This window comes from Leptodactylus fuscus, chromosome 1 (genome assembly GCF_031893055.1).
Source record: "Leptodactylus fuscus isolate aLepFus1 chromosome 1, aLepFus1.hap2, whole genome shotgun sequence".
NCBI classification, from domain to species: domain Eukaryota; kingdom Metazoa; phylum Chordata; class Amphibia; order Anura; family Leptodactylidae; genus Leptodactylus; species Leptodactylus fuscus.
Window position 1 is genome coordinate 293,046,312 of NC_134265.1, and position 72,089 is coordinate 293,118,400.

General features: G+C 41.4%; 1 protein-coding gene across 1 annotated transcript; it reads left to right on the forward strand.

Moving 5' to 3' along the window:
* Positions 1-17,097: 17,097 nt before the first annotated feature.
* LOC142217653 (tolloid-like protein 1) lies at positions 17,098-49,381 on the forward strand. The gene is made up of 13 exons (XM_075286026.1): positions 17,098-17,167; positions 23,164-23,319; positions 25,243-25,360; positions 28,285-28,463; positions 28,606-28,711; positions 30,109-30,233; positions 32,579-32,694; positions 34,522-34,624; positions 35,435-35,551; positions 42,860-43,005; positions 43,494-43,718; positions 47,387-47,459; positions 49,122-49,381. The coding sequence occupies exons 1-13, from the start codon at positions 17,098-17,100 to the stop codon at positions 49,379-49,381; spliced, it is 1,794 nt and encodes a 597-aa protein (XP_075142127.1).
* Positions 49,382-72,089: the final 22,708 nt, after the last annotated feature.

Consider the following 72,089-nt stretch of genomic DNA (forward strand, 5'->3'; position numbering starts at 1 on the left):
CGCAGAAGGTGCTTACAATATTTTTGGTTGCATGCAAATTTTAAAACCAAAAGAATCTGAATGTAAAACATCTATAGCACCTTCATAAAATATTTGCTTGTGGACTTTTTTGATCTAAAAAGCCCCTCAAATCCCTTTATACTAGTAATAGATTAATATTGATGCTCAGCACGTATCTATAGCCTGACTTGTATGTGAAGCCATAGACATGACTATAGTTCTTCTTGTCTGACTGCAATGTTTGGAACTCTAACCTTCATGTCTCTGATGAGCATCACTTTCTATTCTATTAATATGAATTGTGTCAGAAATAAATATACACAATATACAGTAGTTTTGGCAAAGTTTACTTAAAATTATGATGAATATATCCAGTGGTAATGTTGTGCCAATGTTATGAGTTGCTTTGACTAGAATTCACCCCAGGATTGGGCATGATAAATTAGGAAAAAATATTTCAAGTTAAATTTAACCTTTGCTGGTGGTTAAATGGAGTAGAGGAGTCAAAGTCACTAACTGATATGCTAGGGAAGATAAAGGGGGTTATTAGCTAACACTTAAGGTGCACATACAAAAAGTCCATAATTGGTGTTTGTACACAATACTATAGGCCATAGGGAATTAATACAGTATTATACCATGTGGGGAGAATTATACTGTATGGAAGGGCACCAACATGACACAAAAAAAAAAAAAAAAAAAAAAAAAAAAAAATATATATATATATATATATATATATATATATATATATAGTATATTATAGTGTTTTATACATGACTGTTATTACTTGCTAATTCTCCAAAGACAAGTCTATCTTCCGTTTTTCACGGTTTATATTTTTATGTCATCAATTTCTGCGATATATCAGCAAGACACTGTCCCCAAAAATGGCAAGCACCTAGAACTTTTAAACCAACTGAAAGGTATATAAAGGTATACGGCTAAAGACCCACATAGGGGGCCGAAGCAAAAAGAAATAGTCATGCCAAGGCAGCAACACATCTCAGTTTTTTTTCACAGAGAGTCCGCAAAAGTATTTGTTGGAGTATTTGTTAGTCTGAAAACACTCCAGAGTATAATGATCAACTTTTCAAGCGGACAGCAAAATCCAACATGTAGGGTTTTGCTGTCCACTTGAAAAGTCGGACATCTTTGGGAACGGACACTTAAGGACAGACACAGACCGTAAAAGAACGCACCCGATATCCATTTAAATCAAAGCAAAATGTCACGGACACAGCTAGTGTCCGATGCTAATGTCCGCGCAAGATTTTGAACGGACATTAGCAGCGGACACTAGCTGTCGGACACCGTCGGTAGTATGAACGCTCCCTTAGACACTGGCAATTTTTACGCCCATCTTATTTCATGCCCAAACAATCTGTGGGTATAAGTAGTGTTAAGCTAGGTTCACACTAGCGTTCAAGTCTCTGTTGTTTGGATCCGCATGGGAACCTGAAAGACAGGAGAGCCTGTTTGCTTAAAAAGCAGTTACCCATGGAACCCATAGACTATAATGAGGTCCTCCAGGTTTCTGCTGGTTTTATACTGAAATCGGCGGTGAGAAAGTCTTCCTCCTTGCAGGAGTTCTCTCCGGTGATTTGGGACAGAACGTGCGACAGAGTCTCCGATCGAGATGTGAACCTAGCCTTAGTTTGTACAGTATACTGAAAAGAAGATAACGTAAGTCTGAGCTTGTATATCAAGGCACTTGGTTTCTTTTTAATAATCTTAAGAGTTTATAGTTGGCGTCCATTTTCCTTTTTCTTAATATTGGCATATTGTAACTATATAACTCCTGCTGCAGTGAGCCAGTGATTTATGAAGCGGCTCAGGCACCAAAATAGAAATCTGTGACTTCCTCTACATCTCATGCCAGTAAACTCTTATATGATTTTCATCCCATATTCCAAAGACATACTGATAGGGAAAAATGTACATTGTGCGCTCTATGTGGGGCTCACAATTTACAAAAAAAAAAAAAAAAAATGATCGCAGTGGAGATCCTTAGACCCAATACACTTAGTTTTTTTCTTGTTGGCCAGCACTAGAGCTGGCCAAGATTTGTCTTTGGAATACAGACTGGAGTTAATAGAGGACTCTGCATTATGTTTAGCCTAATTCCTCTCTCCTGTAATTTGGCTTAATCAAGCAAATGTCAAGTCTCTAAAGCAAATACCTTTTGTTTCATTGCAAATCAATTAAAAAGTGTAATTTGAAGATATTTAGGAGTTTTCTGAGCCCTGATCTGGTTGTCTTATCTATAAATAGGTAAACAAACCATAATCTCTGCTGGTTGTGCAAATAGTGCCTGCTGGGTGGAATTAACATCCCTGCATGGCAGACTTAATGACTTAATCTAACATGATTGTGGTAGAGTCAGGAAAGATCTACCTAATGAACATATCCTTAGTTTGTAGCATTCACCATGAAAGACAAATGTTGGAGGACAAATAAATGGTCTGAGGCATGGTTCACATCTGCGTTCGGTATTCCGTTCGGGGAGTCCGCTTGGGGATCCCCCTAACAGAATACCAAACACATTAAAAAGCGGTTAGCAAAGAAACCACACGGTCCCCATAGGCTACAATGGGATCCATATGTTTTCCAAGCGGTATTCACACGAATCATGCAGAGAGAAAAGTCCTGCTTTTACGCTTTTCTCTCTGCAAGTAGAATGGAGAATGGAATCGCTGTATGGTAGTGTGACCGTACTCTTAGAGGAATAATGACTGAGGAGTGGACTTTTCATCTAAGTTGCTGTTTCTTGGCATACCCACAAGTAGAAAGATAATTGGTTCAAGCTCGGTCATGACCATAGCTAGTATATTATTTTTAATGAGAAACATATTGTATGCTACATATTGTAAAGCAAATTGAACTAGCTACATGTCTACTAACCACACTATGCAATAAGTACACAAGTGGGGGTTGTAAAAAAAAAGTTTCTTTTTCCAATGTACGGTACTTTAGAAGAAAACACTCATCCTTTTAGCAACTGTTAAAGTGGTATAAGTTTACTTTGCTAAGACACTAATGAAATTTGTTTTTCATTAGAGACAAGGGTTTTTTCCATTGTGGTAACCTTATTGTTCCCAGTAAGGGGATTAAGTATTTCAGCTCATCTCTACTGCTTAACCTGTGAATGCTGGTCTAGAGACATTGGGCCTTGTATGCAAATCTGCTACTGTCCTGCTTTGATCTCTTTCAACATCCATGGTAAATTAATTGTTCCCTCTTCGCACCTATGTGTTTGGAACAGGCACAGTTGCTTTCAGGAAATTATACTATTACTCAAGGCAAAATCAGTTTTTTGTTCCAAGTAATTTGGGGTATTAACTCATTAAAGCATTTGAATAGCTTTAGACTGATCAGGATGTGTATAGATAGGTAAATTACTGCATCCATCTAACAAATTAACAACCTACTTTCTCACTCTCCTTATATGGGAACGTCATACGTATGTTAAAGGAAGCATCTTGTGGGACAAACCAATTATTCTAATGAGAACAACCTATAGTGTTACACAATTACAGAAGTAAGATGACCGATTACTCTAATGTAGCTATTACAATTGATCAAACTGGTCTGGTAACAATGAAGATAGTTCATGTACTGGAACTGGAAGATAGTTCATGTAACAGCCAACTGCAGCATATACAGTCCTACTAGATACTGTAGAAGGAAAATTTTAAACATGGTCGACATTCCCAGATGACAGTCTGAACAAAATTTTAACCTGGATGCCTTTCTTGATGAGAAAAATATAACAGGTTATGAACTTAGAGTTTAAGGACACGTTGATCCAGGGTTTTTATACTGACTGCCAGATTGGAGTCGGGAAGGAATTCTTTCCCTGAAATGGGGCAAATCTCAAGATAGGCTCAACTCTAATTACAACATCTACATTTGTAATTTATTAAATTTGGTCATTTTTTGCATATTGTGCAGATGATTTAGTTCATTTGTGCCCCAAATGTTTGCTTTTGAGGAGTCACCTGTTAATGTGCCAATAATTACTTTGTGCTTGCCTTAAACTGTTGACATATCAGCTTGTAATTGAGAACCAAGGTGACATAATGATTATTTACCTAGATTAAATTACCAGGTAAGAAGAGGATTAGAGTTCTACATTGTTAAATGCATTATATAAGGAACTGTGAATTTTATTTTATTTTTTTGCTTTTCTGCCATAAAAGGGGTTTGTCCTTTCTGCAATTTTAAATTAAAAAAAAGTTCCAGAGTACTAAAGATTTGATTGGCTGCCAATGGACACGACCATGAATACATGAAGTTTCTGGGGTCTGTTACCTAACATGAGTTCCTTATTATTAGAGATGAGCGAGTACTGTTCGGATCAGCCGATCCGAACAGCACACTCCATAGAAATGAATGGATGCACCTGGTACTTCCGCTTTGACGGCCACTTAACCCCCCGCGTGCCGGCTACGTCCATTCATTTCTATGTGAGCGTGCTGTTTGGATCGGCTGATCCGAACAGTACTCGCTCATCTCTACTTATTATGACTAGCCAGAGAGTAGAAAGTTCCTGCAATTATGGTCATATCCATGAGCAACAGCTTAAGACAAAAGGCAGTTTTTAATAAGATGGTTGGAGAAGGATCTTTAACACTTTGCAAAAAATGTTTGTTTATGGTTAAAATCCCTTTAATGTACACTTTTGCAATGCCACCCACAACACTAGATAGTAGTCTATCGGATAATTACAATAGAGTAGGATAATAGTATAATAGTATAATAGTGCTTGTTGGGCCCACGGCGTGCGAGCCAGGTGCAGCCATCAAAAGAGCCACAGCTGGCTTGCGAGCCATAGGTTCCCAACACCTGACCTAAATATATGGGGAACATCTGGCTATCCCTTCCCAAGCGACAGGTCAGGCATGTTGGATTTCAGCTTTAGCAGATAAATTGTCTACTCTATATTTAGCTCTAGCACTTTAATTTACTGTAATAGATTTATTCCCCCTCTTACTAATAAAACAGTGAAATCAAAGGGGGAAAGAATATAAAAATGAAAGATAATAAAAAAAAAATCTGCAATAACTCAAATAATTGGACTGTCCACACCCCTATATCTGATTAGCAACAGGAGATACCGGCCTGGTATCAACTATAATAAAGGGACACGTTTGCAATACACTACTGTGTGTAGAAAAAGTGATTTCAGTGATTTGTTGTCTAGCACTTTACTCTTTGCATTACTGTCTATGAGGTTTGTTATAGTACATTCTAAACGGTCAGTACACACACTATTTGCATTTTCTTAATTGTGTAATGGTCCTGAAACCTTTCCCTGTTTTTACTAGCCGGGCCCAGCTTCAAAAAGACACTTAGTATTGCTTTGTAGACAAATTGACAATCTGACAAGGTGGTCTTTGTAGGAAGTGAAATTGAGCTGAGAACACACTTTGCATTTCTGATGACCTGGGACTCTTCATGGTGGGACCTTTTTATATTATAATTTGCTGTGTGTGGGAATTCCTGTTTGTATTTCCTGCTTATCTTTATTAGACCAATAGACCTCCTTATGTGTAGAAGAGTTGCCTTGTTCTAATTTACTTTGTGAATGTAAAATGGTAGTTTTCATGACATGTACAAGGATTTTTATTTTTTTAAAAAAAAATCTACACACAGTAGTCAATTTGTTAAAATAATTTTTAAAATATTTTTTTTTTACTTTAAATCCAAATTTCAAACTTGTGAGCTAACCTAAGAAAGTTCATCAGTATGTGATTTGTCAGGGACTGACACCCAGACCCCGCACAGATCAATTGTTATAGCAGCTCAGGGCTCGTTCACATCTGCGCCCGGTCTCCTTTCATACAGGTTTCCGTTTCCTGCATGCAGAAGACGGAAACCTGAAAACAGAGTCCGGGCGCTAGTGTGAACCCAGTATCATCCGCTGCATGCACCACCTGTCCACTAGCAGCTTCTGGCACCCAGCACCTGATAGAACAGATAATCTGTGCAGGGTCTGGGTATCAGGCCTATCCTATGTAAAAGTCATCGAATTGAAAATTTGATTTGGGGCTGTAAAACCCTTTTTTAAGTTCTTAAATGAACAGATTGAACAGAGCTCTGTTCAGTTACAAATGTTCCTAACAACATATTTCAATCATTGCCCCCTTCAATTGCTATATATAAAAGGCAGGAATTGTTACTGTTTGGGAATGACTAAGTTGTTCATCTTATACAGTGTGCATTTTTCAGTAGAACATTGCTCTGCATACATGGGACATTGATGCATGATAAATGTGATCACCTCACAAATTAAATTTTCCTCATTTGTCGATTGTTCTGCAGCTTCCTTATAGGGGTAAACTATTAGGCTGCGTTTACACTGGGTTTTTTTGGTCCGGAACCTGAGGCGGAGGCTGCCTCAGGTTCCGATCCAAAATACAGGTAGCTGCGATTGGATGCCGATACAGTGCAACTGCATCCAGTCACGCACTCCGCTCCGGATTAGGCCCAAATGAATGGGCCTAGTCTGGAGGAGGGAGTGTCTTCAGGTGAATTTGTGAGGCGACTCCGCCTTATGAATGAGCATGTCCATTCTTTTTTCCGGGAACCAGAACAAACGGCTCCCGGAAAAAAGAACTGACTGGCTCCCGTTGACTTCAATGGGAGCCTTCTTTTTGGTCAGGATTTTGAGGCGGATAGGGCCTCAAAATCCTGACCAAAATACCCCGTTAGAACTCAGCCTTAGGAATGATTGTGCTAGGAACAGTGGTTCCCAATAGGGTCTTAATACTTTTAATTAGGTCTTATCTTACCTTCTGTATGGATTGGAAATCTGTCTATACTGAAAAAAGAGACCAAGTGGAAAAATAGATAGACTGCAAAAATAAACCCAGAACCATATGGATACAGTTGGAAAGATTAAAACCATGAGTATTGGTTCTATCAATGATCCCATAAAATAACGGATGAGAATATTTAAGATAAAGCTAACGACAGACCTAATGATATCTATATCCAAGACAGCCCATGCCTAGCCCTTGCCTAGGGCCAAACTGATTTGTAAAGCTGGTTTAAAGGGAGATTATCACCCCCAAGCATATTCACCTGACACCACTATGTTAAGAGCATATTAAAGTGAGAAACGACTTACCTTTAAGTACATCACTTATGTAGATTTGGATAACAACTTTGAAATCTTATGTAAATTATTCAGTAATTGCAGCGGGGGGGGGGGGGGGTCTGCATTCCTGTGAGCAGTGGTCTTCCCACTTAGACTGTTATCTCCTACTGTGCAGTGAGGATTGATCTTCCTACCATTATGACGTCATCCATCTTACATTAGCAGCAACTGTGATCAGTCATGGTTATTATGGAAACCTTGTATGTGACATTTTAATGCTATGTGCCTGAGATAACATAGGTTTTGACTGAATATCACATCAACCATGTTTGGAGGAGTCGTCCGTGACAAAGTTTTAGATATATACCTAAGTAAATTTATCTGTTCTCATTGTTAGCAAACTGACTTGGTCTGCTATGTAAATGGAACATATATTTGTACAAGTTAAATTAAATAGTTGTAACTTGGCCTCTTGCTCTTTGCTTTTATCTAGAATGAGCCAAAAACTTGTTACCATTATATATTTTTTTATAAGCGTCCTGCTGAAACTGCAACGCAAGACTCTCTGCTCCATTCATCTGAGCCTAAATCATATGTGAAACCCACAACGGTAAGCCGAAGAGGTGGGAAAAGGTGGAAGAGGAATAAAAATATGAATTGAAAGTATAGTTCATGAATATTAAACTATTGGAAAAGCCTTTCAAAGTACCCCAAGGAACCACTATTTGACTTCAGCACTTTCAAGCTTGTCTTCTGTGAGACAGCTGTTTGTACATAGATAAAAATTACCACCAGATAGTAAAATGTTAAGTGATGGAATAAGATTTGATGGCTGATAATGGTTATCCTAGCCGAGTGCCTTGTCATTACAATTAAACACCAAGTGGCACTTGACATTTAGAATCCAAGCCTATGTAACTCTCAGAGCTCTGTACAATTAGTGCAGCGAGGAATTGATTTCTCTTGCATGTAATATGAAGCAGATGATCTCGGAATAGATAAATCCTTTTGCTAACTACTGTTAATTCTTCATTAGTCAATGGTTTATCTTACATGTTGCATTGTATGGGAGAGGCTTCCTTATCTCAGCTTAATGAAGGATTTTTCTAATGTGTAATTAGTAATGCTAGAAGACAATGGCCATGGCTGATTCATTGCAGTGCTGTGCTATTTGTCAAATAAAGCAAGTAAATAGCCTTTGTAGACAATACTAGTGTACTAGTGTTCCTGTGATATCTTGTGCTAGACCATGTTAAAATAATAGGGCTGGATTTTATACTTGTTATCTGACGTTCACATGAGATTTGTACCCAATAGAATACTGAGAACAAAGGATTATGACCTCTGCTTCAGCTTCTGTAAAACTCTTAAAGGGATCCTATGATTCAGAAGTAATTTTTTGCCCCCAACACGTCGGAATAGCCTTAAGAAAGCTATTAGTCTCCTACCTTTAGATGTCTTCTTTGCCCTGCCGTTCTATAGAAATACCGATTTTCGCCGGTATGCAAATGAGTTCTTTCACAGCACTGGGGTCGGGCACCAGCGCTCAAACAGCACTGAGGGCGTCCCCAATGCTGCCAGAGAATTCTCCAGCACTGCCTCCATCTTCTTCTTCAGGAACGTCCTCTTCCTGTGTCTTCGTCTTCCGGCGCAGGCTTTGAAAATAGTAGGCCTCGGGCAGAGCCTACTGTGCATGCCTGCAGCCACAAGAAAAATGGCCACTTACACAGTATGTAAGCGGCCATTTTCTTGTGGCCTGTGGCAGCAAGCTTACACATTCACTGGGCAACCTAAGGCCTTGTTCACATCAGCGTTCATATTCCGTCCGGGGGGGTCCATGCGGACTCCCCAAATGGAATACCAAACACAGATGTGAACAAAGGGTAAGTGTCTGCAGCTGTTATTCTGCTTTCAGTAACATCTGGAAAACCACAGGTTGTCATAGCTAGCTGTCAAATTTGTCAAATTGTTGTCAAATTTCAGCAAAGAAATATTATGTTTGTATATTGAAAAGTTCTAGAATTTTCCAATATATTTTCTGTATCAATTCCACAGGATCTCTGCTTGTTGTGATTCATTGATTACTTTCAGAGGACACAAACTCAGTCCGTGATCCTGTTAAGGATATACAGGTGCATGGTTTGTTACAAGGTCTGATTTACTGTGCTATGAATAAGAAGTTTTGCACTAGGGAACTCAATAATAGGGAATTAAATACAGGAGGCATAAAGCAGTATAAAAATATCCATGTTCCTCCATGTTGGATGAAACTGATTGTCGCACATTTGGTCCAGTTAATCCACAGAAGTTCCTGTGCCAGAATAGGAAAAAGAAGAAAAATAAGATGACAAAAAGTAATACAGTAGCCTTGAGAATATTCACAAAAATTTACTTGTGGGTAGAGTTGGTTAGATGTAATTTAAATCTTGCAAGATCTGTTTGTGCTTCCTCTCTAATTGTCAAAAGATTACAAGATTATACTGATCAGGTAAATGTCAAGTAAGTCAATGTCATTCTAATGTTTACTCTTCCATTGCAGCTTCTGTTTTATAATGGAAGCCATCACCCTAATCTGGGTTAGTCAAACAAATTCCACTGTCTCTGTTGACATAATTGTGTCCAATTTATTCTGTAGTGGTCTTCTGCACTTTGATAACGGTCTTAGTTTCTAAATCAACTGATCAGGTCTTGAAGCCTATTCATTGTTTTACCAGGTGCTTCTATTACAGAAAAAAACTTGGAGTCCTCTTCATCATTTGCCCCTTTTGTTTTATTCCATTCCTGGTGCCGCATTGTGGCCTCATATTAGAGTAGTTCAAATCCTGTTTTTACTATACTGCTTATGCACCCATTGAGGAACCCAAACAACAATGAGGTAGACTACTGAAATAGTGGTTAAATATGGAGCATGGTGGATTCTATTAACTTTATTGGGGTCACTTGGGTGTCCATCCTTTTTAAAACTGAAACATGTGGGGTAAAAAGTCCAATAGAGACTCAGGTGCAGATATGAACATGGCTTAAAAAGGTCGTTCATCATTTGCTTCTCCCTGTGCCCCTGATCAATTTGGCGTTTTTATCCTCAAAGTCTGTCTACCCATTCAAAAGATATGGCCCATGGAAAGTTGCATGTAAATTAGATCTTATCCACCAATGGGGTGAATGGTTCAAATGATGTAGGACCATCTTGAAGAAAAAAGAAACAGAAATACACGAAAAAGTTGCAAATTATGTTCAAATTCTGGTGCATTTAGATTAGTAAATTTGCCCTATTGTTTTTATGAGAAAATCCATTATCAGCTTATTATTATACATAAAAAATGTCTAGCATATCCATATTCTTCTCTGAATAGACAAACTTTTTGTGGTTCCTATTGGCCAAATGTCTGCTCCATAGTAAGTAAGTACCATATTTCAGGACTATACTGTAATGGCACTCCTGACTATAAAGATGTGCCTTATAAAATCTCGGATATCATGGTACTATTGTTTTTGTGTTTTAGTTCATTGTGTGATAGAGTTGCTGTATAAAGATCAGACATATATTAGTTTTTCTACCATTTTATAGCTAATCATAATGTTACTACCCCTAACGTTATTCTTGCCACCCTATTATTTGCTTTTACACACTTCACACTTCGATCACAATAACTGAGGTATTGCAGCCAAATACAACATCCCCCGTACGAGCTTATGAGTTTTTGTATATGTGGTTACCTTGTAACAATGCAGGTGGAGTATTTAGGTGCGACTTCCTTCACTGTTAAGTCATTAGCCAGTGGAAGCGTTTGTAGCTTGAAACAGGTAGTCACTGAGGAAATGACAGCAGTGTGTGTTTTCTATGCCTGTATTGTCCTAGTAAAGTCTTGTAGAATTATCCAGTAAGTGCCATATTTTCACCCTCCTCTACTTTATACATTATGGACTCCATTTGGATCTGAGCACCCCAGTTCCCCAAAGTTGAACTTTGCCTCTGAATTTTTCAGCATACTATGAGTCAGGCTATTTTTATTTTTAATTCTATATATTAATTGACAATAGATTTAGGCTAACACAAAAATGGGTTAGTAATATACCAATATGGGACAAATTGTGGACCATGTGGTCAAGCCACTAGGTGAAGCGTGCATTGGGTGTAGTGCTTGATCAGGTGAGATTACTATGGTGGGTTGTCTACCTAAAATACATATTACCCAGGGTTGACCACTTTTCTTCTTCATATTTATTATATGGAGCTTTGGTTTGACACCTCAGCATTATATTATTTATTACACATTAGGATTAGGTGGGTCTCCCTCACTATACTATTATCTGGGGGATATCGTCACTCCATAGGGAGAGACCACCATTTAGGTGTTTGGAGTCTTATTAAGCCATTAGCGCTGCTCCACTGTGCAAGGGAACATGGGAAAAATATGCAAATCTGACTTCCATGATGTAATTAGGAAGCCAGTGCCACAGTCATGCACACTAATTAGAGGGCGCTCACTGAGGATGTGCAAATCTATCTGCATGACTGAGGCTCTGTCTTCCTAATTACATCATGGAAGATAGACTTGCACATCCTCAGTGAGCGCCCTCTATTAGCGTACATGACTGAGGCACTGACTTCCTAATTACATCATGGAAGTCAGATTTGCATATTTTTCCCATATACTATTATCTTGTACGTATAGTCTGTATGTATGTGATTCATTATTTTGTGTTAATGAAATGAAATTGTTTTATGATATAATGGTCATGATTTTTCTGTTATAGATTTAGGCAGCAAAAAATAGGAAATATTAAATGCTGTTTAAAGAGGACATTTCACCACCCAAGGGCTGTGCAGCTTTTTGTACCTTGTTATAGGCACTGCTGCACAGACCCTAGGACAGGGGCGTAACTTGAGGGGGAGCAGTCCCATAAGCACTGGCATCAGTATTGAGATTGCAGCTTCCATCTGGCCCATAAGCCAAGGAGAACCAAAATTAGAGCATTCCCTCACATCAGTAAGGGCATATACATTACAAACACCTGAAACACCATAGAAAAATGGCCAGAAAAATGAACGCAATCAGCATATAATATTTATAAAAATATAAATTTTATTGATAAATAATAAATAATAAAAGTTCATTCAGCAGGGCAGATGGAAATAGCCAAATAAACACACACAACACAAATAGGGGCAACCAAACAAAATAGTATGTATGCAGATGCTAAGTTTGAGTAATAAATCAATATATATTATAACCCAGCATACACTAAAATATAGCTACACACCATTAGTCATGGCAAGACAATCAATATTGTAGTAGGAAGTTATACTATGGAGGGACATTGGTATAAAGTAATGTAGACATACCAGCCGTATAATATAATAGTAACGCTAAGGCAGATCTGAACTAGCAAAATATTGTCACTAAACTCTCCCCTCTACAATCTATTCTGAATGTAGCGGCCAGGCTCATCTATCAGGCTAGACGCTACAGTGATGCCTCTGGTCTGTGCCAGTCGCTACATTGGCTGCCTATTCAATATAGAATAAAATATAAAATTATCACACTCATCCACAAGGCTCTCCATAATGCCGCACCTCCCTACATTTCCTCCCTCATCTCTGTCTACCGCCCAACCCGTGCTCTCTGTTCACTCAATGACCTAAGACTCACATACTCTATTATCAGAACCTCCCACGCTCGTATACAAGACTTCTCCCGAGCTGCACCACTTCTCTGGAATGCTCTACCCCGGACAATCAGATTAACTCCCAATTTCTACAGTTTCAAACGCAAACTAAAGACGCATCTTTTCAGACAACCCTATCACAATGTCTAACGTAAACCCTTAACCCTCCTCTGTCCCCGTTCTCACATTACCCCACATGATATGATGTCATCTCAGGATAACTTTATATGTCCAAGCTCCATCCACATGTTACAGGACACGACTGGTGACGGCTCATAAAGTTTTATGTTTGTGTAATGACAGTCACCTCTATTACAGAAGTGTCTGACCCCTGTATAAGTAATGCCGCCCCTGCTACCTCTTGTGTCACCCCCTCTACCTCATAGATTGTAAGCTCTTGCGAGCAGGGGCCTCAGTCCCATTGTGTGAAATGATTCTCTTTGTAATGTATCTGTCTGTATTTTAACCCTACAAATTGTACAGCGCTGCGGAATATGTTGGCGCTATAGAAATAAAATGTATTATTATTATTATTTATATTGTCACTCAATGTGTGCTAGATAGACACAGAAATATATAGCAAAATGTGATAGTAATAATATAGGCAAGTCTGAACTAACAAAATATAACCACAAAATGTGTATTAGACAGATAAGCCATAAATATGTACCACAGTAATAGCCAACTACAAAGAAAATGCATCAAACCACAAAGGGAGAGCAGATAATATACCTGTAACCATGGTGTGTAAAAAGCAAGATAAGGTCTCAATATGGGGCCCCGGATGAACGCCTCTACGCATTTCGCCTGTACCCAGGCTTCCTCAGGAGGCATAAAGTTTGTCAAGACAACAGACCTTTATATACTCACAAAATACATTGGTGATTCAGCGTCACTAGAGCACGTCGTCGCCGTGATGATGTCGCGGGAGTTTATCTGCGCATGCATGCACTAGCCGGTCACGTGACCACAGAGGCACATGATCAGATCCCGTGAATTCTGCGCACAGAGACAGCACGCATCTCGCCGAAAGTGGGAGGATGAACTGTGGGTAAAATAACTCCGATCATATAATCATGTGATCGGAAGACAGCACCAGAATGGCTCATGCTATATAAACAGCATATAGCTCATATAATCAACACCTAAAAAAGTGAAAAGAAGGCGACAAAATATATAATAATAAAGAATGAAAAAATAAATAAAAAATAAAATAAAAAATGACAAAATGTAAGTGTACAAATATGTATATAAAAGTCATAAGACAGACTAAATCTGATTAAGACAGGGAGTGAAGCTACACTGCCTGACACAAAATACATATGTGAAAAGTGAAAATAAAAGTGCAAAGTGCAAATAAAAAATAATTGATCTTTAATAAGTAAATATAAGAAAGAGAGTTATATAAAATGTATCCAATATTCATAGCGATGACTAAGGGGCACAGCCTCGAAATGCGTCAGCGGCTTTCTATTTGTTGCGTTAAGTGTCGTCCGATAGTCGGTATGTTTTTCATTCTTCCTACCCCTGCTCGTTATTTTGTGAAAAAGTTTTTTATGGATTATTCCTTTCAATTAAAGGTTATGTTTTAAATTTATGACATCTTGGATTGCTGGATACTAATTTTTTCTTCAGAGCGAATTACAAAATAAGGGTCAGTGGATGGCAAGTGGAAAGGAGCATTAAACTGTGGACAACATGTCCGCCTCTAGTTAGCCCCAGTTTAATGTCACCCTCCAGCTACCCCTAAAGTTTAATGTCCCCTTCCATCTACTCCAGTTTAATCTCCTTCTCTAGTTGTCCCCAGTTTAATGTTCACTCCAGCTGCCATTAATTTGTCCCCCTCCAACTACCCCATTGTTTAGTGTCCCCCCCTTCGTATTTTCCCCCAGTTTATCATGGGGCATGAGGAGAGGGACTTCTTACTGTGGGGAAATTGGAGGAGAACATTATAATATGGAGGCATATAATGTTAGGGTGACTGTAGGAGCATTATATTGAATGGGTGCACGTGGGGAAAAAAATGGATGAGAATGGGCGGAGTCAACACAAAAGTGGGTGGAGCTAAATTTCTGTTCCTTGAAAGTTGGGAGTTATGTAAAAACTGTGCTGAAAAAGTTGCCTTATACTCAAGAATAGACAGTACTTTGAACAAGTGAAAAAAAAAAATTGTTCCTACAGTACTGCTGACATTGAGTTCTTCCATACAGGTGACTGGTCATTTTATTGTAACTTAAGAGTTGCTAGACTAGAACCTTTCATTTCTTTTTGCTACTGATCATTAAACAGGCTGTCAAGGTTCTGGCATTGTCGGAACCTCCTCACTGCAGATCTAGATGTAAATGTAGAGACTGTAGCTGAGGATACAAAAAACTGTGAGCTTACATTTATATAGATCATCCACTAAAGTGTAAAATATAAGAGTGTACTGCAGGCAGAGAAAGCCAAGGTAAGCGTTTTCCCAAAGCTTATTTGGTTCATCAGGGAGCTAGTGATCTGAAAGCATATCAGCAGTGACCTTATAGCTATCTCTGCTTGAAGTATGCTCTTGGATGCTTAATTTTCCAGCAATGTGAACATTGTCTAAGACTTTCTTTCCTATATTTACAAATGGATATGTCTGTACATATGACAGGACTGTAGCAGTTTGTTTTAATCAGTAAAGTTCTAAACTCAAGAATAGCTTCTCTTAACACATTGGAATGTAGTCCTACAATCTGACTTTTATATCATTTTTTTTTTCTTTAGAAGCCTTTTGGGGAGACATTGCCTTAGATGAAGAAGACTTAAAATTTTTTAAACTAGACAAAATCTTTAACTTCTCAAAGCATAAAAATAAACTCAAGAGGCAACTCAAAGGTAAGACACTTCTACAAATTTTGATTTTCTATGGTTTAGGGTGAGTTCACACTACGTATACGGCAGCTTATTCGGAATGTAAAACACGTTCAGAATCAGCGGCGTATAAAGCAGTTCCATTCATTTCTATGGGAGCCGGCATACGAGCGCTCCCCATAGAAATGAATGGGCTGCTTTTTTCACTACGAGCGCTCCCATTGAAGTGAATGGGAAGTGCTCGCGTGTACGGCTCGTCATGAGCAGAGCTTGCCGTATACGCGGGCACTTCCCATTCACTTCAATGGGACTGCTCGTAGTGAAAAAAGCAGCCCATTCATTTCTATGGGGAGCGCTCGTATGCCGGCTCCCATAGAAATGAATGGAACTGCTTTATACGCCGCTGATTCTGAACGTGTTTTACGTTCAGAATAAGCTGCCGTATACGTAGTGTGAACTCACCCTTACAGAGAACAGACTATTCCATTATTCCTTTATCAGCAATTTCCTGAATCAAAGGTAATTTCTGCAAAACAAAAACGGTGAACCACATGTTAGATGATATATTCTGTGCTTTTGGGCATTGTAGGTTTGTTTGACCAAATTTCAGAAGTGTTCCTATTATGTTTTTAGTTTTTCAAATGTTTTTTTTCTATTACACAAACTGTGTTTGGGCAGTACTCAAAATACTCAAACTAATGACCTCTGGTCTTTAGAGACATTGTTAGCGTACCTCCAGTTATAAACAACTTTTTTTTAATTAATAATATTAAATTTTTAACAAGATGTACATTCAATCAAAAGTGAACAGTACGTACGAATGAGACAAACAAAGCAATAAACAGTTTATCGTCCAAACATGAATTACACAAAAGATGGGATCCTTGTCCCAATGCCCTCAATCCATGTTACCATACAGGTGTTAACAGAAGTTGTGTGAGCAGGCAATTTTCATATGATATTGTTTAAGTGACATCAAAGGTTTAGAGAGGGGGTGGGGGTGGGGGTGATTTGCATGGAGTGAGTTGGCATTAATGTGTATTCTTGTAGATGTAGCATAGAAAAAAAGGGAGTATGAGAGAGCAGAGAATTAGATAAGGAAAGATGAGAGAAGAGCAAAGAAGCAGAGGAAAGGAAGAAGAGGGAATGTAGAAAGTAGTTGTGTGAGTGAAGGGGGGGGGGAGAGGGAGGAGGGGGTAGGATGGTGAGACATACGTATGGAGGAAGAGTGGGGGGAGACCAGAGGACCAAAATTGCTAGGCTTTGCTGAAATGACAAATTCCTCCAAGGCGTCCATGTTTTCAGAAATTTGGAGCGAGAGCTCCAAAGAGCTCCTCAAAACGAGCTATTTGGTTGACTTTCTCAATCCATTCAATTTTGGTCCACTGAGCCATTTTCAAGGTATGAGAGCTATGGCGGTTGATAGCAGGAAGGTGACGACATTGGAATGAGATGGTCAATATTGGGCAGTTGGGATGGACAGGAGAACCATGGGTACCATTAACAAAAAGGAAGGAGAGACTAGCCGACCAGGGACAGTCTGGAAACCCTGCCAGAAAGGTTGGATTCTTGGGCAAGACCACCAAATATGCGTTAATGATCCAGTATGAGACTTGCATCGCCAACATTTATCCATATCAAACAAGTTCATCCGGTACATCCATTGAAGAGTGTGGTACCACCTCGTAAGCAGTTTATAATGAACCTCCTGAAGACATACACATGGTGAGAAACCATGTGAGTTGTGAAGGATGTGTTTAATTTACATCTTGGAGAGTTTAAGGCCCAATTCTACCTCCCATGAAGAGAGGAAAGCCAGTTTACTGATCTTTACTGGATTAACAAAATTTTCAGCATACAATTTGTAGGGGTCTGCAGTCAAATTAATTGCTACATATTTGAGAGATGTAGATGTCCACTTAAAAGGGGAGGAAGAAGCAGCTGTGTAGCTACTTTGAATGAGAGAGTGACATTAAGGACTTCAGATTCGTCTTGGCTTGGCTTGGCTTTGTATCCTGAGACAATGCCGTAACATGTGAGCAGGTCCACAATTGCAGGCAACCTCTTCTCCGGTTTGGAAACTAAAAATAGCACATCCTCAGCAAAAGCGGCAAATTGCAGGGTGTGGAAACCAGTCTTTAGACCAAGTATATCGGGTCCTATATGAGAATTTGAGGAGAATTGAGGAAGGTCCTTCGAGACAAAGATGTGATTCAAAGTGTAGGTCCTGAAGCAGCCTGCCAAGAGTTTTTTGAGGGGTAGTCAAGGACCCAGTGGAGGAGTCCAGGGCAGGATTGAGGGCAAGATTAAAGTTGCCTGCAAGGATTATAGGACCTTCTGTGAAGTGCTCTAAGGTGCGAAGGGCTGAGATGAGCCAGGGAACTTGCCCTGTATTTGGTGCATACAAGTTTGTGAACGTATATTTGCATGATGCAATCATTCCTTTGGCTATCAAAATCCTACCCTCTGAGTCTTTATAATGATTCGAACATTGGAAGGGTACTAGGTGGTGGAAAATGATAGAGACTCCTCTGGAGGACGCCAGTGGATTAGTGGTATGGAAACAAAGAGGAAAATTTCTGGTCGCAAGGTGCAGGACTTTCCCAGATTTAAAGTGTGTTTCCTGGAGGAAGACTACATTTGAGTGTAGTTTGGAATCTTTTATTTAGTGAGTTAAGACCATGGACATTAAAGGAGGTGATGGTTTATATCAGCAGTGAGGGATTGGATGATCAACACAGCCAACAATAAGGGGGGGAGAGGTGTGGAACAAGGAGGGGGACACTAACAGACAAGGGGAGGGAAAAGGGGTGCTACAAGGGAGAGGAGGAGAGAGAAGAAAAAAGTGTGAGAAGAAGTAAGAGGAAGAAGAGAGAGTAAGAACAATGGATTGAGAGGCACTCCCAGCAAGGGTGTCAAGGAGCCCAAAAGACAGTGATCAGTTGGTAGCAATGCCTGACAGCTACCAACCAAGTAGATATGGTCTGTCAAAGACAGAAGGGGGTAAACAGAGGTAGTCCCAATTGTGTCAGAAAATGGCTTATGTATAGGTCCAGAGTAATCTTCGATTTGTGGTATTTCTTCATTTCATTTTTGAATAGTCATTTTGCAGACATGTAACTTTTGTTGTACTGGGAGTTACAGTCCATTAATCTTGAAAAAGATAATAGGTGAGAACATACAGTATTTTTACTGTTTCTGGATATTTTGCACAATCCATATTTATTAGACTTGTAAACAGTATCTGTGATTTCTTTCATTATCGTTTTTGGTCGTATCTGTGAAGCTCTGTGCTATTGATTCTAACACCAGGCAGGAGCGCCTCTGAGATCCATTTCAAACCCAGTAAAGATTTTTTTTTTATATTTATACACTGAATTTTTGGGTGTCTATTTTTAGATAGCATAATAGCTTCTTGTTGGGAAAATTCATTACCAGAAGATAAAAGCAGTCAGCAGTATGCAATCTAGATGAAAGCAAAGCGTCTGGCTGCCAATCAATATGGCACAAAAGATGTGAAGGTCATAGGGAGCAGAGACACTTCAGATAATTTCATGATGTCATTGTCTTTACTTGTTTGAGGGAAGAAGTGTTCTTGGCTTATGCTTGGTTCACATTTGCATTTAGTAATCCGTTCGGGGAGTCCGCCTGGGGACCCCAGAACGGACTACCGAATGCATTTGTAAGCAGGGTGCAGTGAAAGCACACGATCCCCATAGACTATAATGGGGGCCGCGTGCTTTCCGCGTGCAGCCCAAACGAATCATGTGAACAGGAAAGTAGATTGTGTTTGTGCTGCGGTTTGAAACACAAAGTGGGCATGGGATTCACACAAATCCCATCCACTTTGCAGATACTGTAAATCGCCAAACAGGAAGCAACTAGAGGCTGTTATCTTTGCAAAAGGAGGATGTACTAAATATTAATGTCACTTTTCTGTTGAGGTGCCCATATTTTTGCACCGGTCAAATTTTGGTTTAATGCATATTGCGCATTTTCTGTTAGTACAATAAACCTCATTTCAATCCTGAAATATTACTGTGTCCATCAGTTATTAGATATATCAAACTGAAATGGCTGTTGCAAACACCAAAATATTTAGAACTAAAAATGATTAAGATTAATAGGGGTGCCCAAACTTTTTCATAGGACTGTATTTACAGGGCAAATTGCAGCATTTCCAGCCCGTGGTGCCCCAGCTTAATAGTAACACAAACATTTTTGCAACACAAGGCACACAAAAAAGCAACTGCTTCAAAAATAAACTACAGTAAGTATGACTATGTCCAAGAAGGGACAGAAGCAACACAATAAATTAAATGACAATTTTTATTAAGTGATAATAAATATGAAAACATAAATTACACATAGACAACAGGGGGTAAATGCTTCACAAAAAGGCGGGTGGTGTGTGGTAATAAATAGTATATAGGTCTAGGGTGAAAAAAGTATGTACATCACAGTCAAATAATAAGGATTCACATGTTGTTGCAAGTGTGGCAGTTCCAAAGCAGATAGAAATATCCCATAGGTAAGAATGCACAACAAAGACGTGTGAAAATTATATACATAGAAGGTAAAGGACCAACCCTAAGACCATAGTTATAATATAAAGCACCTACCACCCGTACCGCGCCCCAACATGCATTTCGCCCAACGGCTTCGTCAGGGGCCCCTTAGGATTGAGCCGATCATGACTTTACAGGATCGATTTTGAAATCCGATTTCTGATCATTTTTCATTCAAACCCGATCTCGATCCCAATTCCGATCCCAATGCAAGTCAATGGGATTTTTTTACTAATCGGAGATCAGATTTTAAAAACAATCCTATTCACTACACAGCATGGAATCTAACAATTGAATGCTTTAATTGTTAGAATCCACGCTGTGTAGTGATTTTTTTTAATCACTAAGTAGCCAGAGGATTTTTTTTAATCAGACTAGGGATGGCACTGCTGATTCAACATATGCATGAATACAATGAAAGATTAATAAACAGGTCCACGAGGAAATGACCAATTATTTTTAGAAGTCTGGGGGTGCTCAACATCCAAAAAATAGCATATGGAAATAAGCAAAACGAAAGAGAAAATAGGAAGGGCACTCACCCATTGATGATTTTCTTCTAAAAAACATCCTTTATTAGGGAAAACATAAAATTAAAAACAACCTTCTGGGAGGGAAGAAACAGCATGTATGGCAACAGAAAAGGCAACAGCCGTTTGTTTTCAAGCCTCTAATACAATCACAGAATAATCAGAAATGCAGGTTTATATAGATATAAAACATAATTAGCTAAATTGGAAGTCACTGAGTTAGCTTCAAAACTGGCCAATCAGAGCCACCAGACTCTTACTCCTCTTTCCTCCTCCTCTTTCCTCCCCACCCGGCAGCGGACCAGAATGAAAACAGCCGGCCGTACGTCCGGGCTGGTGCACATACGTGTCAGGCAGCAGAACAAAAGCAACTCGCGGTGCCTGTATCCAATAAACTAGCGGCCGACGCGCATGCGCATTAGGCAACAAAGCCATTCAGCTTGTTACCATAGAAATGAAATGCCGACACATTATCGGCTGTGCGCGCATGCGCAGCAATAAAGAGCTGCCGTACCGCAGCAAAGCTAACTCCAAGCAGAAGCCCATGGCAAGACACATAGCCAAAAAATAAAAAATAAAAATTATAAAGCCGCCGTAAGGGAGCAGGGAGGAGGGGGAAGACGCATATCACATTCAACAAATAGTTCTTATATGAGCACAAAGCCTTATAAGTTAGCCCAGAAGCAAAAAATTAATTAACTACCTAGAAGAGACTGATGTCTATAGGGACTGGAAGTATATACTGTATATATACAGTGCAACATCAATTGTAAAGGCTATAATATGGACATAGACAGTAATAGCCATGGCCATATATAAGATATTTGTTAAGAATACAAGAAAATAGAAGAGAATTCTACCAATCTATATATATTAATGCTCTTATTCGCAAAAAAAAAAAAGACTAAACATGTCAAGATACACAAAGTGGGAGTTGTGAGATCATTCATAGAAATATACTCATATCTATTTTGTCGTTGAGCCCCAAAGGGCCCATAGCTTCAATGCGCAATATCCATTTCGCTTCGCACTGAAGTAATAATTTGTTACGATCACCACCTTGAGGGGGTATATCTATCATCTCGATTCCAGCAAATTTTAGACAGCTTGAATTCCCACCATGTGTATCTTGGATATGCTTAATGAGACGTGGAGACCCTTTCCCAGTTTGTATTGACCTGCAATGTTCGCGAAAGCAAACGAACAGTGGTCTAATGGTTTTACCGATATAGTAAAAACCACATGGACAAAAAATCACATAAACTATAAATTGCGTCTTACAATTCAAGAACTGATGCACAGTGTGTTTAACTTTTCCTAGTGAAAGAACATTTTCTTTCAAATTGTGATGGCAGAAATTACAATTGCCACATTGGAAATTCCCTTTTGGGCGATACTTCTCTAGCCAATTAGATTCGTCTTTAGGTAAACGGCTAGAAACTAATGTATCTTTTATGGTACAACAGCTTTTGAAGCTGATCAAAGGTTTTTCTCAGCTCTTGATGATAGGACCGCATCGGATTGAATAATACTTCAATTACGGTAAATAGCTGTTCTAATTTGATTGGCCATTGAACTGTATCTAAAAGTGAAACTGAATCTATCACTTGACTTATTCATCTGTCTAGACCATTCAATAATCTGGACCTATCGATACCTCTTAATTTTTCATAAGCCTTTTCGATATTAGAATCTGGATATCCCCTTAACTTTATTCGTTTTTTTAGAAGTTCTGCTTGTTTTTCATAGGAGGAAACATTGCTATTAATTCTTTTTAAATGAATAAACTGGCTATAAGGAATAGAATCTTTTACTGATTGATCATGAAAACTCTTATAGTGTAGCAATGTGTTCGTTGCTGTCGGTTTTTGATATACTTCTATACAAACGCTGTTTTCCGTTTTTTTAATCATCACGTCTAAAAATAGTAATGTATCATCACTGATTTTAGCTGTGATGATAGAGATGTTAGCTAGTCTCCCATTAGAATGAATGGACGCAGCCGGCGCACAGGGGGTTAAGGCTGTGTGCCGGCTACTTCCATTCATTCCTATAGAACCACAGCGGAGCCTTCACACTGAGTATACACTCCGCTCAGAATGAGAAGAGCGTATACTCAGTGTGAAGGCTAACATTGTTAGCTTTTCCCACTATGCTAGGGCAGTAGCAAAGCATTGTGGGAAATAATCACCGATCTCGATCCCACCTAAAAAGATTGTGTTTGGAATTCCGATCGCGATCTTGAAATTTTCTCGATCGCCGATCGGAATCCGATCTTTTCCGAACACGATCGCTCAACCCTACTGACAGTGTTAAGAAGATGCTGCAGCATTTTCAAAAATATCTGGGTGTCATTCGGGACATTTATTAAGACTATGATATGCCAGTTATAGCAAATTTGCCAGAATTGTTCTAAGCAGTTGATAACAGTGGGCATAATGGATGTTTCTATTAACAGATTACGACTGCGAAATTTCTAATGAACAACGTGCAGATCAGAAATCCTCACGAAAGGCTAAGAAGATAAGAAGAATTCCCAGAGCTGTTACATCTCGTACAGAAAGGATATGGCCTGGTGGAGTTATTCCCTATGTTATTGCCGCTAAATTCACTGGTAAGATGAATCTTTCTAATACTAAAAGACTGTCAATACTGTCATAGCATTGTTGTAGAGTGACTATAGAGCTTCAGTATTCCTTCAGATGTAGTAATAATTATCCAGCTTTTAGAAGGGGAAATTGATAACATTTTGGGGCATGTATGATGTTTGACTTTTCCTAAGGTAACCGCTTTTTATGCAGATTGGGTTTCCATTTGGGAAAAAAAGATGTAGAGGACCAAACCAAATCCAAGAAGGAAATGGTGAGGTGATCAGTGCTGATGAAAACAATACTTTATTAATGTCAGGCACACAAAGTGTTTCAAAGCATGAAAACATCTTTATCAAGTGTAGAAAGGACATCAACTGAACTGACAAACATTCATCTTTAAATAGACAACAAGAGGGTGCTTAAAACACAGCCATTGGGTGTGTCTGAGCATCTGCACAGTGAAACAGGCAAATATAAAAACCAAAACTCATGTAGCTAATCATTACAGATATTGCATATAGAAGACAGCAATTTCTGAGTTAATTTATTCTAAGTATTGTTTGAAATAAACAGCCTAAAGCCATCTTACGGATTCATGACATCCACGAGGTGCCAGAGTGCATGTACCAGCACACTGATGCCTGGTTAATGTAAAAGCATTGGCGCAGGTAGCGAAAACTCATGCAGGTGCGCTAAGGATCAGAATCTCATAATCAAAACTGAGCCTGCGCGGTGAAATCGGAATCCGCGCAGTGAAGAGTAAAGAGAGCGAGTACTATTCAAAACTCCTGTTTCAAATAGCACACACCCATAGGCATGAATGGAAGCAACTGGCACGCAGACGTTGCTGGCGGCCGGCCGCTTAACCCCCTGCGTGCCGACTACGTTCATTCATTCCTATGGGTGCGTGCTATTCGAAACGGGAGTTCTAAATAGTACTCGCACATCTCTAGTCGTAATCTCTGTGCCTGCAAAAACCAGAGCAGCTGCTGCCACCGGCCACACAGGCGCAGTAGCAGCCCGTCATGATGAGACGTTGTGCACCTGTGCGTGGATCAACGAAGGTGCACAACATAGATGTGATAAAGACAGAGAAGGGATAGACGGAGGAGACGCAAGGCTTAGCTGCTCTGGTTTAAAAAGGGATATTGTAGACGTGCAATGCTGCTGATAATAAAACCAGTTCATGGGGCTAGAGGGTTGGTAGCGCCAGTACAAATAAGAATATATGTACAGCACTGCTGACAATAGAACCGGGAAACTCCATCTAATAATAATTATATGAATGATTAAAAAATAGAATCATAATGCATGACATAGGGTGATGGGGCTGGCATCAATAATATTAACAAAATTATCACAATAGAGCCCACTATAATAAATAACAATTCCAAAATGGCCACATGGGCGCTGGCATAAAATAGTCCATAAAGCAGAAAAAAACACACAAGCGGCACCACGTCTATATTATAGCCTACACCGCCCACTACAAACCGTGCCCAAATGGTAATGTCAGGTGCTGGATGAACTTTTTACTTGCCTGACGAAGTGCTGAGTGCACGAAACGGACGTAGCTTGAAGTTGTTGCTTTCCCTCTGTGCAAAGTGTTTTAAGAAGGATGAAATAAAGGATCACGATTTTAAATGAAGCACCCCGGTGAATGCCCTGCTTATTTCTTTTTTGTGCATAAAATAGTCCATTCTTACCCCACGCTGAGCACCTTGGCGGGTGACATCATTGGAAGTGACGTAAACAAGGATCTATGGAGCCTCAGTACTGAATCTAGAAGCTGGCCAGGGATGAATGGACAGCTACATGTTAATGAATAAGTAAAACAGAGTGATAGTGTAATATTTGAAGTTTGAGGTGTGACGTATAATGTGCCTAGCTGATATTCCTAACCACCTATTTAAATTGTTGTTTATCCCCTTTTGCATTTCCTCTAGGAAGTCAGAGAGCCATATTCCAGCAGGCCATGAGACACTGGGAAAAGGTCACTTGTGTAAGCTTTGTAGAGCACACTAATGAGAAAAACTACATTGTCTTTATATACGGGTCTTGTGGGTAAGTAAACAATCAATCTATTTCTAGTTACTGTTAATAAATCTGTATTATTTCTGTCCTGGTTACTGTTTGCCTTTAGCTCAATCCCTTCCCGACATCCACCATACTATTACGGTGGATGTCTGGTATTTAGATATGGCTGTTGTTCATGAGATGAGCAGCTGCCATGTCAAACCCGGCACCATTTTGGAGTGCATCGCATTGCATTCGTGATCAGATCCCCTGGGGTTCAAGATCCATAGGAGGTCAAACAAATACAGTATTAAAGTAAAAAAAATTTTTTAAAGAATGTGAGCGCATTTTGGTATAATACACGTGTATAGTTTACACGTGTTAAAATAACACTCCCATTGACTTCAATGAAATTTTTTACACGTGTAAAAAACACGTCAAAAAACGCATCACTTTTTTTGGCGCGTTTTTTTACTCTTTTTTTTACACGTGTAAAAGATTTAATTGAAGTCAGTGGGAGTGTTACTTTAATACGTTTATTCTATACACGTGTATTATGCTAAAATGCGCTCGCGTAAACTCCGTGTGCACTGGCCCTTACTCCTCAGTAATTTTGGGGGATCTATAGATTATGCCAAAATGCATTTTATCAGTGTTCACATCCTTATACGATTCTACACCCTCACAATTACTTTCATGCTACTTCTTACATACATGCTCAACCGCCCTTTCTTTGCAAAATGTAAAACCCTGAACGCTAACAACTTATTCATGTGAGGAATCTAGCTACATCTCACGCCCACCAATGTGTACCTCTTGGACCAGGGCCTCAAGCTCATGACATTTGTAAACCCTTGCTATCCATGTTAACTAGAGATGAGCGAACAGTGTTCTATCGAACACATGTTCGATCGGATATCAGGCTGTTCGATGTGTTCGATTCGAATCGAACATCACGTGGCAAACTCCAAAAAAATTTGATTCCCCTCCCACCTTCCCTGGTGCTTTTTTTGCACCAATAACAGCGCAGGGGAGGTGGGACAGGAACTACGACACCGGAGGCATCGAAAAAAATCGGAAAAAGTCATTGGCTGCCGAAATCAGGTGACCTCCATTTTAGACGAATAGTGGATTTCAAATCCGGGTCATATGAGAATGTGAACTTTGCGACTATGAGACAGGGATAGCTGTACAGGCAGGGATAGCTAGGGATAACCTTTATTTAGGTAGGAATGTTATTAAAAAAACTTTTTGGGGCTCTATCGGGTGTGTAATTGTGATTTTTGTGAGATAAACTTTTTCCCATAGGAATGCATTGGACAGCGCTGATTGGCTAGAGTACGGAATTCGACCAATCAGCGCTGGCTCTGCTGGAGGAGGCGGAGTCTAAGATCGCTCCACACCAGTCTCCATTCAGGTCCGACCTTAGACTCCGCCTCCTCCGGCAGAGCCAGCGCTGATTGGCCGAAGGCTGGCCAATGCATTCCTATGGGAATGCAGAGACTTAGCAGAGTTGAGCCAGTTCTGCTCAACTACACCATGTGCCGGTCAGCCCATCAGATGTAGCAGAGCCGAGGGTGCACTAGAACCCTTATGCACACTCGGCTCTGCTACATCAGATGTAGCAGAGCCGAGGGTGCACTGGAACCCCTGTGCACACTCAGCTCACGCTAATAGAATGCATTGGCCAGCGCTGATTGGCCAATGCATTCTATTAGCCTGATGAAGCAGAGCGGAATGTGTGTGCTTAGCTCAACTACTCCACCGGCGTAGTTGAGCTAAGCAAACACATTCAGCTCTACTTCATCGGGCTAATAGAATGCATTGGCCAGCGCTGATTGGCCAGAGTACGGAATTCGACCAATCAGCGCTGGCTCTGCTGGAGGAGGCGGAGTCTAAGATTGCTCCACACCAGTCTCCATTCAGGTCCGACCTTAGACTCCGCCTCCTCCGGCAGAGCCAGCGCTGATTGGCCGAAGGCTGGCCAATGCATTCCTATTGGAATGCAGAGACTTAGCAGTGTTGAGCCAGTTCTGCTCAACTACACCGTGTGCCGGTCAGCCCATCAGATGTAGCAGAGCCGAGGGTGCACTAGAACCCTTATGCACACTCGGCTCTGCTACATCAGATGTAGCAGAGCCGAGGGTGCACTAGAACCCTTATGCACACTCGGCTCTGCTACATCTGATGTAGCAGAGCCGAGTGTGCATAAGGGTTCTAGTGCACCCTCGGCTCTGCTACATCTGATGGGCTGACTGACACACGGTGTAGTTGAGCAGAACTGGCTCAACACTGCTAAGTCTCTGCATTCCAATAGGAATGCATTGGCTCAAAAAGAATGCAGCAAAATCTGCAACAAAAGAAGCTGCATTTCCACAACGTGGGGCCTCAGCCTCGTTGAAATTTTATGGAGATATTGTTCCAATAGTGTTTTGTAACAAATGGACCTCACTAGCAACTGCTCTAATCCCCCACATTACTACAGCCTGTCCCCTTCTGACCTATTTATTGCTGTAATGTCTGCCTGGCCCACCTACCCCGCATCCAGATGTAAGTTTTATCTGTGGAAAACAGCTGGCACCAAATACTTCTTTCTTGCAGCAAGACGTGATCCATACATTTATCTATCTAACCTCCCACTTCCTTTCCTTTGTTGTAAATGGCATAGGTAGTATTTCAGAAAGTACAACCTTGGAGCCTAGTTCTGATATCTAGTTCTCAAAATGGGTCTTCACCAGTTCTTCCACATGCCAACCCTGTCACCAGGGTAGACAGCAAACCATTCAGTTGAGACAGTCTTGGCAACAAATTGTTAGTGCATGGCTCAATGCTCTCAGTATATCATGTGATACCATGGAAATGTGACTTGTAATAAATGATTCAAGGGTTGTTCTATTTATTTAGTAATTGGGTGAAAATCCATTGTGACTACCATTGGATGTTAAGGTTTTGTTCTTGACTATATTTCTCAGGTGCTGTTCTTATGTGGGTCGAAGAGGAAATGGTCCTCAAGCAATATCAATAGGCAAAGACTGTGATAAGTTTGGAATTGTGGTTCATGAGTTGGGCCATGTGATAGGCTATTGGCATGAGCACACTCGACCAGACCGAGATGATCACGTGGCTATTATCAAAAAAAATATTCAACCAGGTAATTTTTTTTGTTGTACAAATGCTATATTATTCTAAACCGTGGCTTAACTGAAAGGTCACACATAGATATAGACATGTTTGGGCATAGTAGCTTAGCTTCACTGCTTTGTTTATTAAATGTTACATATTTCATATCCTAGGCCAGGAATACAATTTTCTGAGAATGGAGGCGAGAGAGGTGAACTCACAAGGAGAGCCGTATGATTATGAGAGCATCATGCATTATGCAAGGAACACCTTCTCAAGGTTAGAAAATCAAGTTATACATTTTTGACTTGAATCCTAAATTCTAGAGTACTTTCTAGAAAAACCCTTCCATAATATTATTTAATGTGTATGGCCAAGGTCTAAACCGTCTGTGGTACATTGGCTGTTAAAGAGCTTGGACTGACATGAAATTTCATTAGATCACAAATGGTTTTGAGGTTCTTGTTATCAGCAGACGTCTATTTTCTACATACTCATAGGTCCCTCAAGTTTTTTTTTTTTGAGTAATTTACTCAATTTTAGTCAGACAAAGCCTGCCAGACCACACAGCTAGCTTTCCCAGAGCTGAGATACCTACTGGATCCATGACACACCTGATTCAAGCCACTCCATTCTAGTCTCTGCCTCTAGCTGATTGACAGAAGCATTCTCCTCAAACAAAACCTCACACATTTGCAACAAGTCATTCCCTAATTTCACCCCAAGTACCAGTTTAACGGTTGAGGATCCAGCCCTCAAACGCTAGCTGAACTTCTCCTGGTGAAGATGTCACCACGTGCACTGATAATGCTAGCCTTGCACCAAGCCTGACACTGAGATGAACCTGCACCTTACAGTTTGAGAAGCATTGCTCCAGAGTAAGGATAAGTTCACACAGGGTTTTTTGGACCGGAAGCCGCCTCAGGTTCCGGTCCAAAAAATGGGTAGCTGCGACTCGATGCTGTAGCAGTGCACCGGAATCCAGCCGCGCACTCCGCTCCAGATTAGGCCCAAATGGGAGGTAGTGTCTTCATGCAGATGTCGCGAGGTGAATCTGCCTGAAAGAATGAGCATGTCGCTCAAAATCCTGACCAAAAAACCCAATGTGAACTTACCCTAAGAGCCCAGCTTTGCCTGATGATAAGGTCATCTGCTGCTTGTTACCTAGGAGCAGAGCACTGTGCGCGGTCTGGTTACATAGTGCTAAATACCCTCACACAGAGCAAATTTGACTGGCTTATTTATAGCGGAATCCAAATTTTCCTCCGACAAGGAAAAAGAATGACAGGTATGTTTAGTCCCTGATCATTTTGTTCCCGTTGAAGATGTACTGTACTCTCCTCTCCTTTCCTCATTCTGAACACTCAGCAAGACCAGGATGAGGGTCAGGAGGAATAGCTGCTTGGCTGACAAGATATCATCCAAAGCTGTTAGTCATGTAAATTATGTGCATAAAAAAGCATATAAATTCTAAGAAAATCCAAGCAGAAAAAACTTACTTTTGGTAAATGCCAAAAAATATATATTCAAAATAAACACAATCACTAAAGGAGGTGCAGAAATTGTAGATATAATTGGGGTCTTCTTAATTTGAACACCCTAATCTCATCTGTTGTTTAAGCATGAGACGTGTAATGGAACTGATGATCCTTTTTTGTGTGTGTATCGTATTGTAGGGATACTGTTTCGGACACCATTCGGCCCTTCCTAGATGAAAATGGTTTTCAACCTTCTATTGGGCAGCGCACAAGACTCAGTGAAGGAGATATTGCACAGGCAAGGAAGCTCTACAAGTGTCCAGGTAAACTGCCTAGAAAACATATTACTCAGAATCTTCCTTCAAATGTTTCCAGCCATGAAAGGGGAATGAATGTAAATTGGCTACATGTGCATAGGTTCCAGCCAAACCAGCATTCCTTTAAAACATGTAACCTTTGCTAGCATAAAGGTCCATTCACACGGAGTAAAGTGGCGCTGATTCTGGCATGAAAGCTCACGCCAGAATCGGCACTGAAAAAAGGACTCCCATTGACTTCAATGGGTTCTGTTGTCTGCACGGAACCCATTGAAATCAATGGGTAAAAAAGCCGTCCATTGATTTCAATGGGTTCCGTGTGGAAAACAGAACCCATTAAAGTCAATGGGAGTCCTTTTTTCAGCGCTGATTCTTATGCGAGCTATCGTGCCAGAATCAGCGCCACTTTACTCCGTGTGAATGGACTCCTAAACTAATTTTTTTTCTTCTTCATTCTACAAAATTCAACAGGATACTTGCAGGTCATTATCTAAATCCACAAAACATATTTCTCTAAAATGTATACCACCCAATACTGTTTCATACAATTCTATTCCAAGTAAATTCTTTCTACTAATATTATAAATGTGAAAGTTTGTATGTTTGGATGTTTGTTCCTCAATCACGCAAAAACGGCTGAACGGATTTGAATGAAATTTGGCACATAGATAGATTGTACCCTTGATTAACACATAGGCTTTTTATCCCGGTAAATGATATGGCTTCACGACTGTTATGAATTTATGTTCACATACTATATTACACTGCTCTTATCTCACCTTCTGAGAAAGCCCAGGGTTGTTATCTCTCTGTGTAAACACATGCTAACCCTCAGTGTGTATACACATTTGCACATTATCTGATCTGCTCCAGTGCAGACAAAGTGACATGGGCAAACACCTTTAATCCCAATTGGCAGTTTGCCAATATTCAACATGCCTGGAAAAAGAGAATCTAATTTATCGCAAACAGCCAGAAGTCAACAGAGCTCTTCTCAAGTGCAGCTGAGGGGGATCAGCAATGTCAACAACATGCTCATTATATGGCATCCCAGCAAGCTGCTGAGATGCTGGAACAATCACAGGCACAGGGCGAGGAACGAGTTCAACAGCAGGCCAGCTTGACAGCTGCAGAAACGTCGGAGAAGGCGGATCATCAACACCAACAGATGATGCTTGTGAAGGAGCTGATGAACCCATCTATTCCTAACATTTCTCTCAGCAGCCTCTTCTGATAAGGGCTCGTTCACACGTGAGCCCAGGGGAGGTTTTTGACAGCGGATTTCGTGTCAAAAACCTCCCCTTACAATGGTGGTCTATGCAGACCGCCAGGCTTCTTTTTTCCGCTAGCGGCGGGCTGCTGCTAGCGGAGAAAAGAAGCGACCTGCCCTATCTTCAGGCAGAAGCCGCGCGGGTTGAGCCGCGCGGCTTCCGCCCCCGGCAGCACCCTCCTATGTCGGCTCATTCATTTGAGCCGACAGCGGAGGGGAAAGCCGCGACCACGATGGTCGCGGCAGGTGGGTTTTGACCAGAGAGAGACGCGGCTCACGTGTGAACTAGCCCTAAGGGCATATTTTGGGTAGGAGCAGTTCATTCAGGATACCAGTTTTTAAGGACTTGTTCAGCATCAGGGTCCATTTACAAGAATGAAAATGGTGAGGAATTTGGTGTGGAATTTCAGTACTGAAAGAAGCCTCCCAGGACAGATAAGGGCTAGTTCACACGGGGACATGGAGGAGGATTTTGACAGCGGAATCCACGTCATAATCCTCCTCCATACAATGTTAGTCTATGTAGACTGCTAGCTTTTTTTTTTTTCTGCTAGCAGATTTTTCTGCTAGCAGAGAAAAAGAAGCGACATGACCTTTCTTCAGGCATTTTTCGCCTGAAGAAAGCAATAGAAGTGAAAACTGTGTGGTAAAAAACGCAACGCATTTTTTGCGGCCCGTTCTCTTAAAGGATGGGAAAACCTCCTGGAAGCAGTTTTTACAAAGAAAAACGGTCCACAAAAAGCGTGCCAAGGTAAAAAAAAAAAAACGCTTCCTATTCAGGAAGCGTTTTTTTCTGGTGCCAAAATAAGGCACACGTTATTTACGTGTGAACTAAGCCTAAAGGAACCCATTGAAGTCAATGAGAGGCTTTTTTTTTTCAGCGCTGAAATTCTACACCAAATTCCTCACCATTTTCCTCATATAAATGGCTGTATAGACTTGTCACATAATGCAAGATATGCATAGTGTTAGCCATCTGCACCCAGGCCAAAAATACTATCCTGATATGGGTTGCTACTGCCTTTTTTGTTAGCAGATCACATATATAAAGATACTACACTGTATTCTTTGTATTTTTCAGCATGTGGAGAAACTTTACAAGATTACATAGGCTATTTTTCATCTCCTGGATTTCCATATGGATACCCTGCTTCAACTCATTGTGTATGGAGAATTTCTGTGACTCCAGGACAAAAGGTAGAGGTTGCTTTTAGTTACATTGTTTGATTAAAGTGACAGTTCTAGCACAACCTAAAAGTACAAATTCTATCTAGAGTGAAAGCAGCCATCGTACACCGAAAGTTTTACTCAAAGATAGGGTCATTGCTTGTTTCCTCCTGATCCGCAGATCTTAGTGTACTTGCAGACTGCCCCTATAGCTTGCTCATGTGTGAATATCTACAGTTACTACTTATATAGGGCTCTGGCTTTTGTCAGTCGCCAAAATCTGATTCCCTGTCTGAGAACAGAATGAAATGAAGGATTTCTGAGAAATATGCAAAGTAAACCCTGACAGGATTCCCAGGACACACGAAGACATTTGAAATTGTATGCAAAGTGAACCCTTCACTGCAGCGGTGACTGCTTGAAAGAGAACTTCACAGAATGCAATGGTTTGAAAAAAAAAAAGATAAAACTTAGGGCTCATTCACATCTGTGCCTGGGGTTTCCGTTATGCAGGTTTCCGTTTCCTGCTCAAAACTGGGCAGGAAACAGAAACCTGCAGGCATTTTTCAAACCCATTCAAATGAATGGGTTTGAAAAGTGTAGGGCCGTGAGCGCCAGTGAGCGTTTTGTGCTCTCTGCGGCGAAACCGTTTTTTTTTTTTTTAACCGGACACAAAGTCGGACATGCAGGACTTTGTGTCCGGTTTAAAAAAAACCAGTTTCGCCATGGAGAGCACAAAACGCTCACTGGCGCTCACGGCCGGACATGGTCTGACAGGTTTCCGTCTTCTGCCGGCAGAACGTAGAATGGGCGCTGGTGTGTACCCAGCGTTAGCCTATATTATATCAAGCAAAATAATTGTATAGACGTATACTAAACTAAAACCACAATGATATAAAAGACTCCTTCAATGTGTAAATAACAGGCCTCAAGTGAGTTAATAACCATAAACTAATTGTCCACCCTTAGGGGCCATAGAACTATGTACGGTAATTATGATTGGGTGCCTACAATACATACATTCCCCCCCACCATCAATATCGTGATAGACACTTAACCTAAACAACTTCCATGTCCTATACTTCTGGGTATAGGGCCATACTCACACACACATAGAGGGTGGTAATAATGAAAATTTACTTGTAAGGGTAAGTTCACACAGAGTTTTTTGGACCGGAACCTGAGGCGGAGGCCAAAATACGGGTATCTGTGACTGGATGCCAGTGCAGTGCACCGGCATCCAGTCACGCACTTCTCTCTGGATTAGGCCCAAATAAATGGGCCTAGTCGGGAGGAGGGAGTGTCTTCAGGCGGATGTTGCAAGGCGAATCCGCTTGAAAGAATGAGCATCTTGCTTCTTTTTCCAGGACCCAGAACAAAGAGCTCCCATATAAAAGAACGGACCGGCTCCCATTGATCTCAATGGGAACCGTCTTTTTGATCAGGATTTTGAGGCGGATACGGCCTCACAATCCTGACCAAAAAACCCCATGAGAATTTACCCTAAGAGAATTTAAGATTTGTTCAATTCTGCTGTTGGCACATTCTTCTAAGTGTGATGCTGATATAGCTGTTTACTGTACCTCCAACAAGACATCTCATTTGTAAAATAACTTGCCAAGGTCAATGAGTTGCGTGACATATTGCATTAAAGTTATAGTGCAGCAGCAGAATTTGCTTATGTGGCTAATTCTGTGCCAACTTATCTGAAAAACTTTTGCCAAAAATTCACCGTAGAGACTTGTAATAGTAACACGACTACAGCAATTTTTATTTTTTCTGAGTGCTGGAAGTTAAATAAATTGTAAATGGACTTCTAAAAAGTATATTTTTTTATGCTCGTATTTGTTATTACAGATTATTTTAAATTTCACAATCATGGATGTCAACAATAGCAGTCAGTGTTGGTATGACTATATTGAAGTCCGAGATGGCTACGAGAAAAATTCACCATTACTCGGTAGGTATTGTACAGGATTACATGCACTAACTTGTATTATGGAAAACTGACATTCCATAACTTCTGAATTTGCATTGTTGTAAAATCTCCCATGTACACGATGGCTTCTCTTGGCCCAAAAAGCCCTTTTCACTATTAGTTGCAGGTATGTTATGCTAGGTTCACACTAGCTTTCACCTGTCCGTTCTGAGCTTTCCGTCTTCTGCATGCCAGAAGTCGGAAAGCTCAGACCGGGTCCGGCCGTGAGTGGCGGTGAGCGTTTTATGCTCTCCGTCGCGAAACCGGATTTTTTAATCCGGACACAGAGTACTGCATGTCCGACTCTGTGTCCGGATTAAAAAACCCGGTTTCGCGGCGGAGAGCGCAAAACGCTCACGGCCGGACAGCTTCCTCACCCATTCAAATGAATGGGTGAGAAAGTCTCCTGCAGGTTTCCATCTCCTGCCTCTGTTTTAGGCAGGAAACGGAAACCTGAACTACGGAGAGGAGAACGCTGATGTGAACGAGCCCTAACTGATGTGTCAACATGACATACTACGCTGTGTATATTTTAATTTAATCTTCATCCTCCTGTATATTTTTATGTAGTGTGACTACATTTCTAGAGGAAAAGAATACATTTTCTGTAAAAATTGCTAATAACATCTTACACATCACTAAATTGTGTAATGTTCATGGTGTCTGAGCATTATATGTATTTTTTTTCGTTTTGCATTATGTATTTATGTGACTTAATATTAAGTACAGTATATGCTTTATTGTGTCCATTTGTGATTTCTCTTATATAGACAGTCTAATTTCTGCTTCTAGGCAGGTTTTGTGGTGAAGAATCTCCAGTAGTTCTGACATCAACAGACAGCAGAATGTGGATTGAGTTCCGTACACGTAATAACTGGACTGGAATGGGCTTTTCTGCAGTTTATAAAGGTAAGAAATATCCATGTACATGGATGCGGGCTATGAAAGTGCCTCTTTTCAGCTTACTATATTTGGCTCAAACTGTCAGCAATTCCATTTTATTTTTTCACTGGACTGCTTTACAAATGTGTGCTGAATCTAGAGTTTATAAAATTTTCTTTTACCCCTTAAAAGACCAAGTCAGTTTTCATTTTTACATTCCTGTATTTCCCTCCCCACATTACAAGAGACCTTTTTATTTTTCGGCACATGATGGCTTATTGTTTGTGGGCCAAATTGTACATTGAATGGCACCATATTATATCCTTTTTTTTTTTTATGTAGATTGTGAGCCCCACATGGAGCTCACAATGTACATTTTTCCCTATCAGTATGTCTTTAGACTATGGGATGGAAATCCATGCAAACACAGGGAGATCATACAAACTCCTTGCAGATGGTTTTATGCCCTTGGTGGGATTTGAGCACCAGAACCCAGCACTGCAAGGCTGCAGTGCTAACCACTGAGCCACCGTGTAGCCCCGGCACCCTATTATATCCTGTGCAATGTATTGGGAAGCTGGAAAAAAATCATAATGAGGTGGAATTGGGAAAAAAACATGCTTAGGCTAATTCGTTATGGCAGGGGTAGGGAACCTTTTTGGCTAGGAGAGCCGTGAACGCAACATATTTCAAGATGTAATTGGGCGAGAGCCATACAAAATTCTGTTGCTAACGCTAGGTTCACACCTGCGTTCTCCTTTCCGTTCTGTGCTTTGGCATGCAGAAGACGGAAAGCACAGACCGGGTCCGGCCGTGAGCGGCGGTGAGCGTTTTATGCTCTCCGCCGCGAAACCGGATTTTTTTATCCGGACACAGAGTACTGCATGTCCGACTCTGTGTCCGGATTATAAAACCCGGTTTCGCTCACGGCCGGACATCTCTCTCACCCATTCAAATGAATGGGTGAGAGAGACTCCTGCAGGTTTCCGTCTCCTGCCTCTGTTTTAGGCAGGAAACGGAAACCTGCATAACGGAGTTCACAACGCTGATGTGAATGAGCCCTAAGCAATAATGAATAATGATGAATAAAGTACTACTTACCATTTATGTGACCTTTGGTATTGCATGGATTTGCTGATGGCTTTGTAGTCTGCTTTATAGGTGGTGAGGTTTAGATCCATGCAGGCGTTGAGACTTCCATCTGTTAAACGTGATCGTAGGTTGGTCTTAATGTTCCTTAGATGTGAGAAAGACTGCTCACAAGCATATGTAGCGCCAAACATTGTCAGTACAGCAATACTCACACGTTGCAGTGTATGGTATGTGAGAGGAATCGCGTTCCAAGTTTTGAGAATCATCTGGTCTGCGGCTTGAAGTTTTTTCATTTCTACCCACTTGTGTTTGCTCGCCAACTCTGCTTGCTGTCGTGCAAGTCTTTCTAAATCTTCATTCAGTAACTTGAACTTAGTCACCCACATGTCTGAGGCCTTCAGGTCAGCAGCTTGTACCTCAAAATCTCTGACAGAGACACCGGGGATGTAACTCAAGTCAGTGCTGTCCACTGCACATTCATGTGGGTGGGTGATGAACTTAAAAAGACGAGTGTGCTGACGAAATTCTCCAAAGCGTGCTTTGAATGACTGCAGGAGATTAGATGTGAAGCCCACTAGCTGCTGAAGATCAAGATGTTGAGCAGGGTCACTTGCTGTGCATGTATCTTTAAACTCTCCCAGTTTTTCAAAGTGTAGTAAACGACCTGTTTCAATGTCGGCGATGAAGAGTTCAAGCTTGTTTTCAAATGCAAACACTGCTTGTTGAAGGGATAAGACTGTATTTCCAACATCTTGCATTTTCACATTGAGTTGGTTCAGATGTTCAGTTATGTCCACAAGATAGTAGAACTTCAGGAGCCACTCAGTGTTAGCTAACTCAGGATGTTCAACATTTTTCATTTCAAGAAAAGTCCAGATTTCGCTCAGACAAGCTGCAAAACGGCTGAGCACCTTTCCTCTTGACAACCAACGCACATGGCTGTGCAGAAGCAGACCAGGATAATTATTCCCAACTTCTTCCAACAGTGTTTTAAACTGGCGATCATGTAAAGCTCGGGCAACAATAAAGTTGACCACACGAATGACCAGCGACATCACCTCACCTAGTTGCTCGCCACACATCTGAGCACAAAGCGCCTCCTGATGTAGGATGCAGTGAAAACTTAGGATAGGTCTCTTTTCTTGTTCACGAAGAAGTGCTACGAATCCTCTATTTCTCCCCACCATGCACGGAGCACCATCAGTACACACAGAAATAAGTTTATCCATCGGTAGATTTTGTTCTTTAGCAAATTCAGTTAAAGATTTGAATAAATCCTCGCCTCTTGTTGTTCCTTTCAAAGGCAAAACAGCAAGACTTTCCTCACGTAGTGTGTCACCTGCAGCATACCTTGCAATAACACTGAACTGGGATAAGTGGCTTACGTCTGTTGTCTCATCCAAAGCGAGAGAAAAAAATTGTGCTGAGGTTATGTCCTTCACTTGTGTTGCCTCAATTTGAGTTGCCATCATGATAGTACGATCGTGAACAGTTCTTGCCGACAGCGGCATTTCTTTTATTCGTTTGATTATCTTGTCTTTATTCGAAAAGTCGTCAAAAAGTTCATTGGCGACATCAACCATGAATGTTTTGGCATACTCACCATCTGTGAATCGCTTTCCATTTCTCACTATGGCTAAAGCACCAGTAAAGCTAGCTGAATTCGAGTTTCCTTGTTGGGTCCAAACACGGAGTTGCTGCTGACTAGCTTGCACTCTGTTAAGTAGCTCTTGACATGCTTTCTTCCTGCTGTCCCCCTCAGGATGTTTGGATGCAAATGTAAAATGGCGCGTGTCAAAGTGCCGCTTTATATTTGACCGTTTCATCGATGCAATTTTATTATTGCATATTAGACATACTGCAGAACCTGCTCTCTCCACAAAAGCGAATTCCTCTGTCCATTCCGGCTGAAAAGTACGATACTCATCATCTTTTCTTCTTTTAGCTATCTTGTTCTTCTCTACAACTACCAGGCGCTTGCTTTCCGGGGTGGTGGATGTAGTGGGGATACCTATTCTAGTTATTTCCGTTAGTTCAGTCCTGTTGAGGAGGAAATGAGAGGGCTCAAGTAAAGAGACCAGGTTCACAATAAACTTCACTAAGATTGTAAGCTCTTGTGAGCAGGGCCCTCAGTCCCATTGTGTGAAATGACATTCTTTGTTATGTATCTGTCTGTATTTGAACCCTACAAATTGTACAGCGCTGCGGAATATGTTGGTGCTATATAAATAAAAGGTATTATTATTATTATTACTAAGCAACAGATGGGGATGGGGGGAACTTGCCGGGGCCAGAGCACAACCAAAAGAGTGTGTGCCAGTCTTAGGAAATAGTCAGCAGGGAAGCAGGAGAGCCAGGAGGGGAGTTAGTAATGAAAGAGTAGTAGAATAGAGCGTTGTCAACTTACAGGCCCAAAGATGGCGTCAGCAACGTGACTCGGTTATTAATCTGCGGCGGGGGTCTGTCCAGGACTCCAGGACAAGAAGAATCTTCTCCAGGAGGTGAAGAAACCTCACCAGCCAACTCAGGCCCAGTTTCTGCTGCCCAACTGTTTCTGCAGCGATGTAGCTGTAGGAAGGCCCTCCGGCCTAGCAGAAGATGCATACCTCCCAACCGTCCCGATTTCCGCGGGACAGTCACGATTTGGGTGACATGTCCCGTGGTCCCGGTTGGAGGGAGGTATGTCCCGATTTCAACTCAGATCTGCATCCAGAGGACGCAGATCTGAGTTGAACACATATGCGGCTGAAGCAAGTAGCTGACACAGGTCAGCTCCTCGCTTCGCCGCTGAGCGCCTCTCTCGCTGACACATATGCGGCGAAGCGAGGAGCTGACACAGGTCAGCTCCTCGCTTCAGCCGCATATTCTGCAAGCCAGGAGCCGGCGGCAGCGGCAAAGCGAGGAGCTGACACAGGTCAGCTCCTTCCTTCAGCCGCATGTGTCAGCGAGAGAGGCGCGCAGAGAGCGGCGAGGGAGCGGAGGAGAAGGTAAGTTTAATGTGGAGGTGGAACGTGAATCTGGGGGCAGATGAAGGAGGGGACGGCATGACACTGGGGGCAGAGATGGGGGGACATGACACTGGGGGCAGAGATGTGGGGACATGAATCTGGGGGCAGAGATGTGGGGACATGAATCTGGGGGCAGAGATGTGGAGACATGAATCTGGGGGCAGAGATGGGGGACATGAATCTGGGGGCAGAGATGGGGGACATGAATCTGGGGGCAGAGATGGGGGGACATGAATCTGAGGGCAGAGATGGGGGGACATGAATCTGGGGGCAGAGATGGGGGGACATGAATCTGGGGGCAGAGATGGGGGACATGAATCTGGGGGCAGAGATGGAGGGGGGACGTGAATCTGGGGGCAGAGATGGAGGGGGGACGTGAATCTGAGGGCAGAGATGGAGGGGGGACATGAATCTGGGGGCAGAGATGGAGGGGGGACATGAATCTGGGGGCAGAGATGGAGGGGGGACATGAATCTGGGGGCAGAGATGGAGGGGGGGACGTGAATCTGGGGGCAGAGATGGAGGGGGGACGTGAATCTGGGGGCAGAGATGGAGGGGGGACGTGAATCTGAGGGCAGAGATGGAGGGGGGACATGAATCTGGGGGCAGAGATGGAGGGGGGACATGAATCTGGGGGCAGAGATGGAGGGGGGACATGAATCTGGGGGGACATGAATCTGGGGGCAGAGATGGAGGGACATGAATCTGGGGGCAGAGATGGGGGACGTGAATCTGGGGCAGAGATGGGGGACGTGAATCTGGGGGCAGAGATGGGGGACGTGAATCTGGGGGCAGAGATGGGGGACGTGAATCTGGGGGCAGAGATGGAGGGGGGACGTGAATCTGAGGGCAGAGATGGAGGGGGGACATGAATCTGGGGGCAGAGATGGAGGGGGGACATGAATCTGGGGGCAGAGATGGAGGGGGGACATGAATCTGGGGGCAGAGATGGAGGGGGGACATGAATCTGGGGGCAGAGATGGAGGGGGGACATGAATCTGGGGGCAGAGATGGGGGACATGAATCTGGGGGCAGAGATGGAGGGGGGACATGAATCTGGGGGGACATGAATCTGGGGGCAGAGATGGAGGGACATGAATCTGGGGGCAGAGATGGTGGGGACATGAAACTGGGGGCAGAGATGTGGGGACATGAAACTGGGGGCAGAGATGTGGGGACATGAATCTGGGGGCAGAGATGGAGGGGACATGAAACTGGGGGCAGATGAAGGGTGTATATGAAACTGGGGGAGAGATAGAGGGGGGACATATAATTTACGGGTGATTGTCGGAGGATTATACTGTGTGCGGGCACATGAAAAATTAACGAGTGGGCGGAGTCAACACAAAAGTGGGCGGGGCTAAATTTGCCGCGGCGCGCTACATTTTGTCCCTCTTTCAGTTCTTCAAAAGTTGGGAGGTATGGAAGATGGCGGCGGGAACGGAGCGGAGACTCGCAGGACTCGTCCTGGACTCGGGTCTCTGGAAGTTCAGGGTGACCCCTAACAATACCTGGGGACCTGGGAAGGACCTGGGGAAAGTCTTGGGGTGCCCTCGGGTCGCAAGTACTTGTTACCGCTGGAGCTTGTCACCGCACGTCTGTGCATGTCTCGGCGGTTAGATGCGTGACCAACGTGACCAACCTGGAGCGGCTGGCTACGCTGGTTACGTTGGCTACGCTAGTTACGCTGGCGACGCATGTTACGCATGTACGCATCTCACCGCCGAGACATGCACAGACGTGCAGTGACAAGCTCCAGGACCTCTCCCAGTAGTACTGTAGAAAACATTTAGATGTGTATGCGAGCCAGATGCGGCCTTCAAAAGAGCCACATCTGGCTCGCAAGCCATAGGTTTCCGACACCTGCGTTATGGGTTTAATTTTTTACGTCATTCACTGTGGTATAACTGACATTTTAGCTATATTCTGTGGGATAACATGATCCCACTGATACCAAATTTCTATAGTATTTTTGGTACCTTTTTAAATTTAAAATAATTCTAAACTTTGAAAAATAAGTGTGTTTCAACATTCTGACACCTATAACTTTTCATATTTACATGTACGAAGATGGGCAAGTCATACTTTACACGGACAAGATATTTTTCATACCATATTGGGAATTGTCTAATGATTTCATCATTTTATACAACTTGTTTTTTGAAGAAAAAAAATCAGATGCCCATGGTGTTAACCACTTGGGATAAATATTTTACAATTTGGATACCTAAAATGTTTATTTTTATCTGTGCTCTAGAAAAAAGGTGGTGACTCTGAATTTGTATGCGTCGCTTAGATGCACCATCTAAAGCAGCGGTCCCCAACCTATTTTTCTACCAAGGACCACTTACATGTAGGTCAATTTTCCCATGGCCCGGCAAGGGGCAGGGAAGGGATTGCCACTATTAGGGTAACTAGAACAATTAATAACAGTCCCCACGCCCACAGGTAATGTTATTAACTGGGGGACACTATTACTATAATAGTGCCCCATTAGCTGTGAGGATGGGGGCTTCTACCTGTGTTAATAGGTAATATGCAGCTCTCCAGGGATCTGTTCTTGCACACAGGATGTGTGCATCTTATATTTTGTTCCATGGCCCCAGTGGCACCAAAGTGAAAATTCCGTGACATAGAAAATGCGCACATCTTGTGTGTCAGAACAGATCCCGGCACCTGCATTAATACTAGGTAAATGGAAAGTCATCTGCTGGCGTAGGCTACACCAGTAAATCGCTCTCTAAAACAGGTCCTGCATCAGGTGTCTGCCGATGCTCCTATGCTATGTATTACATGCAGCATAGGAGCTTCAGCGACACCTAGTAGCCAAACAGAGATCCCCCAATGACCTGGCCGCCCGCACCAAGTGATAAATGGCCTAGTACTGATCTGCAGCCTGTTGATTGGGAACCCCTGATCTAAAGGGTTAAAACTTGTCAGCACCAATCGCCGACTTGCAAAGAGCTAATGTTGGTGTAATTATAAGTAGGTAATAAAACCCTTTTTTAAAGAATAGATGCTAGTTAAATGAGAATATGTACTTGATTCTTCTATGCATTGTCTGATGTAGTAATTTAGAATTGTTTGGAACTGATCGATAACCAATCGATAACCAATGGTGGTTGACTTCTTCGTATAATGTAGGTCTTTTCAATCTAATATACATAACAAAAGTATTACCGCACTTTTCTTTCCCTTGCCTCTTGTGATATATTTAACAAACTTGTTATTTCAGCAATTTGTGGTGGAGAGATCCGCAAAGATTTTGGTCAGATCCAATCCCCCGACTATCCAGAAGAATACCCGCCATCAGTGGAATGTATATGGAAAATTATAGTACCAGAAAATCACAATGTTGGTTTAATCTTCCAGACATTTCAGGTAATGTTATCTGACCTAAGCGGTGGTGAAGATAAATTATATTGCTTTTTAGAAATCTCCAATCCACTCATGAGTGAACAAATTGTCATTGACAGGCCAAGCTCTGGGCAAGACCTGTTTCACTGCATACACTGTTGTATACAAATGTATTTTAATTAAAATGTATAGGGTCCTTACAGTATGTTTCCTTCACATGATCCTAATCTGATTTTGCTGCATTAGTAATCAAAAATGTTTTCTATATCAAAAATCCAATTTTTAGCTTTGAACACATAGTCCGCAGCTACCATATTTTGGGCCAGCCTTCGCCTCAGGTTTCAGTCCAAAAAACTCTGTGTGAATTTACCCTTAGGCTGCTTTCACATGGCAGTGTCTGGTCAGTGATTTAGCCAAAATTAGGAGCAGAGACTACACAGAAATCAGTTGTAATATAAATATTTAACCTGTTCTCTTTTTAACCCACTCAAATCTAATTTTTGACTTTGCAGATTGAGCGTGATGACGAATCTTGTGCCTTCGATTACTTAGAGGTGAGAGACGGGAACCGTGAAAGCAGCCGTCTTATAGGACGATTCTGTGGCCATGATAAACCAAATAACATCATATCAACGTCTAACGTCCTGTGGATAAAATTTGTGTCGGATGAAATTGTAAACAAAGAAGGGTTTGCTATTAACTTTATAAAGGGTAAGATGACGATTCATTGGAATTCTGTGATGAGTTTAGGTGCTTTACTACCCAAAGTCCAGCAGACACTAAGGTTATTGACACACCAGTGTTTTCCTATTTAAGGAATGCTAGTCCTGTGTGGTCTGCAGACTGTTGCTTATAAAACAGTGGGGGGGAACCTTACTAAAACTGGCTTAATTCAGGCAGACCTCACACCAGACTAGGATGTTAAGGCTAAGGTCCCACGGGACAATACGCAGCTCTAAAGAGCTGCAGGAAGAGCCACGACAGCAATGCATCACGGTTCTTCCCGCAGCGCTTTGAACAGAAAGTTCAGAGTTTTCCTCCGCAGACTTTCTTTTACCATTTTATCTGTGGGAAAGCTGACAGCGTTTCCGTAGATATAATTGACATGCAGAGATTTCCAAAACCATGCCAGTTTTGAAAATCACAGCGTGTCCGCGCTGCAATTTTAAACGCAAAGTGGCCATGGGATTTACATGAATCCCATCCACTTTGCCTGTACTGTATAATGCCGTGATTTCCGCTGCGGGCAAGTCGCAGTGTTTACGGCCTAGGATGCCTTGGCCTGTTAATAAATCTAGCACACTCATGCCAGTTTAATAGTAAAATTTGTCAGGCTAAGCTGTTCCCAGCCAGCCCTGATTTGCAAAGTGGTGAAAAATGTGCCACGTTAACAGCCATCAATGCCAGAAAGCCTGTATAGATTTGTATTTTCCTTCATTTAGCAACTATATGATATAAGCTCAAATACATTATCCAGCCCAGTATATATGTAACGTCTGTTACACACAATATATACATTCTGCAGTTTTATTGTTGTGAATTTGGTAGCATCATTACTGAAAAACCTTTTGGATTTAGAGATTGATATTCTTAGCAAATAATCCAAAATTTAAGATTTAGTAGTCCATTTAATCTGCTGTAGATAATATAATATAATATATAACTTTTTTATGACCCTGACTGGATTTTCAGGTGTTATTTCTTTATTCTATTTACATAAATAGCAATTTTGGTTACTATAAATTGTAGCAATGTAAGTTTCTCAGTTGTTTTATTCCCACTTCATAGCAGTTGCTTGTATTACTTTTCTAATGCTTTTATTTTCTATATAACTGTGCATTCACACTTCGGATACGCTGACTGATTCTGAATGTTAAAACACGTTCAGAATCAGCGCGTATAAAGCAGATCCCATTCATTTCAATGGGAGCCGGCATACGTGCGCTCCCCATAGAAATTAATGGGCTGCTTTTTTCTCTATGGGCCCCTTCACATGACGTAAGCGCTCGGCTTATTCCTAGCCGTACACGCGAGCGCTTCTAAACACTTCCCATTCACTTCAATGGGAGCGCTTGTAGAAAAAAAAGCAGCCCATTAATTTCAATGGGTAGCGCTCGTATGCCGACTCCCATTGAAATGAATTTATACGCGCTGATTCTGAACGTGTTTTAACGTTCAGAATCAGTCAGCGTATCCGAAGTGTGAATGCACCCTAAGATAGGACACGTTTCATACCATTGAAAAGCTGAATTCAGCTCACTGGTAACTTTGCAGGTAATTGCACCTGTTCAAGAGTTATTGGTGCAATTCGTTTTGGGTCTGGGCAAAGAGGAACACCCCAGCCCAGTGATATTGGTATATAACCTGTTCCTCTTGTAAAGGACACAGTCCTTTGCTTTTTACTGTTGTCAGGGCTCATTCACATAGGGCAAGATTCTGACACCGAAACCAGCTCAGAATCTACCCCCTCACAATAGAGGTCTATGTAGTCCGCTAGATTCCTTTTTTCCGTGAACGGTATGTTCCAGCTCAAGGACTATAGAGTTTAATAATATTAATAGACTACTAAGGTTCCACATTCTTGATCATGTCATGTCACTTAGACATGGTGGTGAAAGTTCTTTTCCTTTACAGAATAAATTGCAGTGGATCCATTACCTCAATAATTTGTATCAGCAATGCCTAAATATAGATTAGAAATTGAAGATCATGTCCTGACAACTTTTAGATGTTATAATAAAAGTTTATACTTTGTTTGACCTTTTGTGAGGGATCCCCTCCTGCGACTTCATGTTATAGAGTTGGTGATATGTGGTTTGTCTTTGGGGCTAACAGAGATCCCCCTTTCAGTGGTGTAAGTACCGGGGTAGTGGCTGCCATTAGGAGCCTGGTGACAGCCGCTACCGCTGCATTTTTTTTCTTTTCTTAATAAGTCGTTACCAGCCAGTAACGGGTCCTATTTACTTACCGACCTTGGCAGGGGCCGGGATCGGTAAGTGATGCCGTGGGCCCCACAAACATCATTATTATCTTTTAAGACCCCCAAGTATAATGATAGAAGTTCCAGGGGAGGTAAGGGGACATAAAAAAACGTGTTATTTACCTTTCTGCACTCCAGGCAGTTTCGGGCCTACTTCTGGATGCTCCCTGACGTCACATGACCGGGACCTGCGTCCCAGGTCACGTGACGTCCCGGACTTCATTGAAGATGGCCAACACCACCAAGGACTGCAGCGGAGCCGGAGATAGGTAAGTAACATTGTTTTTTATGTTGGTTACTCCCCTTCGGTCTCTGATTATTATACTCTGCGTCTGAAAAGACCCCAGAGTATAATAATTGTTCATGGGTGTCCACAATGGGGCATAATGGTGTGTGTAGTGGCCACTATGGGACATAATACTGTGTGTAGGGGCCACTATGGGACATAATACTGTGTACAGGGGCCACTATGGGGCATAATAGTCAAAAGTTCGCCACCGGTCCCCACCATTCCTAGTTACTAGAAATGAGCAAGTAGTATTCGATCGAGTAGGTATTCGATCGAATACTAAGGTATTCGAAATATTCGTATGCTATCAAATACTACTAGCTATTCGCAGTAAAAATTTGATTCAGAGCCAGCGTTGGTTCTGCAGCAGGCTCGTCCTTACTAGTCGGGAGAGCTGGCAGCTTGCTGTTACGAGCGAGCTTACTTTTTCTCATAGGAATTAATTGACCAGCGTTGATAGGCCAGTGTACAGCATTTGGCCAATCAACGCTGGTCCTGCCGGAGGCTCGTTTGTGAAGAGGCGGAGTCTAAGATCGGACCACAGCAGTCTCCAGCGTTAATTGGCCGAATGCTGTACACTGGCCAATCAACGCTGGTCAATTCATTTCTATGAGAAAAAGTCTGCTCCCTCATAACAGCAAGCTGCCATCTCTCTTGACTAACAAGGACAAACCTGTGGCAAATCAACGCTGGTTCTGCAGCAGGCTCGTCCTTGCTAGTCAGGAGAGCTGGCAGCTTGCTGTTACGAGGGAGCTGACTTTTTATCAGCGCAACTGAAAGCGCTGTGCAGTTAAAGCGCACAGTCCCCATAGACTATAATGGGGTCCATGCACTTTAACTACACAGCACTCCTCCTAAACACACTCCTCCTGCTACTCGTGGACTTGGTGACTCTCCTTTAGTCGAATAGTGGTTTCCCCTGAAACGAGCATTTTTTCCCATAGACTATAATGGGATTCGATATTCGATCGAGTAGTCGAATATTGAGGCTCTAGTCGAAACGAATATCGAATCTCGAATATTTCACTGTTCGCTCATCTCTACTAGTTACACCACTGCCCCCTTTATGTTCTTTTTTGGATGATGTACATTGTTTTTCTATTAATTGTACTAATTCATTGTCTTCTCTTTTTCAGTTGCACAAGGAGATACTTGAGATTACAGATTATCAAGTAGAACTCTCAGTTCCTGCTTTGTTTTTGTATTTATGTATATAGATTTTGTAGATTTATTTCCTGTTATTTATTCATCCATAATGGAGTACCATATAGATTAATGTAATTAATAAAATTTTAATAAAGTATTTTGAGTTTGGATGACAGCTGTCTTGGTCTGAAGCGTTAATATAATGTTTTTTACAGTTATTGGAAGCCCTTGCACAAATCTATATAGGAAGCATTACAGCAGCACTTGTGGATTAGCATTGTGTGTGTGTTCACCAATGGCCTCTAGAGATTGTCATAATAGTGAATGGTGGGCTGTAATATATAACCCACACTCCATATGGTGATCGTGAGTAGGATAATCTCCCCCAACTCAGAGATTTATTTATCTAATCTCACTATATACTTCACACCTCCACCATCTTCTCCCTAATTTCACAATCTCCTCATCTCCTTACTAACACACAGGAAGTTCCTGCAGGGGTGTTGCTATGCGAACCAGTGATCAGATGAGTCCTCCCCTTTTCCCAGGTCATGTCCTCCCATTAGACATTTGGTTACTATACAATCCTATGAGATCTGTAATGAATATGTGGGACTCACTAGATGGCGCTGTGTGGTGAGACTCAGGATCCTGCTATGTCACACAGGCTACATAATGTCATACAGTTATCACAGAAATCGCCCTCAACCCAGACACAGCTGCTTAGGCCACTAAGTGGCCTACGGAAAGGACATGGGATGTCACTCCAAAGCAACAGAACGGGACCGAACTGGGAGACAGAGCATACTATAGTCATAATAATAAGTATTTGGGCACCCATGCAAATTAAGATATCTGCGGTCGTGATGTACGTCACAGCTTGGTCTCAGTGCATGGTAAACTCAATGCTGACGCCTATTGCACTATTTTAGATAACAGTGGGCTTCCTACATTATGGTAGTTGTATGGGTCGGACCAATATTACTTCCAGGATGACAACGCCAGCTGTCATGTAGCGAGGTCTACCATGACTTGGTATAGTGACAATCAGGTTAACCGACTAGACTGGCCTGCCCAGAGCCCAAACTTGAACTCTATCGAGCACCTCTGGGACGAGTTGGATCGCCAAACTCAGGGGTGCAGCAGCCGTCCAAAATAAGTGAAAGAACTTACCTGTCTTCTCCAAGGCAAATGGAATAAAATACCACTAGCCATCTTAGGGTCAGTTCACACGTGAAAACCGCCTAGCTTATTTGTGCAAGGTAAAAAACCTCGAGGAGATTTTTTGACGCTGTTTTTTGCATTCCACGCGGTTTTTGACGAGGTTTTTGACACGGTTTTCGCTAGCGGTTTTCGCTAGGGTTTTTTTTTCCTATATGTGCTATAGAAACTGCAGGCGAAAACCGCGCGTTTTTTTGCAAACGCCTCCCATTCACTTCTATGCAATTCTTCAGGCGTTTTCCGCCTGAAGAAAGGTCATGTTGCTTCTTCAGGCGGAAAACGCTAGGAGGAAAAAAAAAGCTAGTGGTCTACATAGACCATCATGTTAAAGGAGAGGTTTTTGAAGCGAATTCCGCTGTCAAAAACCTCCCCTTTGCCCACGTGTGAACTAGCCCTTACAAGAACTTGTGGAAAGCATGCCCCAGTGGTTTGGGGCTGTAATTGCCGCTCGTGCCACTGTAACAACTATTGAATATGAATAAAAGTTTTTAAATTCTACGACAGGTGTCCAAATACTTATTGGTAGACAGTGTAGTACAAAAATTGAAACACAAAGCAACAAACACACCCCTTTTAGAAGTCCTCATGTGAACATTTTTGTGGACATGGTTACAAGTGACATACTAAAACTAAATGGAACTTTTGACCCAAGTAACATCTCACCAGAAGAAAGTGTGGCACTGAAAAGCCCTAGAGAATGGGATGATGTTTTTAAAGAGTCCAACAAAGGTGGCAATGTTGTGTTATGGTCTCATGCTATGTGAGAGGCCAGAAGGTAGCTACAAGGATATGATCTCAGCAGCATTTGTAGATCTAGCCATTCCCAAGCAGGAAGGTGAATTTTTTGTGGTCAGGCTCCCCCAGAAGTGCTAAATTCTACCTATTGCCAAAAGTCCGTAAAAACTTAGAACAACCACCTGGATGGCCAATAGTGTCAGGCTTGGGGTGCCTAACTGAGAACTGTAGCAAATAGCTCAATAATGTGTGGGCATCATGGACGGGAAGGATGACCCTGTACCAGTTCAGCTAAAACATACTTTACTAAGACCTCTGTAAAATAAAAATAAAAAACTACACACACAGTTTCACACACACTCGACTAGATAGTCGAGATCCCTATGCTGTATAACTTGGTAGGCTCGATATATCCAAACTACTCACTATATAGTTTGCCACCCGACTGGTGTCCCAATTACCCATTAATACCTCTAGTAAAGAAGGAAGACTTGTGTGTAAACCCAGTTTACCAGTGATGTAACATGGGGGCAAACAAACTTATAGGAATCTCTAAACCTGCTTACTCGTGTTGCCCCTAGTGAAAATCAGAAGCCAGTCCTGAGCAAATGGTACCAGGCAATTTGATGGACTTGGTATAACTCAGATATTTGCAGGATCCTCTGAGGTTAGGCTGTACCAGGAAAAGGTGAAGAATCTGAAGTCTTTACTAATGCAAATAAATCATTAACTGAAAGCAACAGAAGATGCTAACACCCTAATCTTATACTGGTCGCGACCTGAGTTTAGGCTTACCATCCCAAGTAGTGGACCTTTCCGGCTGAACTAGCTGCTGATGACGCAGGGTCTCCTCCACCTCTGGGCTATCATACGTTCAGTCACAGGAGTGTAGAGGAGGTAGTCTCTGTTCACCCAGCTCTGTTCTCCAGCATGGATTGTGACAGTTCCTAGGAGACTCACCAACTAAGATGACCATACCTGAGCTTCCTGTGAAGCCCTTCCGCTTACTAACAGGTCTGTGGAGGAACAGCTGGTGAGAAACAGTGTGATCTTGAGGCCAAAGGGCATTACTGTGAGCATTAGTCCATACAATATAATGTAATCAGCATACATTGTACAACTATTTACAGGTTGTCAAACATGGGCAAGTGTGGTGTGTTTACCTGCTTTTCATAAATGAATTAAAAGGGCTGATGTATGTCTTATAATACACCAAAGATACCACATACAGATACATAAAAGATGTTGAAAACCGCCATCTAACTCCAGGTGAGCTGTTTGTCACCTGTGATGTATAAAGCTTATACTCGAGTATAGGACACAACAGGGGTTGTACAGCATTTCCTGATAAGATTCCAATCTCACCAGACAGGAATTTAGGGCGGGTTCACACCAGCACCTGGTCCGACTTTGTGTCCAGAATTCGGTTTTGCCGTGGAGAGGCGCAAGACGCCCACGGGCAGTCACTTTGCAAACCCATTCAAGTGAATGGGTTTGAAAACTGACTTCCGGGTTTCCGTCCCCTGTCCAGTTTCTCGGGCAGAAGATGGAAACCCGCTGGATTGCCTAAAGCGGAGACCAGGCACAGGTGTGAACCCGCCCTTATACTTAAAGCAATAAAATTTGTATTAAAATGTGGCCATTTCTTCCTACGGTGCAGTGTGTGCCCACCTTTGCCAACTTGTTCCTTGCACGATGGGAAGAGGTGGTTGTCTTTGGCAGTACTTATACCAAGTATATATAGTGAGTCAACTTATGGCGTTGTTACATTGATGCCATTGAATTTATATGGAGTAGGACTGAATTGAAATGGAGTTACTCAATATTAATTCATATACTATTAAATTAACTTTATTTCATTCCTGGACATTCTAATCGAAATTGATTCACAAAGCATTCACATTCACAAACATTGGCACAAAACTTTATAGAAAAGAAACAGCAACTAATGGTTTTCTGGATGCCAAAAGTGTACACTTGCCAAGAACTATCAAGGGAATCCCAAAAGGATAATATTTAAGACTCTGGAGAAACTGCTCTGATTTTTTGGGGGGCTTTAAAGACCAGACCGAAAATCTTAAATTAAGATTACATGAGAGAAAATACTCAAATAGACCATTAAGGGTGCATTCACATGGAGGAAAACGGCACTTTATTTGGTGCTGAATTTTCCACGCTGAAAAAAAGCTAATGGGAAAAAAAGGTAGCGGCACCCATTGAATTCAATGGGAGGCTTTTTATTCAGCATAGAAAATTCAGCGGAGGGGGATGAGCGAACACCGTTCGATCGAATAGGTATTCAATCGAATATCAGGCCATTTGAGGTATTCGTTTCCAATCGAATACCACGCAGCATACGCAGTAAAAATTTGTATCCCCTCCCACCTTTCCTGGCGCGTTTTTTGCACCAATAACTGTGCAGGGAAGGTGGGACAGGAACTACGACAACGGAGGCATTGAAAAAAATTGAAAAAACCCATTGGCTGCCGAAAACATGTGACCTCGGATTTATAAGAATAGCCAGCGCCATCTTCATCAGATTTGCGGTGAGAAATAGGGAGAGAGAGAGATCTGCTGAGGGCTAGATAGGTAGATAGATATTAGCTTCTAATAGGCAGGGAAAAACGGAAGAAAATCAACAGCTTTTTTCAGAGCTATACACTGCAGGGACAGGAGTCGAGCTTTCCACGGACAGTGTGTCCCCCAAAACAGGGAAACAGAGCAATTAATGGCTGCTATATACATTCAACCCAGCTTTTCAAGGGGTGTCCCCCCACAAAAGAGCCAGAATACAGAGCAATTAGTGGCTGCTATATACGTTCAACCCAGCTTTTCAAGGGGTGTCCCCACACAAAAAAGCAGGATTACAGAGCAATTAGTGGCTGCTATATACGTTCAAGCCAGCTTTTCAAGGGGTGTCCCCCCACAAAACAGCAGGAATAAAGAGCAATTAAAGGGGCTCTATCAGCAAAATTATGCTAATAGAGCCCCACATATGCGTGAATAGCCTTTAAAAAGGCTATTCAGGCACCGTAAATGTTATATTAAATCCGGGTCCCGTGTTTAAATAAAAGCATTAAAACATATATGCTAATCGTACCTGAACGTGCACCATGGGCGGGGATGCACGGTGCGATGTCAGCTTCGGGCACGCCCACCTCTTCTATCTTCTTGTAGTGACGCCCTCTGGTTCCGTGTCTTCTTCCGTATTCTTGTCTTCAAATCCCACGCCTCTTTAGTAGCGCTTCCCTCCGGAGCGCTACTGCGCAGTACACTTGCGAACTGCCATTAAGTAAAATGGCGAGTGAGTCTGCGCAGTAGTGCTCCGGAGGGAAGCGCTACTACGCAGGCGCAGGATTTGAAGACAAGAAGATGGAAGAAGACATGGAACCAGAGGGCGTCATTACAAGAAGATAGAAGAGGTAGGCATGCCCGAAGCTGACGTTGCACCGTGCATCCCCGCCCATGGTGCATGTTCAGGTACAATTAGCATATATGTTTTAATGCTTTTATTTAAAAACGGGACCAGGGTTTAATATAACATTTACGGTGCCTGAATAGCCTTTTTAACCCCTTCCCGCCGATGGCATTTTTTGATTTTCGTTTTTCGTTTTTGACTCCCCTCCTTCTAAACCCCATAACTTTTTTATTTCTCCGCTCCCAGAGCCATATGAGGTCTTAATTTTTGCGGGAGAATTTTTTCTTGATGATGCTACCATTAATTATTCTATATAATGTACTGGGAAGCAGGAAAAAATTCAGAATGGGGTGGATTTGAAGAAAAAATGCATTTCTGCGACTTTCTTACGGGCTTTGGTTTTACGGCGTTCACTGTGCAGCTAAAATGACATATCCCCTATATTCTGTGTTTCGGTACGGTTCCAGGGATACCAAATTTATATGGTTTTATTTACATTTTGACCCCTAAAAAAAATTCCAAAACTGTGTTGAAAAATTTTTTTTCTAAAAGTCGCCATATTCCGACGGCCGTAACTTTTTTATACGTAGGTGTACGGGGATGCATAGGGCGTCTTTTTTTGCGGGGCCGGGTGTACTTTTTAGTTCTACAATTTTCGGGAAATGTTATTGCTTTGATCACTTTTTATTCAAATTTTTATCAGAATCAAAACAGTGAAAAAACGGCGGTGTGGCACTTTTGACTATTTTTCCCGCTACGGCGTTTACCGAACAGGAAAAATATTTTTATAGATTTGTAGAGCGGGCGATTTCGGATGCGGGGATACCTAACATGTATATGTTTCACAGTTTTTAACTACTTTTATATGTGTTCTAGGGAAAGGGGGGTGATTTGAACTTTTAATTCTTTTTATATTTTTTTTATATTTTTTTAACTTTTTTTTTTTTTTTTGCATTTATTAGACCCCCTAGGGGTGTTGAACCCCAGGGGGTCTGATCACTAATGCAATGCATTACAATGCTAATGCATTGCAATGCATTGCAAAAAATCATCATCTCTTTTGCAGGCTGCATACACCAGCCTGCAAAAGAGAGAATTTGCAGACCGGCTGGGAGCCTTTAACAAGGCTCCCGGCTGTCATGGCAACATGACGTCGGCCCTGGAGCATGCTCCAGAAGCCAGCGATCCCTGCCAAAATGGCGGCGCCCATGCGCCGCCGGGAAAATGGCACCTCCGGCGCCTTTGACCGCAGCGCCGGAGGGGTTAATGCCTCCGATCGGTCCGGGGACCGATCGGAGGCATTAGAGCCGGTTGTCTACTGCTTAAAGCAGTAGACACCCGGCGGCTATGGCAGCCGCCCGGCTCCCGGGCGGTCGCCATAGTTACAGACCCGACATGCGCCGTACTATTACGGCGCATGTCGGGAAGGGGTTAAAGGCTATTCACGCATGTGTGGGGCTCTATTAGCATAATTTTGCTGATAGAGCCCCTTTAATGGCTGCTATATACGTTCAACCCAGCTTTTCAAGGGGTGTCCCCCCCACAAAATAGCAGGAATACAGAGCAATTAGTGCCTGCTATATACGTTCAACTCAGCTTTTCAGGCAGTGTGTAACCCTAAAACATGGATACAGAAAAATTCAGTCCAGCTATATACTCTCAACCCAGTTTTCCAGGCAGTGTTCCCCTAGACACCTAACAGGGATACAGAGCAATTCAGTCCAGCCATAGACGCTCAACCCAGCTTTGCAGGCAGTGTCCCCCCAAAACAGGGATACAGAGCAATTAGGTATGTATGCTCAATCCAGATATCCAGGGTGTGTACCCCAAAAACCTAGGTGGGATGCACCGAAATTCAGTCAGGCTATATACGCTCAATCCAGTTTTTCACAGTGTGTAACCCCAAAACCTGCCTGGGAGACACAGAAAATCAGTCAGGCTACGTACACTGAATCCAATTTTTAATGGTCTATCCCCCAAAGCTAAGTGGGAGACAGCCGTTCATTCAGTCAGGCCATGTATGATCAAACATGTTGGCAGGACCTGTGGAAGACGGTGAGAAGAGGAGAGGGGGAGAGGGTTTCGTCATGGGGAGTAGCAGGGTTCTGCTAATATGTTTATTGTTAATAAAGCTGTGGCCGACCCCCACAATTTTACCCATAACAAATTGTCATGTGCCTTATTTGTACATAGTGTACCTCAGGTGCCAGGAGGGAGGTATTTGGTTTTCGGCCAGTGCGCTCAGTCAAGTGCTGAGGAAAAAACTCAATATGAGTCCACCGCGTTTTGTTTTCAGTGTTTTTTTTCTTTGTCCCGCTACATAGAGCATTTGCCTAAGGCCGGTGGTATAATGTGGTATAAATGCCACAGTTTACTTGTGGCAAAACTGCTGCTGCAAAAAAACGGTGTTTTACAATCACTGTAGAGTGGATGGGATTCTAGCGAATCCCATCCCCACAGTGCAGTAAGATTTGCGCAGTGGACATGCTGTGATTCCTAAAAAAATTGTGGTTTTGGAATTTGCAGCATATCAATTATTCCTACAAAAATGCTGGAGGTTTCCGTATCGCTATAACTGAAGCAGAGAGTCCACAGAGGAAACCTCTGCAAACTTTCTGTGAAAAAACGTGATGGGTTTTTCCTGCAGCACTTTTTTGCTGTGGGATGCTACGTGGGACATTAGCCTAAAATAGGAGTTAGAATTATAATTAGATTTGGGCTAAAATTAGGAACTAGAGTTAGCGTTAGGTTTGGGAATAGGGTCAGCATTAGAGTTGGGATTAGGATTAATATTGTTTGGGATTAGGGTTAGAATTAGGATACATTTAGGGGTGGGATTAGGGTTAGCATTAGGTTAGGTGTTGCATAATGCTTGCATTATATATAAAAAAACAAAAAAACTTTGCAAGTCTTCAGTAGGTGATACCTTTTTTAATGGCTAACTCATAATGATGACAGAATATGACGTTTCGAAGCTTCCTCTGAGCTGCTTCTTCTTCTTTCAGAAGCTCAGAGGAAGCTTCGAAACGTCATATTCTGTCATCATTATGAGTTAGCCATTAAAAAAGGTATCACCTACTGAAGACTTGCAAAGTTTTTTTGTTTTTTTTATATTTCATAACCACTGGCTAACACGGTACCAAAACAAACATTTTCCTTTTGTTTGCATTATAGTCAAGAGCTTCCTGCTATTCGCACTTAACAACCCTCCAGGCTCCTTGTACTATGGCCTTTTGGCCTAGTATACATCTATATGACAGTCTCCAGTCTCTTCTTATTGGTGGTTTAATATTCTGCACTTCCTATATAGATCCGCTCTCCATAGCCTGACTTTCTGATAAGGTTGTCATGGATTTTTCTTTATACACAGCAGTCAATCTGAAGAGGCCGAGTTGTGCGGGAAGAGAGTAAGCAGCACTGTGAACTAAGGAACAGATGAGGGGGGTGTCTTAGACTACCCCAGACTCTTGTAGGCACTGTAGCTAAATTGTAATCTACCTAATGTAGCAGAGCAAGCAGGTTGTTGTAGGTCCTGCCTTACATATAATGTTTGAGGTTGACATAAGTAATTACATATGCTTAAAGGGGCTCTATCAGCAGAATAAAATAAAAAAAATGGCCTGGACGCATGCGCAGTAGCCGTAATAGAAGCAGCATGCTACTGTGCATGCGCCCAGGCCATTTTTTTTTAGCAATGTCAGTTCGCGAGCGCTGGAGGAAGACGGGACTCGAGGACATCGCAGGAAGAGGAAGTGTGTGATGAAGAAGACGGAGGACCCTGAATGCCCGCCCACCGTGCACGATGGGTAAGTTGATCACATTCTTTTTTAGGTTATTATTTTAAAACTGGGGGGTAGTTTAATATAACTTTAGCGGTGCCTGAATAGCCTTTTTAAAGGCTATTCACGCATATGTGGGGCTCTATCAGCATGATTTTGCTGATAGAGCCCCTTTAAACAGGATGTCCTGGCTCATGTGCAGTTTGCTTTGGATTCTCATTCATATACTGTGCATGCATTACATTCAAGGTTGTGGTTAAGTCAAGTGTTATTTTTATTGTTTACGTTGCCTGAAAACATTTCCTTTTTAGGAACAATTATTTCTGGTGCCTTAAGCTCTGTGCCTAGGATGCATAAAGGTATAAGTAATAACTGAGCTGTTATTAATATTAATAACAATGACATGTAGAATAATATTACATTATACACCTACATTAGCCTAGATGGCATGTTTAACTAAGATACAATTTAGAGAATAAGCAAAAAAAAAAACCTATAGCACATAATGGATAATGTGGACGATTGAATCCCGATCTTTTTTTTTCCCTATTGTTGCATAGTCGTTGTCATCTAATACAATGCACAAAACAAACATCTGGCTAACACAAAGAAATACTTGTTTGTATCTAGAATCCTTGCAGCAACATTTAATGCAACATTTGATGCATTTCCAAGTGATTATGTATGACATTCAATATGATCCTTTCAGACCAATGACAAAAACAGTCTATAGGAAACCAAAAATAGGTTGTGTCTTACTGACATGCTCTTGTCAAAGCCTTGTACGGTGATATCTCCTATAGGTAGATATTATATTAAGGTGAATGAATAATTGTGGAATATGTTCAGAAGTCCTAATCAAATATTATTAATTTCTTTTGATTTAATGAGTCTGTTACATGAACAAAAAGGTTTGTAGTGCTATACTGACATCTAGTGGTAAAAAGCATGTATATAACTTCCCATGTTGTGTGTCCCTTTATGAAGTATGTTCAAATGCTATAGCTTGAGCTTGTTACTGTCTCGTAGCTTACAGTCATTTTTTTTGTATTTCTGTAATACATTTACATTTGGTTTATATATAATATCATATAAATAACTTTGAAAAAATAATACAAGTCAGCTATAAAAAGTGTAATTTTCCATAATATTGGACCACGCAGTGTTTTTGGCTATTTTCTAAATGCAGTGTCTTGAATTTATATATTAACATTTATATCTGTGGAGGAAGACTGAAACCAGAGCCAAAACCAAGGGACTTGTTCTCACATGCTCAGTTTGGAGACAACAATTACCCAGTCCAAGCAGATTGTGAGTGGTTTTTGATGACAGAAAGAGGTCTTCAAGTTGAAATTAGATCTACCACATTTGAGGTGGAATAAGAAGACGACTGTCGATATGACGATATGGAACTCTTTGATGGTCACGATTAGAGATGAGCGAGTACTGTTCGGATCAGCCGATCCGAACAGCACGCTCCATAGAAATGAATGGATGCACCTGGTACTTCCACTTGGACGTAGCCGGCGCGCTTAACCCCCCGCGTGCCGGCTATGTCCATTCATTTCTATGCGAGCGTGCTGTTCGGATCGGCTGATCCGAACAGTACTCGCTCATCTCTAGTCACGATACATCTGCAACATCACTGTTAGGCCGGTTGCACATGACCGTGTGCTTTTGGCTGGCCATAAATTAAAGGCATGGTTAGCGCACAGGGTGCATATAGATGTCACTCGTGTGCTGTCCGTGCACTGTCTGTGCCTCTGCGGCTCCTTTCATTAAATAAATAGAAGCCATGGAAGCAAGGGACGCAAAATAGGACCTGTTCTATATTATGTGGCCTGAACTGTTGGCCCACACATGGGACTGTGTAATTCATGGTTGCACGTATGGGCCCATAGAAATAAATGGGTCAGTGTGCTATCCATGAAATAAATGAATAGCACACTGATCACAGCCACGGTCGTCTGTAAGAGGCCTTACATTGATAGTAGATCTTATAAGGGCATACTTTTATATGTGTAGGGCTCCCAATACATAGAAAACCTGAAAACTTATAAAACACTACCAAATAGTTGTTAATTTATACAATGATCATTGATTAATCATTTTTATTCCATTGACTTATTATGTTATGTTATGCTCATGTTATGACAACAGGTGACATTCTGCTATTAATAATGTGAGCCTTACTCCATAACTTCAGTTCCAGAAGTTGTTGAAAATAATTATGCCATTATTTTCCTATACAAGTTAATAGACCACCCAAAAGTTCCTAAAATCTCCAGATTAAATTTGCTGTATGTTTTTTGGTGTTATTTTTACAATCTCTGACATTAATGCATTAGTCAAGGTCCTATCTGTGCACATTTTCAAAAAGAAAACTGCAATTTCTACTATTTTTCTATGTTACTGTATTATATATATAGGATGTGTGTCTTTGTATGTTGCTTGTCAGTAACATGGTGGTTTCTTTGCATGATTGCTATCATGTCCTATAAAGAGTCAGAGTTGTAATCTCATCTGTATGTATTTTAGCCTCCAGAAGAGATTATATCCAGCGGGGATGCAAAACTCATTCATTTCCATACTGATGATACAATCTGCAAGAAGGGATTACTTATATATAATACAAAAGGGTAAAGTATCAGGATATTCTACACGCCAAATAATATATGAACTCTCCACAGCTGACAAATGAGGATAAAAGACTAATGTTTTATAAGCACAAATGTTTCTTATCATGGGGCAACACGGTGGCTCAGTGGTTAGCACTGCAACCTTGCAGCGCTGGAGTCCTGGGATCAAATCCCGCCAGGAACAACATCTACAAGGAGTTTGTATGATTTTCCCATGTTTGTGTGTATTTCCTCCCATACTCCAAAGACATACTGATAGGGAAAAATGTACATTGTGAGCCATATATGGGGTTCACAATTTGCATTAAAAAAAAAGTTTGATATCATAATCAGAACTAAAAGCATAAGCAAATGCACTGGCTAGTAATGGACTCTAGTAAAAAAAAAAAAGCAAGTTGATGGGAAGATATTGAACAATGGGTTTGTTTTGCATGATACTATGGAAGCTTTAAGGGAATTTACAAAATTAAAAACTTATAAAAATAGATACAGATTAGAAATATGTGACTAACACCACATGTGACTTAATAGTCACAAGTGGCATTTTTGCACCTGCCTCACCATTTCTGGAGACCTAATGTAGAGTATAACCAAGTCACAAGGACACTGTGAGGAGGCACATAACTCATGATGATGCACATTCTCATCATAAATTAAGCAAATCCCCCATGAAATTTTATATTGTCCTTCTTAGCAAGTTTGATACATGAGGGAATTGACCTTCATAATGTGGTTTACAGAGTCTGTATTCTGACATTCACAAGCGCAAACTAAGTGAATATTTATATCTGATAGAATATGGTGCATTTTACCTTAAGCATTTTCATACTTAACTTGACATTTGTCAATGTCCCCTGTAAGATCAGCCTGCACCTTCTGTGAACACCCCAAGGACAGCTGTATCTTCTTAGAAGAAAGACAAGATGAGAAGTTCATGTAGGCCACAGACTTGTGTGTTCACAGAATTCCTCAGACTGGACTTTTGTGCTTAGCAGGCTATTTTCCGTGCCAACAAAATGGCATACAGAATGCAAAATAAGAAGATCTTTAGGAGATGTTCGGAAACCTGGTCAGGATTCCTCCATTTATACACTTGCACAAAGATACTTAGGATCTGTGAACTTAAAGGCTCTTTGTCTCCGCACAGACGTCTGCTTTACATTCGAGAAACAGCCACTTTTGTTCCTTTCGTTGTAACCATCATTTATACGAATGTAACATTGTGTTTTCTCCGCCACATTCATAGTGTGACTGCTGTTCAGAAAAGGATGTTTTCAATTTACCGATCTAATATGCCATATGTTGTAATGCACTGTTACTTTGCTACAAATACGATCAGGGATCTGTTGGTGGTTTTCAAGTCTGTCCAACTTCTCGGACTCTTCTGAGAGGAGTAAAAGCATAAAAAGTATTAAACAGGAAATATAATCAGCTGAATTGCAAAACACGAAATCCAGACTCCAGTTCCACTTTTCAGTATCCATCCTTTGAATGGCTGCTATTTCTCTAGCATGTCAATATTAAGAATAAATGATAATTCAGACTCCATTCAATGAAGAAATCTCAGTAGCAGCTGTAGAGCAGACTTGTCTTATATTCTTTTGGGCCTATATACTTGGCTTATATATAATGTTATTGTTAGAGATGAGCGAGTAGTATTCGATCAGTAGGTATTCGATGAAATACTACGGTATTCGAAATATTCATACTCGATCGAATACTACTAGCTATTCGCAGTAAATATTCGATTCAGAACCAGCGTTGATTGGCCGAATGGTATGCAGTGTATAGCATTCGGCAAATCAATGCTGGTTCTGCAGCAGGCTCGTCCTTGCTAGTCAGGAGAGCTGGCAGCTTGCCATTACGAGGGAGCTGACTTTTTCCTCATAGGAATGAATTGACCAGCGTTGATTGGCCAGTGTACAGCATGCAGCCAATCAACGCTGGCTCTGCCGGAGGCTCGTCTGTGAGGAGGCGGAGTCTAAGATCGGACCACAGCAGTCTCCATTGTGGTCCGATCTTAGACTCCGTCTTAGTATTCATACACATAAGCAAACCGATAAGGGGTCTGTTAGCAGTAAAATGCTGACAATTTCTCACAGTGTTTCTTTTTGATTTTCTCATATAATTTCTTCATTATTGAAGTCTAGGTGTCTCTAGTAAATGTTGTCATATGTGGCATAAATTTTAGTAATAAAACATCTTCTGTATCCCCAAAAACTGTGATGACCTTTTCAGCTGACTGCTGCACACAGTATTTATTTTGGAGTTGGTGATCCCTTGTGCTTCCATTGCATGGATTCTTGTTTGGTCTCAGGATCATGGTAGTTGACTCATGTTTCATCACATGTAACAATCCAAGTCTGGATTTTCTCTAAGCATATCTAAATTGTCTTGGCTAAATTGTTGGCAACATGTTTTTTGTTCAGGCATCAATACTGGTAGCACTTACTGAGAACTGACTTTTGACAACTGTGGGGAAGATAGCTCGGTACAAGCCGTGGTGCGGACACAAATAGTCAAGACAGCGACACAAAATGTGCAGTAAATCGATTTATTTAGAAACCAGGAAAATAAATAAACCTTGACTTCAGGCACAAAATTAGCAAAACAAAATACAGTCGTAACTTCAAGCAAAAACAAAAGAAAAACCTGCTCGTCTGAGCCACTCGCTAAATAGAACAGATATCCTAACTGTGCGTGTGGTTTACTTCCAGCCACACGAACAAAACAGGAGCAATATAGTCTCACAGGACTCAGGATTATAGGACAGAACCATACACCTCCTTTCATGTTATGGAACTGCCCTGCAATGCAAGAGCTGCAGCCTTTTTCTGACCAAGTAATGAGCCCAGGATCTACACCTGGGCTGAGACCTACTCCAGACCTACCCTAGACCACACATATGTCAGAAACCTGGGGCTATTAGGGCTTGTTCACACGGAGTAAACGTGGCACGCAATGTGCCGCGTGTACGGGACGTTTGCGGCGCCATTTTGACGGTGCATGTTTCCGGTCGCGTTAGCACCACGTTAACGTGCGTTAATGCGGCGCTAATGCCACCGCAAACATGCACCATCAAAATCGCGGTGCAAACGTCCCGTACACGCGGCACGCTTTACTCCATGTGAACAAGCCCTTATATGTGTACTCCAGCACTCTGCTTGTCACCTCACACAATTTTAAAACATAATGAATGATCCTGGAAACTGTGCCAATTGAAATGCATTATTCATAGACTACAACGATGACTTTGACCTGATGATCTCCCAAAATCATGGCCTCCACTTTATGGTACATTTCCTCTGAAGATGCTTCGACAAGTCACTCTGAAGAAGGGTCATAAATTGATTTTATACCCCATTTAGACTACTTGACCCAAAATTTAACTTGGAAGTGGGAAGCAATCCAGTACACACAAACATTAAACCAGAGGGTTTCAAAATGAAAACACCATTTTAGAAAATAAAAGATGATAAACTTTATTAATACTTTTAAAATATTACAAGACAAGACAATACAGTAAAAAAGCTACAATGCCAGACAAGTGAAATCTGGCAAAAATGGCCTGATAATAATAGTATAGCTACAATCCTGCTAATATTATAAATGTAAAAGTTATGTCTGCGTGTTTGGATATTTGTTCCTCAATCATGCAAAAACGGCTGAACAGATTTGAATGAAATTTGCCACATAGTTTGTAACCTTGTTTAAAAAATAAGGTACTTTTTATCCTGGTAAATGACATGGCTTAACGACCTTTATGAATTTATGTTCACATACTATTTCACACTGCTCTTGCAACAGCTAATCTCAGGTCCCAGGTCTGTTATCTGTCATTGTTAACACACGCTAACCCTCAGTGGATTGTGTACAAGCATTTGCATATTATCTGATCTGCTCCAGGCAGCATGTGGACAAACTGACATGGGCACCTTTAATCCAAATTGGCAGTTTGCCAATTTTATACATGCCGGGAAAAAGAAAATCTAATTTGTCACAAACAACGAGAGCTATGAAGGTAGCCAGAAGTCACAGAGTTCTCCTCAAGTGGAGCTGGGGGGAGATCATCGACGCCAACAACATGCTCATTATATGGTGTCCCAGTGAACTGCTAAGATGCCGGAACAATCACAGGCACAGTACGAGGAGCTTCAGCAGCAGGACAGCTTAAGAGCTTCCAAAACACCGGAGAAGGTAGACCATCGATGGCAGCAATTTGCTGAATATAGATGGATCATCGACACCAACAACCCACAGAGGAAGTCGCGGGCAGAGGCTAGTTGTCTATAATAGTAATGCTATGGGATGCACCCATAAACAGACAAGCATAAAGTATATAATATATGTCATAATAAGACAATCATGTATCATGGACATGCATCTAACTAACAAGTTAGTATAAGTATGCATACCCATGTTGAAGATGTAAAACACAGGCCCAGGTGCACACTGCCGGCACACCGCAACATTTCGGGAACCTTTTTCCAGGGATTTCATAGATTTTATTAACATTGGGATGTAAAAATTAAAAAACACTTTTTTCCAATAAACTGTTCATTTAGCATCATATTTTTAATTTTTGCAAGTGGTGAAAGAAGAAAAAAAAAACACTACAGTGTATTACACAATTTCTCCTGAACACCAAAATGCCCCATGTGTGCTTGTAGTCTGCTGTATGGGTACATGGTGGGGCTCAGAATGGAAAGAGTGCTTTTTGGGTTTTGGAGGGCAGATGTGGCTGGAATAGTTTTCAGGTGCCAGGTCGCATTTGCAGAGCCCCCTATACAATGAAAACTCCTCAAAAGTGACCCCATTTTAGAAACTACACCCTGTTGGTATCCTATTAATATTATAAATGTGAAAGTTTGTGAGTTTGTGGGTTTGTGAGTTTGTGTGTTTGGATGTTTGGATGTTCGGATGTTTGTTCCTCAATCTCGCAAAACCCGCTCCACTGATTTGGCTGAAATTTTCCACAAACATAGTCACTACACTCGATTACGCAATAGGCTACTTTTCGTCACAATAGCGCACATACGTTTGTGCCAGGACCCCCACAAAACCCAAACTCACACCACCATCTCTGCAATCTCACACAGTTTGGACCATAGCAAGCCACAAAATTCATATTGCCCTCTACAGCTTAGCCCCTAACCCCACACAATCTCCTATACATATACTTTACCACTTTGCCCCTCACCTTAACGATACTCCAGGAGGCTCTCTTTAACGCTCCGGAGCAGCCATGTTTGCCGACCCCCATCGCTCTGACAATCCGCGACACCGCCCACCCATGTCAATACCCCTAGGCGGTCTAATAAATGCAAAAACCAAAACAAAAAAAAGGAAAAAAAAAACTAAATAAAAAGTATTACAAATTCAAATCACCCCCCTTTCCCTAGAACACATATAAAAGTAGTTAAATACTGTGAAACACATACATGTTAGGTATCCCTGTGTCCGAAATCGCCCGCTCTACAAAGCTATACAAATATTTTGCCTGGACGCTTAACGCCGTAGCCGCAAACATACTGAAAAGTCCAAAACCCCTGTTTTTTCACTATTTTCATTATCATACAAATATCAATCAAAAGTGATCAAACCAATAGCATTTCCCGAAAATGCAACAACTACAAACTACGCCCGGCCCCGCAAAAAAAGACATCCCCATACACAGACAAATAAAAAAGTGACTGCTGTCAGAATATGGCAACTAAACAAAAAAATGTCAACACACTACTGGCAGAAAATACCAAATCATACAATGTCGTATATCGTAGTATATTTACTTCAAATACCTCTGTCCCAAAGACACTATGTACAGATTCTCACAACACCGTATAGCAGCTCAAATACAAATTACATTCAACACAAAAGTCTCATGTATTCTCTGAATTACAGCAAAAACAAGATACAAAGTTACATTTCATATCCCATACCTTATACACAGTACTAAAACCTTACCCGCGCCTGTATTTACCCACTTCTACAATCACTGCAGACGAAGTCGTGGGTACCAGCTAGTATACATATATGCAATAGTTATAGACTTATTGTATATTGTATTATACTGTGTTGGAGGAACTTACAGCTTCCGGACATTAGATGGCGATGTTATTATTGTTATGTGCTGAACACAGTATAATTGTATGCTACAGAGACTTGTCTGTATCTCACCATGCTGCATATATCTATGGTTAGTTCTTTCCACAGTGTGTGTTCCCTGTGAAGCTGTATTGACATGCTGCTGTATTTAACCTCATGTTCTGTGAAGTAAACTGAAGATTAACCCATATAATCTACTCTCAAGCTTTCTTCTGCGACTACACTGTGCAACACACCCCTCAAAGAATTAAATTAAGTACATTATCCTGGGTACACCAGTGTCATACATGTGGGCATAAACTGCAGTTTGGGCACACAGCAGGGTGCAGAAAGGAAGGAGCCCTATGCGGCTTTTGCAGTACAGATTTAGATGTTTGGTATCTGAACACCATGTTATGTTTGCAGAGCCTGTAAAGTACCAGAAAAATTGATTCCTCAAAGAATTTATCAGGGGGTGTAATGAGCATTAGTATTCCAAACGTGAATGCACAGCGGATGGTGAATATGTAAGCTGTATGGAGTGTATTGGGATCCCCAAATTCCTTAATATTTCCACAGTAGATCCTATTATTGATGGGGGGGGGGTCACTCGGGGGTCACTTCTGGTTAATATTCCCTCGTAAGCTCTAAATCTGGTTTGTACCCTTATATACGCTCACATGGCTTATACAATCCCTTTCTGACACAGCCAGTTGTGTTCTAATGATTTGGCGATTTTGGGGGGTTTTGTCTTCACATTGTACAACATATATTTTCTTTCTTTTTTTTTTTTTTGTGATGTAACCATGTATGGACTTGTTGTTTGCGGGATGAGATGTATTTTGTAATGACATTTTTTGGGTGCCTACTATTTTTGAATACATTTTATTAACTCTTTCTTGTTGGATTTAACCCCCCCCCCCCTCCCATCAATTCTGGCATTACGTTTTACCTTTTAAATTTTTTGCCATGCAGTGTACAGCATACATAAAATGTTACTATTATTCTGCAGATCGGTACGATTACAGTGATACCTCATATATATTACATAGGCTGACTTCCTGAGGTCCCAGCAGGATAAACCAGGTACTGGGGGGCTTCACTGGACAGACCCAGGGCTACAGATAATAAATATTGTCATCCACCGATCTCACCGTGGGGGTTTTGGGGGTGGGGGTGGCAACATGGCTGAATCATGCTTGACTACAGCATCCAAAGGGTTAGAACCAACTAATTGGAGCTCAGTTCCAACCGAGGGTTATGAATCAGGGTGTTAGCTGCCAGTTACAGCCAATACCCGTTCCTGAAGCCCGCCCGCTAAGATAGTGAGCAAGGTTTATAGGTGGGCTTTTGTTAGTGCAGGAGGAAGAGTTGAAGGCATTGACTGTGACATGCAAGATGGCTGCAGGTAACATTTCTAATATTTATATGGATTCTAGGTATGTGTTAGATGCTAGGCCACAATAAAATTTGTATTTGGCTGATAATAGTAAGGACAAAGGAATTGGCTAATAACTGCAGACAGTAGAGACAGCTATCTCCAGCTAGCACACCACTGCTAAGCTTGCTGTTGGTTGAAACCCAGATGGTGGTCAAGAAAATTCACAATCAGTCAAAGGCCAGTCAATCTCCACAGTTTAAGTATTTTTTTTTAAAGCAATCTATAGAGGCTGAAAAGAAAAAATGGAAAGAAACATGAACAACAAATTAAGAAAAGGAACCCATTGAAGTCAACGGGAGGCTTTTTTTTCAGAGCTGAAATTCCACACCAAATTCCTCACCATTTTCCTCCGTGTGAATGGACCCTAAGAGGTGAACCTTGATGTTTATAGTTCAGAGCATATTGGGTTAAACTATAATTTCACTTCTTTGGTAATATGCTGATCACTTTCTAATAGATTTCAAATGGCAAGAAATAGCCTTTTTGTCTAGTCAGGGTGTTCTATACATGGCATTATACAGTTAATTTATGCATACATCATATTTTATGGCAATTCTGAATGGAAGCAACACCGTAAAGGCACTATTCCTATTGGATGAAACCTAGATTGGAATTCTAAGACGTGTTATTGTAAAATAAATAGATTGTTTTTCTATTAGGTCATTCACAAGACCTCACACCTGCTACAAGCCCTGTGTGTCTTTCCTGCCAGAATTTATTTACTTTTATAAACAGTAACATGTAACATGAGATCCCTAATTTGGGCACCATAACTAAATTCTGGCACAACACTAAGTATTAATAAATAAATTAAACAAATTAATTATACAAATCATGTAGATGATAGATCAGTGGATTAAAATACAATATACTAAAATGGAAGCTGATCTACATCAGAAGGAAGACACTATAGTGGGGATTTGCAGAAAAGGGCCAGGATTATTGAGATACTGTATGTCATCAGCAGTAAGAAGAAGCAGAAAGAGTGAAATACATTTTCCGTTATCATGCGTTACAGACTGAAGACCACTTAACAAATAAAGATTTTAGTAAGAGTGGCCACAAAGGGAGAGTTGTCAATGCCTTTCATTATTCCTACACTTTACACATTTCCATAAATTGTGATTTGAGATCTCAGTTGGTTAAACTGAGTACCAAAGCCATTGTATTCGCCAAACTCCATTATCTTAAGTAGTATCTGAATTCGTATTCCATAGTACAAATATATAGCTATACATTTATATACCATACATATAATTATAATCATTCCTGGTAATATTTCAGATATTTTCAGGAAGCCCTTAAATAATTGTGATTTTTTTTCTGCCCATATGACCACTCTCACCTAGCTTAATCTGATTACAAAGGTAACAATCGTCTGAACTTTACTGCCCGGATCACATGTACCAGGTGTCTCACTGCTATCAGAATCCCGGGACCAGGTAAGTTAATTGATATTCCCCAGCATTCCCTTTAACTTCTTTATATTCATAGTCTTCTCCCTTTTCAAAGCCAATTTTTCATTTCCTACAAGTTATATATCTGTTGCTTTTCCAAATGATTTGATGACAATGGAGCCTTGTCAGTCTCAAGGCCATATATGTATAATGTAACAATACATATATTAATAAAAATCCTTCTGCATGAATTTCTCTACAATCCTTGTCACTGCCATAGTGAATACATCATTTTCAACCTCTAATCCTCCACTCGCACATATTTTCCCTTTGAACCCTGTATAGATAAAGGGCTTTCCTAAATAAGCATGTGTCATTCCTTGTAACCCCAACAGAACACATTTTTGTCAGAAAATGTTCTCTTAAGAGCAGTCCTCATCATCTCCAGTACTTCTATGTATAATGGAAGCATCAAATGAAAATTATAAATACGGCATTAAAATGACAGCGTGTTCAGACGGACAAAGGAAACTGATATTTCAGATAAAAGGTCAGATAATTTGCAATTAACCTGTAGAGTCGGAGTTGGGTATTTTGTATAACGTTGCCAAAATAAATGCAAATATATTCTGGATTAATATCAGCTTTCAACAGTAGAGCTACATGGTGACATTCATCTAGAGGGCCCAAAGAAAAATATGATGTTAATTACTTTCATTACTACAGTTATTAATACATATCTAAATAATCTTTCAGACATTATAGTTTCACTTGTGCTACTGGAGACTTAGGATACAGATGAAGTCCTTAGACCCTATTTTTAAGACAAAGTCCTTTGCCAAACAGTGGTATAACTATTTTGAGTGGCCTTCATGGCAAAAGTCATATCCTATTGGGTAAATTGAATGTTACTATTGGCCTGTTTTGCTGTGTCACAGTGGGTGTCTGAGAGATCTTTTCCCACAACCTGTCTCACCTACACAGCACTTGCATGGACCTGAGTTGAGCCAGTTACCTTGTATTGAAATTACTCTATGGCTTTGCAAGTCCTCCAGACACTACAACATTATCTTTTACAGAAACCAGACCACCCTCAGCTATAAGCATGCAGTATTCTGTTTATCTGGGCTAATATTGTCACAGCAAACTCTGCACAGACAAATGTTCCCAAAATGTCTTCCAGTCTCTGCCTCCAACCCAATAACTTATCTTACATCATCTGTACTCTTGCAGCTCAATATTACATGCTTAAAGGAGTTATCTACTTTTTACAATTGATGGCCACACTGTCTACTCACTGTATAAACTTTAGCAGCAAGTGTACAGTAGGTACTGCATAGACTTCACTGGGACAACGATGCAATGCCTACACTCGCCACTAGAGTCTATAATCAAACAAATAGGCTTTATTGGCACGTCCAAATGGATATTTGGCATTGCCAAAGCTAGTAAAGTGTGTGTGTGTGTGGGGGGAGTTGGAGTCGAGGGGGAGAGTATGGGGGGTGGGGAGGGTGTTGGCTGATTTGGGGTATAACAGTCTGTGGAGTCTCATCTTTCTCTTAGTTGGTGACAGCTGTATGGGGGGGTGATTTGGGATATAACAGTCCGTGGAGTCTCATCTTCCTCTTAGTTGGTGACCGCTATATGGGGAGGTGGGGTGGGGTGGGTGGTTTGGGGTATAACAGTCCGTGGGGTCTCATCTTCCTCTTAGTTGGTGACTGCTATATGGGGAGGTGGGGTGGGGTGGGTGGTTTGGGGTATAACAGTCCGTGGAGTCTCATCTTCCTCTTGTTTGGTGACAGCTGGACACGTATTGGGCAGCGATCTCCACAGTGGCCTCTTCTTCTCCAAGTAGGATGTAGAGTTTCCTCTTTTCGTCTGCAGATATGAAGTCTGGGATGTGGGCAGAGAGTCTTTGGTAGTAGACAGCCCTCACAGCTGAGTATTTGGTGCAGTGTAGCAGGAAATGGGCCTCGTCTTCTAGGGCCCCCTGGTCACAGTGCTGGCACAGTCTGTTCTCCCGTGGCTTGTACGTCTGCCTGTGTCGCCCCATTTACAGTATATGGCAAGTGAGCATCATAAGGATAGCCTATCACAATGTACAATGTAGATAACCCCTATAATACCCCGTACGTCAGTACTGAGTCCTGCTTGGACCTTTGCTGATGGCATCCAACTCCTTCTGCAGTCTGGCTGCTATACTTCTTGGTGGCTAGCAACAGGGGCATAACTTGAGGGGTGCAGGGGGTGCAGTCGCACCAGGGCCCAGGAGCCTTAGGGAGCCCATAAGCACTGGTATCAGTATTGAGATTACAGCTTCCATCTGGTCCATAAGCCAAGGAGACCCACAGATTACCCGAACCAACACTAAGGTTGATTCAACTTCCTAGCACCCGTAACCATCACTATCATGAATTTGCAGTAGGGATGAGGCAGGGGCCAAAAGATTGCATCGCGGCCCACAAGACTTAGTTGCACCACTGACCTTCAACACTAACATGACTTAGTGACATTACCATGTACAGTGCCCACTGACCATCTATTAAAGGGGCATCAAGAGCAGTTAAGTTCAAGAGCAGTTTTCAAGAGCTGGGAAGTACAAGTAGAGGTATACCCACAGGACACAAATGGACACAACTGATAATGGTAACTGGTAATAGCAAAAACTAGAAGTAACACAAAATACCGTAAGGACAGGAATTAGAGTTATGCCATTTGACCAATGTGCCAAAGCAGAGGTTATCTACTGTACTTTCTGCCAAGTAGAGACAAGACAAACCATTTAACCCTTGTACTATTGATGCTTGTGGCTAAAGTCAATCATACGTATAAGATATCTATTGTATGAAAAATCTTTTAGCTGTTACTCTTAACCCTGTCATTACCTCCGCTATTTTAATGGATTCCCCTTGGCAGCATCTTATGTCCCGCATACACAAAGAATAGGCATGTTGGATTTCAGCTTTTCTTTCTGATAGACATTTAGGAGGCATGCATATACAGTGTTGTCCAAAAGTATTGGCACCCCTGCAATTCTGTCAGATAATACTCATTTTATTCCAGAAAATGATTGCAAGCACAAATTCTTTGGTATTATTATCTTCATTTAATTTGTCTTCAATGGAAAACTGCAAAAAGAATTGTCAAAAAGCCAAATTGGATATAATTCCACACCAAACATAAAAAAGGGATGGACAAAAGTATTGGCACTGTTTGAAAAATCATGTGATGCTTCTCTAATTTGTGTAGTTAACAGCACCTGTTACTTATCTGAGGCACCTAACAGGTGGTGGCAATAACTAAATCATACTTGCAGCCAGATGAAATGGATTAAAGTTTACTTAATCTCTGTCCTGTGTCCTTGTGTGTACCACATTGAGCATGGAGAAAAGAAAGAAGACCAAAGAACGGTCTGAAGACTTGTGAAGCAAAATTGTGAGGAAGCATGAGCAATATCAAGGCTACAAGTCCATCTCCAAAGACCTGAATGTTCCTGTGTCTACTGTGCGCAGTGTCATCAAAAAGTTTAAAGCCCATGGCACTGTGGCTAACCTCCCTAGATGTGGACGGAAAAGAAAAATTGACAAGAGATTTCAACGCAAGATTGTGCGGATGTGGATAAAGAACCTCGACTAACATCCAAACAAGTTCAAGCTGCCAAACAAGTTCAAGCTGCCCTGCAGTCCGAGGGTACAACAGTGTCAACCTGTACTATCCATCGGCGTCTGAATGAAAAGGGACTGTATGGTAGGATACCCAGGAAGACCCCACTTCTTACCCAGAGACATAAAAAAGCCAGGCTGGAGTTTGCCAAAACTTACCTGAGAAAGCCAAAAACTTTTTGGAAGAATGTTCTCCGGTCAGATGAGACAAAAGTAGAGCTTTTTGGGAAAAGGCATCAATATAAAGTTTACAGGGAAAAAAAGAGGCCTTCAAAGAAAAGAACACGGTCCCTACAGTCTAACATGGCGGAGGTTCC

Coding starts and splice junctions, on each gene's coding strand:
- LOC142217653 (XM_075286026.1), top strand. CDS start 17,098: ATGGGTACCATTAACAAAAAGGAAGGAGAGACTAGCCGACCAGGGACA. Junction 32,695..34,521: donor CTGTGACTCCAGGACAAAAG/GTAGAGGTTGCT, acceptor TTGTTATTACAG/ATTATTTTAAATTTCACAAT. Junction 34,625..35,434: donor GAAAAATTCACCATTACTCG/GTAGGTATTGTA, acceptor TTCTGCTTCTAG/GCAGGTTTTGTGGTGAAGAA.